At 45.5% G+C, this 60,948-nt stretch overlaps 3 protein-coding genes across 9 annotated transcripts; all 3 read left to right on the top strand.

The window, feature by feature from the left end:
- Window positions 1-338: 338 nt before the first annotated feature.
- GGNBP2 (gametogenetin binding protein 2) lies at window positions 339-31,106 on the top strand. Of its 6 annotated transcripts, none has more exons than XM_061174712.1 (15): window positions 339-447; window positions 1,025-1,211; window positions 8,211-8,291; window positions 9,854-10,107; window positions 12,143-12,241; window positions 16,591-16,716; window positions 16,806-16,919; window positions 23,054-23,263; window positions 24,296-24,470; window positions 25,628-25,822; window positions 27,792-27,939; window positions 28,302-28,427; window positions 28,510-28,658; window positions 29,183-29,431; window positions 30,485-31,106. In XM_061174712.1, the coding sequence occupies exons 2-15, from the start codon at window positions 1,119-1,121 to the stop codon at window positions 30,686-30,688; spliced, it is 2,223 nt and encodes a 740-aa protein (XP_061030695.1). In that variant the 5' UTR covers window positions 339-447; window positions 1,025-1,118; the 3' UTR covers window positions 30,689-31,106. The 6 variants fall into 6 exon arrangements, with proteins under 6 accessions (XP_061030695.1, XP_061030696.1, XP_061030697.1 ...); XM_061174713.1 differs by having other exon boundaries at window positions 339-483; window positions 23,054-23,257; XM_061174714.1 differs by having other exon boundaries at window positions 339-483; window positions 28,540-28,658.
- A 2,169-nt stretch (window positions 31,107-33,275) lies between these two features.
- DHRS11 (dehydrogenase/reductase 11) lies at window positions 33,276-41,582 on the top strand. The gene is made up of 7 exons (XM_061176154.1): window positions 33,276-33,586; window positions 36,363-36,572; window positions 38,954-39,048; window positions 39,686-39,815; window positions 40,453-40,545; window positions 40,744-40,809; window positions 40,934-41,582. Exons 1-7 carry the CDS (start codon window positions 33,455-33,457, stop codon window positions 40,973-40,975), a joined length of 768 nt encoding a protein of 255 aa, XP_061032137.1. The 5' UTR covers window positions 33,276-33,454; the 3' UTR covers window positions 40,976-41,582.
- A 795-nt stretch (window positions 41,583-42,377) lies between these two features.
- Window positions 42,378-46,933, top strand: MRM1 (mitochondrial rRNA methyltransferase 1). Of its 2 annotated transcripts, XM_061175477.1 has the most exons (6): window positions 42,378-43,193; window positions 43,395-43,488; window positions 45,663-45,795; window positions 45,898-46,017; window positions 46,226-46,413; window positions 46,654-46,933. In XM_061175477.1, exons 1-5 carry the CDS (start codon window positions 42,631-42,633, stop codon window positions 46,369-46,371), a joined length of 1,056 nt encoding a protein of 351 aa, XP_061031460.1. In that variant the 5' UTR covers window positions 42,378-42,630; the 3' UTR covers window positions 46,372-46,413; window positions 46,654-46,933. The 2 variants fall into 2 exon arrangements, with proteins under 2 accessions (XP_061031460.1, XP_061031459.1); XM_061175476.1 differs by having other exon boundaries at window positions 46,226-46,933.
- Window positions 46,934-60,948: the final 14,015 nt, after the last annotated feature.

Raw genomic sequence — 60,948 nt, 5'->3', positions numbered from 1 at the left:
CTCGGCTCCGCTCCCTTCGCCCCTCGGCCCCTCGGCCCTCGGGACAGCGGTTTCCAGGCCCGCGCAGCGGAGGACTGAGTTTAGGCCTACTCATCCCTCCTAGCAGCCCTATTTCGTATTTGTCTGAGTAGCTAGGCTCAGTGGAGGGTGCCGGTCACGCGTTGGAGACAGCCGGGGGAACACCCCACCACCCCACCCCCTCCGCTAGGTCTTCGAAAAAGGCGACACAGGACCGTGGGTCTGGAGTCTCGCGAGAGGAGGCGGGGCCCCCGCCCGGCGCTCTCGGCCCCTCCCTGCCCCACCCTCCCCACGTCCCCCGCCTTCCCTCCCCCACTCCCCGTGGCGCCAGCGGCTGACTGAACCTGGAGAGGAAACGGCATTCGGAGCCGCGCTCCCGCCCAGGCCGGCCCTGACGCGGGCCTTGTCAGGCGGTAACGGGGAGCCGAGGTGGGGGTCAGGGAGGCGACCACGAAAACGGTGCAGGTCAGAACCGGGAGGCCTCCTCCGAGAAGGGCTAGGAAAGGGTCTGAGCCTCCCACCTCGGACTCCGCAGAGCTGAGGCGGGGTCGACCCCTCCCAGGGGCGGGGTCGCGCTGGGCAACTACAGCCCAGGGGACTCACTGGGCGGGGCGCGCCCTTAAAGGGGGAGAAGGGGTCAGCTGGGGGCTGAGGGCCCCCGGGCAGCGGGCTGCGGGCAGTGGAGCGGAGGCCGGGAGTGGGGTTCTAGAGCCGGGACTCCGCTGACGGGCTAGGGAAGCCCCGGGGCCGGCGGGTCCCCTTCGCCTCTCCTTTGGACCCTGACTGGAGGCCGGCGGGGTGGGGGTGGGGGGGTGGGGAGGGAGAGCGGCGCGGGGGGGGGCGGGTCCCGGCGCTGCTCGGCGCTGATTGGCTGAGCGTGTGTGGAATCGGGTGATGGGAAACGCAGCTCAGATCTCCCGTCCCCTCCTGCTCCTCTCCCTCCCCCCCGTGGCGAATGTGCTGCGCGGCGGCGGGTGCTTACGCTCGCGGGGTTTGGCTGTTGCAGGCAGGAGCTGGGAGGAGGCTGCAGCGGCAGGAGCGGCGGCGGCGGCAGCAGCTGGGAGGAGGTGGTGACGGTGGCAACGGCAGCGTCGGGGACGATGGCGCGACTGGTGGCAGTGTGCAGGGACGGGGAGGAGGAGTTCCCCTTCGAGAGGAGGCAGATTCCCCTCTACATAGACGACACCCTCACGGTGAGCGGGCCGGGCCGGGCCAGGCTCGCCGCTCCCCTGGCAGCTGTTTCCCCTCCTCCCCCTCCCCCAGGCCGAGCGCTGCGCACTGGAGAAAGAGTGTGTTGCAACTCCTAGGCGAGGCCTCTCCGGCAGGCCCCGCAAACTCGCCTTTGCAGTGGGTCGCTCGCTAACCTTTGCGGGGCCCCAGGCTAGCGCTCCGTACGCACTTTGAGCCCCTCTCCGCAGCTCTTCCTTCTTTTTTCAACCCTCCAGCTTCACCCTTTCCCTTTAGCAGACGGTGCTTTTGCCAAACCACGCGCCTCGGAGACGGGTTGAAGGATCTTGGGCGTCAAGGGCCTATCCCTTACAGAAACCACCTACCCTCGGGGAGGCTTAATTATCTGGAAATGTCGCAGCTGCACTGCTACCTGTCTATTTTCTGTCTTAATACTACAGCTCTTCATAAGCATAATTACTGAGGGCAGAGTGACATGCTCTTGCACAGTAAAGATTCCACTAAAATGATCTGATTTCGATATAGTCTCAATATGCCCGTACATTAAAACTCTTCGAAATGATTGTATTGCTAGGCCATGACTCTTCAAAATGGGCTTTCTTGTCATTAGTTATTCTTTACAGGTAGCCTTTTCTAAGGAAGCAAAGTGATTGAATGTGTAAGGGCATTATAAAAAGCTGATTGCTCATCTTGAATGTCAAAACCCAGTTCTGAGTAGTTTTCCTTTTTAGCGTGGTACAGCATTACAGATCCTCTGCCCTGTGTTGCTGTAGTATTTCCTTTAAAAGGAAATGGTAGAAATTTGAATTGAATCTGAACAGGAAATGAGTGCAGTTGCTTGCCACAATTTCTTAAGAAATGAAATGAACCTTTTCTGAATATCTTGAAATCTGCGTTTTGATGATGCTGAAGCTTTGGATTATACATTTGCCTGCTTGGATAAGGTGTTAAGTGTCTTCATCGTAACACTTTTGGCTTTTTTCCTTTTCAAAGGCAGTTGATCTGTTTTGTTCCTGAATTTCTTTTTTGCAAATATCTACTGAACTTTTTTCAAATTTTGTATAAAATGCAAGTCATTGTAGAGATGCCAGTCTATGCCTTTCTGTTTGCCAGTCTCAGTTAAGACTTGATTGAGCTGCAGTACCTTTAAAAGGGTTAGAAGAGCTATTGAATGACTTAATTTGTTAGAACTTTTTAAGTGAAAGCATCTATAATTATCCAAGTGCATTTTTTTTTCGTGGAAAGAGGTAGAATGATTTGGGCTGATATAAGGTAAATAGAATTTGTGTTGATGAAGTAGAAAGTGTACTTGTATGCCTTGGTCATGATTTCTGCGCTTTTTGCATTAAAAGTATAATGGACTTGTATTTTAAGTAGTTTTTTAAAAAACTAACACTGATCAAATTAAATGATGCATTTCTCAGTTTGAAAACTAATATGAGTTCATGTGTTGATATTTTCTTCTCTCTCCCTCCAACACAGACACTTTTCTAGAGCACATAGTTTGGTATCAACCTTTTATGTTTATTGTCCCAGAAAGCCTTTGAAATTAAAAAAAAAAAAAAAAAGTTCTGTGTGTTTGGACATAAGATTACTATTGAGTGTATACTATCAAAACGGGAAATCAAACATAAGTTTGAGTATTTACAAAAATTTAAAAGACACTGATTCTCCTTATGCTCACATAATCACCTTTAATGTGAATGTAGCATTGATACATCCATCATCTAGTGCTTTAAAATAGTCAACTTTGGGGGTTTTATACTCTATTCTCTGTACAATGATGAATTTCCAAAATTTTCCATAGAAAAAGAGGTAACCTGCCCTGTGATTTGTTATTGTACTTATTTCTCTAGAGAAGTTGGGATTGGACTGACCTGGTGGTTGAGTTTTGTTTTTATTGTATTGTGGACTTGTGACCCAGGCAAATAAAATTTAGGCTTACTCAACTATCTTAAAATACCATTTTATTTAGGAAAAGGTGCAGTTTTTCTTTACTGTGGAAGGGTTTTTATCACTAGGGAATGAGTGGGACTATTTATTGCGTTGTTATGGAACTTATGCATGGTCATTGAATGCTGGTTAGTGAAAAATCTTGTCAAGAATGCATCATATTTAGGGAAACAAGTTTCAGAACCATTCTACCAAACACTACTTAAAGGAATAATGTAGAGCAAACACCTGTTGGGGAAGAGGGAGGGGAGAAGCCTGCAGCAGAGGGTTATGCACGGGTCCATTGTTAGTTTGATGGCATTGTCATCCTGAAGTTAACTTTTGGTTTGGTCTTTGTTCCTAGGGTCCATAGGTAATACACTGAGGAAACATTGTGTGATCATTATTTCAAGTAGTCTTAGAATCTTGTTAGCTTCTAGATGTTAAGTCTAGTTGTAATGTTTACAATCAGTTACAAATATTTATCGTTTTAGTAACAGAAGCTGAAACCTCTAGCCTTAGGTAAACTGGGCGATTTTAAGTTGGATTTGTAAAATGAAATTAACAAGCTTGTATGTGAGGAAGTAGCCTCCTCTTTTATGTGGTATGTTGTAGCCACATTTAAAAGACTCATATGGCAGTTTAGTGGGTTTGAATACTTGAGTACAGTGCTGATGTGGGTGTATTTCAGAAAATCTCAAATAAGTAAACTGGTGGAATATTCAGGAAAGTGGTATGCTATGTAGCCAAAATGCTTTTCAGTGTTATTAGAATTATAGAATAGCAGATGGACAGAATACAGATTTTATTTTAAAGACATCTTTGAAGAATTAAGATTTTTAAAGTATTTTTAAAGGAATTAATAGTCAAAATATATACTCCTTATAAAATAATCTTGAAAAATAATTGCAAAACAAATAAAACAAATTATCCTTAACACTACTTCCCAGAGGTAGCTAAGAATATAGCAGCATTTGGTGTAGTTCCCATCATAGACATACACAGATGCAGAGTTGAGATGTATCGTTTTCTGTAACACTTTATAACTTGCTTTTTTCTCACTAAATGTAATATTGAGAACATCTTCTGTTGTCATTCTTAAACAGCTTTAGTGGCCATGTAATACTTTGTTGTGTGACATTCCATAATGTAATCATTCTCCCTTTGTTGGACATAGAGGTGGTTCTAGTTTTTACTATGAATAATACTCTAAGAATATAAATAATGCATAAATCTTTGCATTAACAATTTTTTTTCAGGGTTTTGGAGGAAAATTACTGTATCAAAGGATAAAAACCTTTTATAAAATTCTTGATGCATACTGTCAGATTGCTACAATATTTCTGGAACATAGTTTACCCTTCTAATTCAAACCAATCTAAAAGGGACTAGAAACTCTGATAAGGGTTTTTGATCGAGACTTAAAAAAGATTTAAAAATGTAGCATATCCTCTTGGGGATTAGGTATTTAGCATCAGTTAGAAGTTTAGTATTTATTGTTTGCTTTCAACTCTTGATTAAATATTTAACTAATTTACCAAAGGTGATAGATGTTGCAGGTGGCTGTGAGGATAAGGAAGTAAAAAAGTAAAACTAAAGGGACAATGATTTTTAATAAATACAAGCTTAGCATTGTTGGGTTAGAGCTTGTGAGAATGTGCTAAGAACAGATTATTTGTGGTCAGGTGAAACCAGGACAGATACTTAAGAGTGAAAGTGGGTAATGGATTCAATAAACTTTATAAAGCAGTAATTGGCAGGACAATGACTTGTTCTATCTTTGGCTAGCTAGGGATAGGCAACCTCATCATGAAGCCAAACACTAATGATTCCTCTGTGAGACCACACCTGAAATACTTTATATGACTGTTCCTTTAGGTAACCTAGAATCTGAAGACTAAGTCAAGGAAGTGGTTTTAAAGAATGGGGAAAAATAGTGCTGCTATCCTCTATCTTCCTCTTTTTCTTTTTTCCCTTTTTCTTATTGTGGTGTCATCATTGAAGAGCATATAGTGATTGGCCAGTAAACAGCAAGGTAAAAAGCCATTGTCCTAAGTGAAAGGCAAGGACAGTAATTACTTAGTGTGAGTGCAAAGTTTCTAACCCGGTGGTATTGAGTATGTACAAGAGAAAATTTAGTATTATCCAAGCCAGGGAAACCCAGGAAAGATGCAGTAATAGACCTGATCTTGACATTTATCTGTACTAGTTAGGTGAAAATGAAATGGTTGGAAATGAGGGTTTTTTGTTTTTTTTTAAATTTTAACCCTGTTTATAGACTTTCTAAAAAGGATTCCTAAAGTAGGTATTATCCATTAAATTTTATATACATATATATTTTAAAGGTCAGCTGGTAGGTCTCAATATGTTAGGTGTATTCTTTGACCTCTGCTTTAATTTTTTTTTTCTATAAATTTATTTATTTATTTTTGGCTGTGTTGGGTCTTCGTTGCTGTGCGCAGACTTTCTCTAGCTGCGGTGAGCGGGGGCTACTCTTCGTTGTGGTGCGCGGGCTTCTCATTGAGGTGGCTTCTCTTTGTTGCAGAGCACGGGCTCTAGGTGCTCAGGCTTCAGTAGTTGTGGCAAGTGGGCTCAGTAGTTGTGGCTCGCGGGCTCTAGAGCTCAGGCTCAGTAGTTGTGGCGCACTGGCTTAGTTGCTCCACGGCATGTGGGATCTTCCTGGACCAGGGCTCGAACCCGTGTCCCTTGCATTGGCAGGCAGATTCTTAACCACTGCGCCAACAGGGAAGCCTCTGCTTTAATTATTAAAACAATAAAATATAGTTGATCAGAATAAAAATAATTCACTTAAACAGAGTCAATTTAGGATTTCACCTATGAACTGGACTGGAGAGACCTTGATTTGGTAAATTGAGTAGCTTTGATCTTAAAGTAGTATAGGTAATTGTCTCAGTTTTTTTTTATGGTGGCAATTAATATGTGGTGAAATGGTGTATATTTGTATCAAGTAAGTGGAAATGCAAATCAAGGTGTTAGTTGCTTAAATGGTAGATGTGGAGTGCCTTGCAGTGTTCTGTTGAGCTGTGTGGCTTTAAAAGTTTATCCTATACCTTTTTTATGACTTGACAGTTAATTTCTTTGTGTTTTAAACCATGTGGTGATTCCAGAAAACATAATGTGAGTTAATTGCACTATTCTCTTTTCAGTCTTCATGGGCCAGGATTTCTAATACCAGGATTATTAAGGTGACTAGATGACCAGTTTTACTTTGTACTGTTGGCAAAGTTAATATATGACAGTGTTTAGAACAATGGCTAGTATGCATAAAGCTACATTAAATGTCTTTATTATTACCACCACCACTCTTTGGAGATAAGACAACTCTGAGAGGGAAAACTGGAGAGAAGTTGATTAACCTGAAAACTGGATAATTGATCCTAAAATTGTGAGATAAGGACATGTAGTCTGTATGTATGGAAGAAGAAACTTCCAGAATAGTAAAAGCTATTGAAATGGAAGCATGTCTCTGAACATGGTATAATGAATATAGAATTGTAAACAAGGAACAGTAGCTCTTTCCCCGGTAATAAGTGGTATATGTGTATTATAATACATTTGGGAAAGATAGGAACGTGTAAAGAAAAAAGTCATCTATCTTTTCACTGCCTAGAGATAGCCACATCTAATATATTATGTATTTTCTTTTTCTGTAAGAAAATATACACATAAAAATTTGAATCATATTGTACATGCAGTTTTTGAGTCTGTGAAATACACTGAAGTCCTCTGGATTGTTGAATCGGTGTTTGCATCATTGACCATCCTTAGTATCCACTTGTCTTTCTAGTTCACATATCCAGTAGTCCCTTCTTAATAAATCAAGAAAAGGTCTTATATCTGCTGCTTACATTTGCCTTAGTTGTTTAGTCCTCAGTTTACTGCTAGAACAAGCATGTTTTTAGGCTCTAATTTCTAATGTGGAGGGGAAAGAATGGTCACTTGATTAAAGAAGCAGGTCTTTGTGATGCTGGTTGGTGAAGGGAGGAATCTTTTTAAGAGCACATTCAGGTGGGTGGGGTTTTTTAGTTTTTTCTTTTTGCCTCAAATGGTCTCTTTATCCTGACTTCACTCTTTGGGTGTGTAGGAGTTTGTGGCCCTTGTCATCTGGAAATAGAAGTGTGTTCTAGCACAGTATGTTTGATACGTTTAACAGTGTTTTAGTTAAGATACAAATGTGTTACTTTATTTCATTGTTTTGAAGGCATACTTTTTTTTCACATTTAACATCTCTGAAATTGGTATGCTTCTTTCGTTTGGTGACATCTTCCAGTTATAATGGCTCTTTCCTAGTGGTACATAACTAAGGTACTTCGGTGGTGTCACAAATCAGTGAAATGTGCTGATTACTAATTCCCATTATCTGACATCCTGAGACATCCATAAGCTTTATGTATCCCTCTTCCTCTGGTAGTGAATTTTGATAATTGAATAAATATCTCAGTGTATTTTTTTCTGTTCATGATTAGAGCAAACATTTACTATGTGCTGGGTATTATTCTGAGTGTGTGTGTGTGTGTGTGTGTATAGTGAAGTCATTATATATATAGTTATTTACATGGTAAGATTTATTATATTCTATAGTTGAATAACTGAAAATATCAGGATATTTAATGTAAGATATCAGGTTATTTCACTAAGTGCTATTATTAGCCACTGCAACAAACACTTTAAAATACAATTTAATCCTCACAACCCATTTGATGAGAGACATGAAAAATTATTATTTAATCTCATTTTACAAATGAGGAAGCTGAAAATCAGACAGGTTAAATAACTTACCCAGAATTATGACATAAATTGTAAGTGATAGAGCTGGGATTTGAATTCAAGTCTGCCTGACTTCAGTGCCCTTGCTTCTAATGACTATACCATTTCTAGCTTTAGGAACTGTAACTTGGATTTTTTTTTTTTTTTTTTAACTTTTTGATGGAGGTGGGAGGGAGCAAATCGGGCTTTAGGGGTCTCTTTCTATCCTAGGAGACTATAAAATAGTCTGTATCATGTACTCAAAGAGGATAAAGTAATTGATTTTTATTCTTTTGCATATTAAGATGGTGATGGAATTTCCTGACAATGTGTTAAATCTCGATGGGCATCAAAATAATGGTGCACAACTAAAGCAGTTCATTCAGGTAATAGTTTTGAAAATTAATGTTTTAAATGGTGTGTGCGTGTGCGCATGTGTGTGTATGTATGTATGTGTGTTTTAAAGAGTCATTTAAAATTTTACCTGTAAGTATTAATTTTGTTTTACCTAGGACTCTTTAGGTCTTAAGATTGCAGTGAGGTTACTTTTCTTTTACTATTGCTCCAGGTATATTTACATACCTGTGATGTGAAAGATTTGGTGGTGGTGTGTTATCATTTTACATGTCTGTAAGGCTTTAATTTCACCAGTTTAAATTTAGTTTAAATTTAATTTCCCTGTTTTTAGAAGGTAGGGCAGACAACTTTTCATTGAGAACTTCGTTTTTTTCTGTAGTAATTGTTTTGTTCAGTAAAAAAAATTAATCTTGTATAGTGAATTTTCTGATTTTTATTTAATTGTTTTTTAATTTAATTTTTTACTGAAGTATAGTTGATTTACAATGTTGTGCTAATTTCTGCTGTACAGCACAGTGACTCAGTTATACACATATATATGTTCTTTATCTTCTTTTGCATTATGGTTTATCCCAGGAGATTGGATATAGTTCCCTGTGCTATACAGTAGGACCTTGTTGTTTATCCATTCTAAATGTAGTAGTTTGCATCTACTAACCCAAAACTCCCAGTCTTATTTAATTCTTAAACAGTGTGATACTTTGTAAATACACTATATATGATCAAGATAAAGGAAGATAAATGGTTACTTTATTTCAAAATTCTATTTCAACTTTTGGAGAACACTTTGAATTAAAGGTTAATAGTAAATGTGAGAATATCCTTTTTGGGAGTTATCTTTCTCATCTGTTTTTTTTTTTGGTAAACTGGAAGTATTACTTGTAGTATAACTATAACTCCATCTAAGTAGAAGTTATTTATGCGTTTTGCCCATTTCTCTACAGCTATGGTTCTCAGTCATTTCTCTTCCTTGTCATAACCAACAGATAACATTCATATGCACCAGCATTTTAGTTACTCACTGCAGGCTCCTACATAGGTAAGATAGGCCTTGTTCTCTCCCACTAATCCATGACACACCTGCCCATACCTCCAGGTTGAGAATTGCTGCTCTACATGATCACTATCCTAACTTGACTTGTGTAGCTAAACGTAGTGTGTTGCTAAAGGTTGAGAAAAAGACATGGTAAAGCTGCTTTGTGTCTTCATTCTTTTCTCTTTTCTTTCTTTCCTTTGTAAAATTTTTTATTTTAAGTGAGAGTACTAAGCTTAATGCACATTTGACAGGCACTAAATTTCCACATGCAGGGCTTCTTTTTGCTATGCTGGGTCACATACTGCATAGCCCTGGCATCCTAAGTGGAGTTTTTTATACCCTAGATTCTAGAACAGGGGGATTTGTGGAGCAAACTCAGTACAGCATGGACAAGGCCGACTGCCTTGCCTTACTGACTCAGTTGCAGATAGAGATGGCAAGCCCTGCCCAGGCTGTACTCACTGCACAAGGATAGGAACCAGAAAGAGTGGTGAAAGAGTCATTTCATGTCTTTCTTACGAACTCTTCTTTATTTTTCTTTCCCTCTTCTCTCAGCGACATAGTATGCTTAAGCAGCAAGATCTAAGTATTGCCATGGTGGTGACATCACGTGAAGTCTTGAGCGCACTTTCTCAGCTTGTCCCATGTGTTGGTTGTCGTCGAAGTGTGGAGCGCCTCTTTTCCCAGCTTGTGGAGTCTGGAAATCCTGCCCTTGAACCCCTGACGGTGGGGCCCAAGGGAGTCCTATCTGTAACTCGAAGCTGCATGACTGATGCAAAGAAGCTTTATACATTATTTTATGTACATGGGTGAGTATAATCAATTAGGAAACAATGAGTTTGTTAAATATTTAAACTTGGTGACAGTGGTAGCTTTTTTTCTAAATTTGGTTGGGGCAAAGCTTGAGTCCAGATTCAACACTTTTATTGAGTAACTTCTATGTGCCAGTGACTGTAAAGTTTCTTTTCTCATGTGGGGAGAGGCAGGCAGTAAACAAATACATAATTTGTCAAGGATGTTAGGTTACAAAGACAAACCAGTAAGGGAGATGGACAATGAGTGGGTAGAATTCTTATGGAGAGTGGTCAGGGAAGGCCTCTCTGATAAAATGACATTGAATATAGACTTGAATGAAGTGAGTGAGTGAACCATGTAGATATCTGGGGGAAGGCAAAGAAGGAGCAGCAAGTGTAAAGGTTCAGAGGTTGGAGTTTTCCTGGAATGTTTGAAGAACAGCAAGGGAGCCATTGCGGCTGGAGCCAGATGAATGAAGGGAATGGTAATAAAAGATGAGGTCACAGGAGTACTAAAAGGCCTAATTATGGAGTGCCATCTTGAGGTCTTTTTTTTTTTTTTTTAACTCTGAGATGGGAAGATTTGGGAAGGTTTTGAGCAGAGGAATACATGGTCTCCCTTGAAGTTTTGCTTACTGTCACCTCTGTGTTGAGAATAAGTAGAAGGGTCATGGAAGGGTGGAGAAACAGGCTTGTTTAATAGTCCATGCAAGAAATAATAGTGACCAGTATAGTGGCCACGGAGATAATGAGAATTGGTTGGATCCTGGTTATATTTTGAGGAATGAGCCAACAGGATTTTTGGGTAGATTGGATGTGGAGGAGGGCATCAAGGATGATTCCCAGATTTGGGGTCTGAAGAGCAGGACAGGTGGTTTCCATTGACAGAGGTGGGTAGGACTGGAGGAGGGAGGAGCAGTTTTGCAGAACTCACTTTTGGATGTGTTCATTTGGGATAGCAGCTGGGCGTCCAGGTAGAGTTCAGAGAGTTGTGGCCTAGAGATATAAATTTGTGTCATCAACATATATACAGTATTTATATGTATATTTAAACCCATGAGATGAGATGTGATCACCAAAGGGTAAGTGTAAATAGGAAAGGAGAAGAGGTCTGAAGACCAAACCTACTTAGAGGTGGTGGTAAAGACTTTGGATTTTTACTCTGCCTGAGAAAAGAAGCCTTGGAGGGTTTTTGAATAGAGAAATAATATAATGTGATTTTTGTTTTGAAAAGATGACTCCAGCTGCTAAGTGAAACTTAGTGTGTAAAGGCAAACTGTAGAAGCAAAGAGACCATTTGGGAGGCCAGCTGTTGCAGTGGACTAAGCTAGAGAGGCGAGTTGGACAAGGGTGGTAATGGTGGAGGTGATGAGAAGTGATTTGATTCTGAATATATTTAAAAGTTAGAGTTGACAAGCTTTGCTGATTGGATGGATGCAGGGTTTGGATAGTTAGCCTTATGTATTTCTATATTTGCATAAAATTTCTATTGAAGGCTTCTCATCAAGGATAGTGTATGTTTATTTTATTTTATCTTTTATTGTTTCCTTTTTTTTTTTTTTGGCCGCACTACGTGGCTTGTGGGATTTTATAATAGTTCCCCGACCAGGGATTGAACCCGGGCTCTCAGCAGTGAGAGCACGGAGTCCTAACCACTGGACCGCCAGGGAATTCCCAAGGATAGTGTATGTTTAGATATCTAATGTTTGGACAAGGGAGTATGGCTGAGAGTCAGGTAGCAATCAGTCGTAAAATATTTGAGTGCCAGGCACACTGCTAGATACAATGCAGATGCAGGGATGAATGAGACAGATGTAGTCTAGGGGCAAGAGTATGTTGAATAGGGCAGGTCTTCAACGTTTCGATAGGCTGGGAATGGAAAGGGAATATAAATGTACCGACTCTTGGGTTAGAGTTTGATGAGAAATTTTCAAAGTAAGTGATGTGTCTAATACTTTAAATATACTTCTCACTAAAAGGCATAGAGATTTTGAAAATTCTAAAGAAATGTTAATATTAATCAAACCTTTAATGGTTTATTTTTAATTAGGTCCAAACTAAATGACATGATAGATGCTATTCCAAAAAGTAAAAAGAACAAGAGATGTCAGTTGCACTCCTTAGATACGCACAAACCAAAACCTTTGGGGTAAGTAGAATTGATTATCAGGATGCTTTGTCAGTGTTAAGATTATAAATGTTGATCACATTTGGTAAAAAGAAAAGAAACCCTGCTAGTTTTATTTCATTAATTGTTTACACTGTAACATAAAAACCATATAATTGGTCAAAATAAATATGTCTCCTGGTTCTGTAGGCCTTTTTGCATTGGGACTATATAGGTTTGATTTTTTTTTTTAAGTTTTTTTTTTTTCCTTGTATTAAATATGTTTCAGAGAAAGGAGGTTGAGATCTTTGTAGAAATTTATGTAGGCAATATTAAATTTTTCAAAGTAGTGGTATCGTTTTTTTAATCTATGTAATAGTCATAATGTATAAATTATTTTTCTTGTCTTTCTTGTCTCTAGGTCTCCCTAATAATTTATCAAGGATTTAAAAAAAAATCTTGAATCAGTTATAGCAATGTGAATTTATGTAACTAACTTGCAGTTTTCTTCTTGGTTAGGAGCTACAGTGTCCATGGCTGCTTCTGCCCCCCATCTCCTAGCACAGTGTCACAGTTGCCCCGTCAAAATTGCTTGGGGTTGGGGGTGGTAAGGAGAAGCAGTGGAATTTGAAGGGAGTTTCTAAGAAGTAACTTTTGTTTGGGGGGAGAATGGGATGATGTAAAACTATACTTCTGAATTAATTTTAAAAATTAGTTTTTTTGGATATCTCATTAGTAGTGTTGACACCATTGTTAAATTGATATTTTCCTCTCTGGTAAAAAGACCTAGATGACCAGGTGGTGGTGTGTTAATAGTTAATAATCTTTTTTGTTTTTTTTTTCTATACTCAGGAACAAAAAAGTTTTTAAACTTTTATTATGAAAACTGTCAAACACATAGAAAAGTAGAGAGACTATACAAGGACCCTCTTACCCCCAAATACCTTCACCCAGACTCCGTAGTTATCAAGATTTGCCACATTTATTTCATTTGTTCACCTTTTCCTTTGCTGAAGTATTTTAAAGCAAGTTCCAGGCATCATGTTATTTTACTACTACATATTTCCACATTCATCTCTAAATACAGTGACATTTTCCTTCATGACAGTGCCGTTGTAACACCTAACAAAACTTTTAACTATAATAATCTAATACCCAGTTCATATTCAGATTTCCCCAACTCTCTCTAAAAGTGTCTTCTTACACTGATTTGTTAGAATCAAGATCTAAACAAGAACCACACATTATATGATTTCTAAATGTGAGAGCTCTGAACCCAGTAAAGCTCTACACAACCTAAAGTGCTTATATCTGAGGATAATTATTTCATATACCTGATTTACCAATATCTTTAAAGAATTCCTGACTTTCTGAATGCAGAATCCATTCTAATTTTCTCATTAGACAGTAACCTTTTCTGAATAACCTGTTGACTAAAGCCACAGCGTAGTATGATATAATACAAAGGCTGCCTTCTATGTTTTTGTGATGAATATTCTTCATTGAGGAGCTGAAAAGCAACAGCTACCCCAACATCTTAAACATCTATGCTCATTGCCACCTTCCTTCAAAGACCAGTCCTTCCACTTTTGCTCCGGATTCCAGCTCTTCTCTTTTTCTCCCTGACTTTGCTTCATCAATTATCTACTTTTATTAAATTGACATACAGCTATGTTTTCCTATATTTCAGCTTAAAAACAAAAAACAAACCTCCACAGACTTCACATCGTGCTTCAGCTCTAGCCCCACCATATGGGAAGACAAATGTTTTGGAAGCTTGTTTGCTGAGTTATGCAGTCAGTGTGAATGGAGTTAGTTAAGCAACACCTCCTAAGGTAGCTTCAGTTATTGCCACATGCCATGTGGATAGCAGGCCAGAGAGTATAGTCTGCTTAGCCAAGACTTCTCCTCCACTTTGGATGGTCACTGCCATTCTATGCTACTATGACTTTTCTTTTTATATTTTCCCTATGTTGTTCCCCCCTTTCTCTCTTTAGATTTTCTTCAGGGGAAAGTGTAATACAGTTAATTAGCTTTTAGCCTAATCAGTAGTAACAATCTAGTTTAGTCTTCCTGAGAGTATTCTCACATTCATGCAAGTAAACCCAAGTTATTGTCTGTCTGGGAGTAAGTGTGAGGTCTGAAAGAGAGGTCTGAAAGAAAGGTCTAGGCCAGAGTTGTAGGCCTGTAGCTGATGAATGATATACGGTTGACTCTTTTTTTTTTTTTAATTAATTAATTTATTTGGCTGCGTCGGGTCTTGGTTGCGGCGCGTGGGATCTTCGTTGGGGCATGTGGGATCTTTTGTTGGGGCATGCGGGATCTTCGTTGCAGCGCGCAGGCTTCAGAGCGCTTGGGCTCAGCAGTTGTGGTGCGCGGGCTTAGTTGCCTTGCGGCATGTGGGAATCTTAGTTCTCCAACCAGGGATCGAACCCGCATCCCCTGCATTGGAAAGCAGATTCTTAACCACTGGACCACCAGGGAAGTCCCTACAGTTGACTCTTGAACAGTGCAGGGGTTAGGAGCACCGACCCTCCACGCAATGGAAAATTTGAGTGTAACTTCTAGTTGGCCCTTTGTATACATGGTTCCTTCGTATCCTCAGATTCCACGAACTGCAAATTGTGTAGTACTGTGGTATTTACTACTGAAAAAAATCCGTGCATAAGTGGACCTGTGCAATTCAGCCTCATGTTATTCAACTGAATAAGATCACCTAGAGGAAGAGTAGAGTAGTAGAAAGGAATGCTGAGGAATTCAGTTTAATGGTAGAAAGAATAAGCCTAAAGAAACTCGAGGAAGAATCGCCAAAGAGGTAGGAGGAAGCCAAGGGAAAAGAGTATGGGGCGGGGAGGGGGGGGGGCGGTGGTTGGTAAGCTGTGTTGAAGGTTGCTGAGTTATCAAGGACCCAAAAGTGTCTGTTGGATATAGCAACACTGAGATAATTGTTGATCTTGATGAGCAGATCTGTGGTTGAATGGAAACAATCTAGATCAGCATGGGTAGAAAAGTGCATGCAATGCAAGGTTGTAATGGGTTAAACTGTGAGTGGAAGGTGTGGGAGTAGAACAAGGAAGTGAAAAGACTTCCTTTTTTAGAGAGCTTGATCTTGAAAGGAAGGAGTGATATAAAGACATTTGGTCTGTAGAGATTATGGATAAAATCTTGATTTGAGCTGTAGAATTTTTTTTCAAGCTTTTTTTAGAATAATGCTTTCACATTCTGATGGTATAATAATCATTCCCCAGCTCTGATTTCATGAACCTTTTCCTCAATAATGAGAACTTGAGTTTGAGAGTTACTCAGTTTTAGATTATGGATCACTCAGGCATAGAAAATTGCAAATTTGGAAGATGAGAATAGAAGGATATAACATGCAAGGCAGAGCAGGAGTTGAGGTTTTTGTTTCAAAAATAAGGGACGTTGATCCTTGGCCCAAGCCCTTGTGAGATGGGAGTAGGGAGCTGAATTGTACATATGACCTTATAGGGTGGGCAGGGGGTTGAGAAATACTTATTTAGCTATATAGAGTAGGTTAAGTAAAGATTCAGAAGTTTTTCCAGCTCAAGCATCCCAGGTAATGAATTTCTAGGACTGTAGTGAGACCCTGCAGAAGAACAGGCAGGAGCCAGTTGTTCAGAATCATGAAAAATCAAGAAGACTATCATTGAATGGAATATAGAAACATATTTCTCTTGGAATGCACATCTGCAACAAAGCAAAATGCATGACCAGCACCACATTGCAACCTGTGGGGGAGGGAGAGTCTGGGAAGTTTTTAGTAAGTTTTTTAAAAAGTATTTGTATAGGACTTACTACTAATTTAGGCTGTGTAAAGTGTTCATCTTAGTATGCTATCTTTATTTTAGTAAATATAAAAATTTATTTACCATAATTAGATTAATCTGTGACTTTCCCAGTTACTTGTAAATGTGAAGATAGATAAGAATTTTGTTGCCATGAGCTAGCTGTAAAATCACATTAAGTAGATCAGCACTTGTTAGTATTTTCAATTTGTGGAAGATTGATCCATGTTTATAGGTGAAAATATTTTATCATTTTTTTTCAGCCCTTTTGACTTTAAAACATTCCAAGTAGATTTGCTCATAAAATGCTTAGTATGTTAACCAGTTACTATCTTGATAAGTGTAAATGTTGTTAAATTATATCAGGTAAACTTAATAGTTGAGCAGAAGTTTTTGTATAAAGATATGAGCACCTGTCTAAGTAACATTTTAGTATGGTTAAATATGTAATTATATACAAATTTGCAGACTTATCCTACTAATATCTTAATGTATTAAAGAGTTGATGATTTTAATTTAGACTATAGAAATTACTCCTTCAGATTATCTCAGTGTCACTAAGCTTTGTACTGTGCTGTACTACAGTGAAGGGAGCAGTAGCAGTGTCAGTTCAGAGAAGTTAAGTACAGATAAGAGAAGTAGTGAAGACCACAGGAAGGACAGCAAGTGTAGGATCATTTTCCATTATGGACCTTTCCAGGGAACAGCCAGGTAAAATCAAGCAATCCTTTACTCACCTTTTTTAAATGTTTTACCCTTGTATATTCCTTCTTCTCACTAAGATTTGTTTCTTTCTGCAGAGGTTGTTGGATGGACGTATGGGAACTAATGTCCCAAGAATGCAGGGATGAAGTAGTTTTAATTGACTCTAGTTGTCTTTTAGAAACACTAGAAACGTATCTGCGAAAACACAGGTAAGTCCAAAGATCATCATGGTGTAGTTGGAAGGTGCCTTAGCTGTCAGTCATCCAGACTGACCTGTCACTGACCTTCTTCACATAATAGTACTCCAGCCTTCCCGTTAATACCTGACATGAGGCGGAGTTTAATGTTAGGGTAGGCAGTTCCTTTATAGGATGACTCTCAGTGTTGGCCGTCTTGTGTTAGGCCAGCATTTCCATTTTTTGTAATTTCTACCTGTTAGTTCCAGGCCAGCCGTTCAAGAAACACAAAATAACTGTAAATCAAGTAAAGTGTACTTAATCACTGTGGAAATTCTAGTACTCCTTGTTTTTATGATAGAAGCATTTCATGATGTCATTTTTCAAAATTAAAGTTAAAATAGCAGCTTTTACTTAGTAATATTTTGAATTATTTTTTCTTTAATTGTCAAGACCTAAAAATAGAGTTGGAATTCATGTGCTTCCTGTACTATAAAAGTAACTTCAGATTTTTCTTTTTAGAATACTACTTTACAAAGGAATTTTCTAAGTGTCATTAACATTTGGAAATTCGTAGGGAGGGAGAGTGCAGTAGGAAAGGAAACTGGTAAGGGAGCCATCTAGAGATGGCGTTCTTGGGGGGAAGTTGTACTGTTTTCATATAAATTTGTCACATGTTGGGTTTGTGGTTGTGTGTTCTTTGACTTTGGGAGAGATATACACAATTACTTTGGGGACATTTCTAGAAAGCATATGTAAATAATAAAAGCTGGCATTATCAAGATTGGTGTTTATATGGCAATGAGCTAATGACTTTACCTGCATACTAAGTTTATTAAGTGTTTTTTTTTTTTTAGAATTACAAACTTTCTTGTTTTTTGCCTTGGTTAATTATACCCAAGAGAGTAGAGAATATCTTTCTTGTTTTTTGCCTTAGTTGATTATACCCAAGAGAGTAGAGAATATGTCAATTATTTGGAGTTTGGGAGGGGGATTTTTAACCGTAAAACATAAATGTATAGGTCCGTTACAGATCCCTTTCTCTTTCAATATGAATTGATCCTTGTATTCAATATGAATTGGTCCCCAAAAGATAGCTTTTTTGGGTGATAAATTACTAGTTACTATAGCTAATGTTTTGGAATTTCTTATATTGGTTTTAGATATTTCCTGTGTTTAGGGGGCAGTAATATATAAGAAAGGTGGAGTCCTTTTTTTTTTTAATTTTATTTATTTATTTATTTATTTATGGCTGTGTTGGGTCTTTGTTTCTGTGCGAGGGCTTTCTCCAGTTGCGGCAAGCGGGGGCCACTCTTCATCGCGGTGCGCGGGCCTCTCACTATCGCGGCCTCTCTTGTTGCGGAGCACAGGCTCCAGACGCGCAGGCTCAGTAATTGTGGCTCACGGGCCTAGTTGCTCCGCGGCATATGGGATCTTCCCAGACCAGGGCTCGAACCCGTGTCCCCTGCATTGGCAGGCAGATTCTCAACCACTGCGCCACCAGGGAAGCCCCTGGAGTCCATTTTATAAATATGTTAAGGATGAGGGGAGAAGTACAATTAAGAGAGCAATTAAGGGAGGTTGCATTGAATCTGGGTTCTACTGATTATAACTTTGTAGAAGTTACTTTTCTGTGCATCAGTGTTTTTCTTCTTTAAGACAAAAATAATGATAGAAATGGTCTTAATAGGATTTATTATAAGATTAAATTTGTCGTGAGGATTGATGATACATAATAAGACTTAACTTAGAATGATATCTGGCACACAGTAAGCACATCAGTGAACCTTTGCATGCCAGATTTGCAAGTCCTTGTTAATCTTGTGTATGTAGTTCTTGTTTTAGGTACAGGTTGAGTTTTTGAGGTACAGTCAGTTGAAAATGATTTCTAAACGTCTGAATAATGGACCTTCTTGGCACTTCTACTTTATTTAGGGGACTTTTCTGAGCACTTAATAATAAAGATTTTATAACACTATTTAGCCAGTTAAATGTTATGATAGTACATTATTAGAAATGAGGTGTTAGGAAACTGAAACCTCTGAATTAAGAAAATGTTTTTTAAATTTGTGTGCAAGGTTACTTTTGAAAACAGAAAAATCACTTTCATTCTTGTGGCTTACATATAAATTTTTAAATTGCTGTTTACTTATGCTTATGTTACTTATGATTACATACAAACATATTAGACTGAGGATTTAAAGCAGTAAGATATGGGGAAAATATTTCAAGTTTCATTATTGGTACTGTATGACATTTAACCATTTATTTACTCAAAAATCTAAACTTACCATTATAGCCTGAAAACGTGGAAGTATTTTTATTTCTGTGTCCGTGACCATTTCTCCCACCAAGGGGAAGATTTTTTTAAATTGTGATAAAAAAACATAACTTATACTTGTCCTCTTAACAGTTTTTAAGTGTTCAGTACAGTATTGTTAACTATTTGCTCATTGTTGTACAGTGGATCTCTAGAATTTTTTCATGTAGCATGACTGAAGCTATACCACATCCATTGAACAGTAACTCCTCCTTTATCCCTCCCCTCACCCACTGCAAGCCACCATTCTCTTTTTTGTTACTTTCAGTTCAGTTACTTTATATAACTCACGTGAGTGGAATCATGCAGTGTTTGTCTTTTTGTGTCTGACTTATTTCACTTAGCATAATGTCCATAAGGTTCATCCATGTTGTAACGGATGACAGAATTTTCTTCTTTTTTGAGGATGAATAATGTCCCATTGTATGTATACACCACATTCACCTGTCAGTGGACATTTAGGTTGTTCCCACATCTTGGCTATTGTGAACAATGCTGCGGTGAACCATGAGTGTGTGCAAAAAGCTCTTCGAGATCCTGTTTTTAATTCTTTTGTATTTATTCCCAGAACTGGGATTGCTGGATTATATGATAGTTCTGTGTTTAATTTTTTGAAGAAATGCTATACTGTTGGATTGGCCAAAAAGTTCATTCTGGTTTTCTGTACGATGTCATGGAAAAACCCAAACGAACTTTTTGGCCAACCCAATATAATATTTGCCATGCTGGCAGCACCATTTTACAATCCCATCAACAGTGTGCAAGGGTTCCAGTTTCTCCAGATCCTTGCCAACACTTGTTATTTTCTAATTTTTTGATAGTGGCCACACAGTGGGTTTGAGGTGATATTGTGTGGTTTTGATTTGCATTTCCCTGATGATTAGTGATGTTGAGCATTTTGTCATATGCTTATTAGTTATTTATATATCTTCTTTGGAGAAATGTCTGTTCATGTCCTTTGTCCATTTTTTAATCAGGTTCGTTTTTTGTTTGTTTTGTTGTTGAGTTGTAAGAGTTCTTTATTCTGGATGTTAACCCCTTATCCAGTATATGGTTTGTAAATATCTTCTCCATTCCATAGGTTGTCCTTCACTCTGTTCATTGTTTCCTTTGCTACACAGAAGTTTTTAAGTTTGATATAGTCTCATTTGTCTATTTTTTCTTTTGTTCCCTGTGCTTTTGATGCCATATCCAAGAAATCATCATCTATTCCATTATTATGTTTTCTTCTAGGAGTTTTATAGTTTCAGGTCTTAATGTTTAGGTCTTTAACCCATTTTGAGTTAATTTTTGTATATTTCTGTGTCTATTTTTTAAACATTAGTGAAACATAATGATTTAACTTTACTTGTCAACATTATTGCCTCTGTTTACAAAATGGGCTTAGAGCTTCTGTTTTAACATATATTCATTTCATTTCACGTCCATCCTTAAAGAAGCCTTCTGCAATTCCCATAACTAGAATTCAACTTTCGTGTGTGCGTGCACGCATACACACACACACATGCACGCACACACACAGTGGACTGCTACTCAGCCATAGAAAAGAATGAAATAATGCCATTTGCAGCAACATGGATGGACCTAGAGATTATCATACTAAGTGAAGTAAATCAGAAAGACGAATACCATATGATATCACTTGTATGTGGAATCTAAAATATGATACAATGAAACATTTACAAAACAGAAACAGGCTCACAGATGTAGAAAACAAATCTATGGTTACCGAAGGGTGAAGGGAATAGAGGAGGGATAAGTTAGGAGTTTGGGATTAGCAGATACAAACTACTATATAGAAAATAGATAAACACAAGGTCCTACTGTCTAGCACAGGGAACAATATTCAATATTCTGTAATAAACTATAATGGAAAAGAATATGAAAAGGAACATATATATATTTATATATCTGAATCATTTTGCTGTACACCAGAAGCTAACACAACATTGTAAGTCAACTATACTTCAATTAAAAAAAAAAAATGTAGTCCATTATATATCTGGTGTGTATAGGGGGGCGGGGTAGAGTAGGGGGACCATGAAGGGAGAGGTGAATCTTGGGAAATAAGGCTGGATATAGTAGATTGGGTTAGAGAAGTCACTGAAGGCCTTAATGGGTTTGAACTTCATTCATAGACAGTGGGGAGGTTTTTAAGCTGAGAGTGAGGTAATGAGATTTGTTTAAAAAAATTATTTTGGTATGAGCGATGCGTTAGAGCTAGTAAGAGTGGAAGCAGGGAAACCTGTTAAGCATTTTTAAAAATTGTCTAGGCAATTGAAAAGAATTGACCTTCGAGAGAATTTTAGAAAGAATTGATACCAATTGGCTCCACCCCTAAAAGCAGGACCTAAGGAGGAGTTGGAATTAACTGAGGTTTCATCCTGGGTGACTGTGTGAATGGTGATTTCTTTCTTTTTTATTTCATTTTATTTTATTTTATTTATTTATTTTTTAACATCTTTATTGGAGTATAATTGCTTTACAATGGTGTGTTAGTTTCTGCTTTATAACAAAGTGAATCAGCTATACGTATACATACATCCCCATATTGAATGGTGATTTCTTAACACAGATGGAAGGGAACATAGGAAGGGAACTGTGTTGCCCTTGGTTTTGGACAACAAATTTAATGTGTTGCCTTTTGGACATCTGTGTTGCTGCCCATTTTTTCTGTATGGGTCTGGCCCTCAGGCAAGGACAGAGACTTGAGCAGAGCTGTAGAGTCGAGAGTCAGACATGTTGACTGAAGCTATGGGAATAGATGAGCTCATCTGGGTAGATGAATCTAAATCAAAGAGAGCAAAATTTCCTCATTCCACCACAGCTGATCTTCTCAGAGTTATGAATATTTTGAGCCTGGCTTTTTCGCCAGACCGAATTCTTCCTTATTTCAGGAATTCAAAAATAAAGAAACGAGGCTTTATTCTTTTTTCTTTTCTGATTGAATAGTGAATTATATGTATATGATATGTTACTGTTGATTTTATTTGCATTTCTTTGATTACTATTGATGCTGTTTATAGTGGAATATATTGCCCACCACCTTAAGTTACTTCTCTGTAAATTGCTCGGTCGTAGTCATAATTCTATTATTTGTGAGTTATTTTCAATTGTTTATAAAGTTGTATTTTAAAAAAAAAGGTTTCTAAAAGAAAACTTTTCTACATTCACATGCTCGTCTGTACTTTTACCACATTATGTACAGTTAAGTTTAAACCACATTTCTACATATATGTTGTCTATATTATGACTGAGTGTTGAGAAACATGCATTTTCTTTTGGAGGAAAGAATTTGACATTTTGGAAATTACCAGTAAAGTAAAAATTACATGTACCACTTTCCCATTCTTCTTGCCCTTCCCACCCCACATACTTAGCTAGTGATGTATTAAAATGTAAAAATTTGAATCAAGGTTTACTGGCTGAAGATACCAACTATCTTCAGAGGCTGAAAGGGGAGGGATCCTAGAGTCATTGGTTGGTAGCCTCTGTTGTTTTATTTTCTGACCTGCACAAATAGCTCTTGAAGTGAAGATATGCTAGTCCTTGGCAACTAATATTTTCTGGCCATGTGTTTTATGCACTAACAGGTATTTATCTGCCTCATTCTTTTAGGCCCATGTGTTTCTCTAGTTTAAAAAGCATTTGCAAATGGAGATCTAGCTATACCCATGTAATCCCTAAATGTGTATTTACCTTATATGTGTATGTTTTCAGTGTGTGTATGGAGGCTTTTTTTAATGCTCTATATGGGAGGGGAGTGTCATTGTCTAGTACACTGTTACATACCTCATGAAATAATTACACAGCCAGTTCTTAATTTTGAGGTTTTTCTTTTCAACAGGTTTTGCACTGATTGCAAAAATAAAGTCCTCCGAGCATACAATATCCTTATTGGTGAACTTGATTGCAGCAAAGAGAAGGGCTACTGTGCTGCACTTTATGAAGGCTTGCGGTGCTGTCCACATGAGCGACACATACATGTTTGCTGTGAGACAGACTTCATTGCACATCTTTTGGGTCGTGCTGAGCCAGAGTTCGCAGGAGGGTATGAGTATGTAATTTGCTAGAATGGGCTATCTAGCGCTTTGCTTCATTTTATCCTTCTGCCTCAGTACATACGATATATGTATAAATTAAAGTGTGCCTGTAAAGATTTTGCTTTCTTTAAAATATGCATTTAGTTAACTGAGTAAAAAAAGGGAGAAAATGTCGATCAGTTGTCTGCTCCTTGTTGCTTGAAGTAGGCAGACTTTTTTTGGCTTTCATTATTATAGCTTATCATTTTCATTTGAAAATGATTAGAAGGGATTTTTTTTCCCCCTCCATCCATGCGTTTCCATGTTTAAATTTTGTTTATAATGATGGTTTTTGCATAGGAGGTGAGATCTTTGCAGCAGGGGGTTAAGAAATAATTTATTGAATGTAATTCATGAACTGTGTATATTATTATTAAATTATATAGGAAGCTAAAATTTTATCTCTGGCTTTGTTGTAAAAAGAAAATCAAAGAAGTTGTTCACAATAAATTGAACCCACCTCCCCTTGTGTTTTGTGTATCAGCTCTCATTTGAGTGCCTGCTTTCTGCTAGGCATTCAGAATACAAACACTTCTTTTATCACTGAAGTTCATGAACACTTCTACTGAAGACTGGCCTAGAGGGCTTTTGCCCATGATTGAATCACTTTGGTATTGTCTTTCTCCTCAAAAAAAAGAACAAAAACCAAACAGGCATTTGCTGTAATTGGAAGGTGAACTGTCATGCCTGTTTGAGCTGGACACTTAACGTATGATGACTTCTCTGTGCTCCAAAAAACATCTCTTTAGGGCCAGTTCCTGAATTACCTTATGTTTAGCAATATTAAGGCTGAGTTCTACCTGCATGTGTATTTCTCATTGGTTTTATACATGTGTGCTCGTGTATTTATATATACATTGAGTTTGAATGTATAACTGTCTTGTTATTAGTTTGTTACTAGGCATGCAGACTGTGTTTAAAACCTGAACTTGCACAGGTGTTATCCATCTTTTACTGTTTCAGCTTAAGGGTTTTAGGAAATATGTGTGATTTATTCTCCTTTATAGGAGAAGAGAAAGGCATGCTAAGACAATAGATATAGCTCAAGAAGAAGTTCTGACCTGCTTGGGAATTCATCTTTATGAAAGACTGCATCGAATCTGGCAAAAACTACGGGCAGAAGAGCAGACGTGGCAGATGCTTTTCTATCTTGGTGTTGATGCTTTACGCAAGAGTTTTGAGGTAAGAACAGTGGACTGCTTCAGTGTCCAGATTGCTTAGTTAAGTTGTTGGACTGAATCTTAATGTTAATCACCACTCTTACCTTGCCTTAGCTGTGATCTACTGGTCATGGCTTTTGGGGGGTTAGGAGAGGAGTTTGCTGGGGAACTGAAATTTAGAAGTTGTTTATGGATTTTTTCTTTGTTTTTTAATCCCGTTACTCTGCCAGCCTTGATTTTTAGACATTCTGAGAGTAGAAAACTGAAATTGATGATTATTTAATGAGAAGCTGCTATGAAACATAACTGTTGACAAGTTAAAAGCAACCCAAAAATAAGCATCAAAATTAGAAACATTTAATGAGTCCCAGTTTGCCTGCTTCTTTCCAATCGTATGGAGCAAATGGTGTCTGAATGCCGTGATATAAGAGCTACTTTTTAGAAGCACACTGAAGGAAGGCTCTTTATAATGCTGGTATTGGGTTTCATGCTTGTGATTTGGTAACATTATTTTCAGTTATACTCTGTAGAACATAAATTTTTGGCTAGTGAATATTTTGTTATATTCTAGGGCATGGTTGTAACTCTTCAACTGGTCACCAGTCCTTTTTGAAAATGGTACGAAAGCTATAAACCCTTTTCTCAAAAGCCCATTCATGAACTTTAAACACTGTTCTGGGGAGTCTGAGGAGATTTGTGCTAGTTTTTGCTGAACAGATGTCTTATTCCTTTTCTCTTTGAATGTTTGTGTCTTCAGAAACTAGATCATTTAATCAGGTTAGTCTTCTCATTGTATGAAGAAATAGATGAATATTTACTTTGCTGTGTTAAAATTCTGAAATTTGAAACTAGAATATTTCTGGTTTGAAATTGGAGTATGTGTAAGTCTACCTTTCCCATAGGAATTAGTTGTATATTCATTTCCTGAGTAGATTTTAAGACTGTCATCATTTAAGGTATTAAAATTTAAAATTCTTTGTGGGGACTGACTGACAAAACACAGCAAAGTAAATATTCATCCATTTCTTCATACAATGAGAAGACTGACCTGACAGAATTGCAGCATGAAATACCAGTTTCTGTGTGTGTGATATCATTTAAAATTAACAAGTGAGAATTTCCATAGAAAATAAAGGGAAGTTTGGGCCAGTATTCAGTCTCAGCTTTGTTTTATAATAGATGACTGTGGAAAAAGTACAGGGTATCAGTCGATTGGAACAACTTTGTGAAGAGTTTTCAGAGGAGGAACGAGTAAGAGAACTCAAGCAAGAAAAGAAGCGCCAAAAACGGAAGAATAGACGAAAAAATAAATGTGTATGTGATATTCCTACTCCCTTACAAACAGCAGATGAAAAGGAAGTAAGCCAAGAGAAGGTAGTATTTCTTGATATTGACTCATAAATATATAGCTTTTTTCTAGATTTCAGCACTTTTACTGTGCTTTCCCAGAATGTGGCTCCTTTGGCTTCTTTATTGGCTTTTTTTCTTACTCTAATCTGTATAAGCCAAAATCTTTAATGTCGTGTGTTTGTTTTCTAGAGACAATGTTGGCTAGTTAACTTATTACGTGACCTTAGTATTCTGCTAGATCATAGTCCAAATGTGAAAAGTTAACTCCATGCATGACCTAGAGCAGTTCTCAACTTTCAGTCTCAGGACGCCTTTGCATTTTTCTGTTTTGTTTTGTTTTTGTTTTTTTGGCCGTGCCGCGCAGCATGCGGGATCCTAATTCCCCGACCAGGGATCGAACCCATGCCCCCTGCATTGGAAGTGTGGAGTCCCAACCACCGGACCACCAGGGAATTCCCTCCTTTGCATTCTTAAAAATTAGGGAGCCCAGTGAGCTTTTGTTTTTGTGGATTATACTTAACAGCATTTACTGTATTAGAAATTAAAATGGACAAATTTAAAGTTATTTATTATTCTTTTAAAAATAATAAGCCCACTATATGTTAAAATGAATAACATTTTTTGAAAAATAACTAGAAAAAATTGAGAAGGGTGGCATTAATTTATATTTTTGCAAATCTGTTTAATATTTGGCTTTAAAGGAATCAGGTAAATTCTCATTCAGTCTGTTTGCATATGTTGCTTGGTTATAGCATGTGAAGAAAGTCTGACTTCACCCAGATATATATAGTAGGAAAAGGGAGGAGTATTTTAATATAAACCTTTTCAGATAGTTGTGGATATTCTTCTTTGGCATTATAACTTGACAGGTGGTAGTTTCTTAAAGATTAGTTGCAATGTGGAACCTGACACCTTATCAGTGACCTTTTCATACTTTTAAATTAAAACCCATCGGTCTATCTTGGCACTTTGAATAGATTTTATTTATGCATGATTCTGTAACATGCATTGGTCATTTGAAAGATAATGGTTCACTGAGTTATGCAGATCTTTCCAGATATTGACATTCATTATATAATATCATATAATCATGTTAAAACCACTACTCATCAGAAAGGTCTTTTAAGTATTGGGAAAGCTTCAAGCTCCTTGTGCTTGTGTATGCAAGTTTTCAAAATTCTGATTGTAGTTTGAAAGTTTGAATTTTATCAATGACTGTCCATTTTTTTCCTTGAAGAGATGGGCTGACTTCATTCATTTTTGAGAAAATGTCTTTTAAATATCCAAGTCTGAATAACCATAATTTGTCTCTTATTCTTTCTTTCAAGTGAAATTGATGTTCCAGGAAAAAGCAGCTAGTTTAGCTTGCAACTCAAACAGTTGCACAAGTACTTTTACTTGAGACAACCATTATACATTGGTATGCATCAAAAGTGCTTTAAGCATTCTTCCCATTTATCACAGAGTAATAAAAAGACCTCTATGCCATGAGTCCGTATTTAATAAAATTAGTATTTTTACTGCTTCATCAAAGACATTCATAAGTGAAATATCGTTTTATCTATCTATTTCCTGAGGAGAGTGCTTGACAAGTGAAGAATACAGTGACTGTTAGTACACACTTTGGTTGCCTCTGCCTTGGTTTGTGCTAAAGAAACTTTTCCCACCATTGCTTTTATATTATCAATGTAGGTGTCAAGACAATGAAAAAGGCAAATCACATCTCAGTGTTATGATGAAAATGGTTTTGACCTAGGGAACCCCTGGGGTCAGCAGACTGCACTTTGAGAATAGCTATCCTAGACTTCCCTGATACCATTAAGTCTTAACTTACTTTTGTTGGTTCTTGGTCTTGAAATGAATTAGTAATTTTTCATGAGAATAATTTTTTTCAATTTTTAACCTTGTAACTCCTATCTTAGGTTTAGGAAATTAAAATATAGCCATTATGGAGGTAAAGCTTTTTACAATCTCTTATTATTGATCCTGAAAGGAAACAGACTTCATAGAAAACAGCTGCAAAGCCTGTGGCAGCACTGAAGATGGTAATAGTTGTGTAGAAGTAATTGTTACCAATGAAAATACATCATGTACCTGTCCTAGCAGTGGCAATCTTTTGGGGTCTCCTAAAATAAAGAAAGGTAAGTAAATAGTTTAAAAAAATTAACTCTTAAGTTTACTCTTTTTTTTTTTTTTTTTTTAAATATAAGAGCTTTTAGAGATCCTGTAACCTAGAATTTAGGAACTGCTTTACAGCCCTAAGAATATCATAAAATTTAGTCAGACACTTAGTATTTCCTTTTTCTTTATGGTGTTTGATTTGTTAAATAATAACAAAATCAAAAATTGTAAAGCTCCAATCATATTTTCATTATTTAATGCACTTTTTACTTTCAGTAAGCCATCAATTTTGAAATTTTTCTGTGGTCCCCAGTTGGTTCATTCTTTGTCGTAATATATTTATTGGCATGTTAATTGTAACTCTCATTTGATTTATTCTCAGGCTTATCGCCACACTGTAATGGTAGTGATTGTGGATATTCATCTAGCATGGAAGGGAGTGAAACTGGTTCTCGGGAGGGTTCGGACGTTGCCTGCACTGAAGGCATTTGTAATCATGATGAACACGGTAGGTTCAGATTAAGCTTCCCAATTATTTCTGCTACATGGCTGATTTAAACACCCAAATAAGAGATTATTGATTTCTGCAGGTGATGACTCCTGTGTTCATCACTGTGAAGACAAAGAGGATGATGGCGATAGTTGTGTTGAATGTTGGGCAAATTCTGAAGAGAACACCACCAAAGGAAAAAATAAAAAGAAGAAAAAGAAAAGCAAGATGTTGAAATGTGATGAACATGTAAGTGTCATAACTTGGAATTCTTAAACCTTTGTTCTTTTCCTTGGAGTGGCAAGTGTGCAGCTTAGCTGCTAGGATTTTTTTTTTTTTTTTTTTTAAGAATGAGTACCTATGCAGTTCCATTGGTTGCTCATCTTGTGAATTTATATGCATGTGTGTGCCTGATGTGGTCATTTGTCCAACAGTCGATGTGAGTCATAAATCCAATTCATTCTTTTCATAATAGTTTTTAATCTTTTAGCTCTGTAATCTTGAGCAGTTTGCTTGATCTGTTTTCCCATCTGTGAAATGTAAATAATAGTCCCTGTCAGATTAGGTTCTGTGAAGATGAAATGAAATTATATTGGTGGGTTAGCATAGTGTTTGGTGTGCAGTAAATGCCTAGTAACTGCCAGCTGTTGCTGTTATTCAGTATTCCTGCTAAAATCTTAACACACTGTCAGGGCATTTTTTTTCTTTAAAAAATAGTAATTGCTATTATTCCCTGCCTTTTTACCTGAGAAATCCTTTTGCTGTGATTTCAGATCCAAAAGCTTGGAAGCTGTATTACAGATCCAGGTAATCGAGAAGCCTCAGGAAATACCGTGCACACAGTGTTTCACCGTGACAAGACCAAAGATACACATCCTGAAAGCTGTTGCAGCTCTGAAAAGGGTGGGCAGCCACTGCCTTGGTTTGAGCATAGGAAAAATGTACCACAGTTTGCAGAACCTACAGAAACGTCGTTTGGTCCTGATTCCGGAAAAGGTGCCAAGAGCTTAGTTGAACTCCTTGTAAGTAAGCCATGATTATCTTTTTGTGGATAACTGATTGTTCACGGGGTAGATGTGGGAGGGAACGTATTTGAGGGTTTAACATTGGGAATGGGAGGAGGCTTTTAAGCAGTTAAGGGCAGTATTTCATTATTTTTGGTGACTTCATTCCTGCTCTTCCACTTAACTACTCTGGAGCACATTTCCTCGTCTTCGTTTGTCTCAAAGGTAGAAAAGATTAGTTGGGAGACGGGGATAGAGTTAGCATTATGTCCAGGAGTCTGACTCCTTGACAAGGGTTATTATAGGCAAACTGCCTTTCTGAGTGGCAATTTATGGTAGCCACCCTAACATTTCATTAAATGTTTCTTCCAGACCAGGAAAGAATATAGAATCTGAACTAGAGCCCACTTTCTAGGTTACTTCCTTTAGGTGTCATGTAGGATAAAACCATATAACTGAACTTGGAAAATCTTTTATTACTGACTCCAATTCTTGATACTTTAGATGAATTATACCTGATTCCAAGCAACCCAGTGCATAGTTTGTGTGGGACTTGGAGGAGGGGCAAAGAAGGAGAAGGGTGGTATCTTTTCTGTAGTCATTATGGGATCCCAAGAGAACCAAATCCTTTAGAATATTAGCTTTTTTCTTTTTTATATGGTTGTAAAGTTTAATGGTGATGCTGTGTATTTCATAAGTTTAAAAAAGGTTATATTTTACTTAATGTGTAGAGATAAAAGTTTCAACATAGAACCAGCCAGAGATAAGTCAGGTTATTTAAAATTTGGTAGCTATTTGTAACCATCCCTAATCACTTTTGAAGGCTGAAGTGTGTTGGGAGTCTGCTTGTAGGCTTCTAGGACAAATTACAGATCCAGAGTTTTAAACCAAGTTGAGTTGCCTTTTATTCTTACTTAGTACTTTCTAAGACAGAATGACATTATGCCTATCCTGTAAACATTCTAATTAAACTAAAGGTTAGACTGCTTTAATTTTTCTCTGTCCTCCATCACCATAGCATTTTGCATTCTTAATTTAAGTCATAGTCTTAACTACTGCTTTAATTTGCAGGATGAGTCTGAATGTACTTCAGATGAGGAAATCTTTATCTCACAAGATGAAATACAGTCATTTATGGCTAATAACCAGTCTTTCTACAGCAATAGAGAACAATACCGACAGCATCTGAAGGAGAAATTTAATAAATACTGCCGCTTAAATGATCACAAGAGCCCCATTTGTAGTGGCTGGTTGACAACGGCTGGAGCAAATTAAATAAATAAAATAGCTCTGTCTTTCAATGAAACACTGAAGATGACTACTGCGCCTTCTCTTTCAAAACAAACTCTTAATTTAGTGACTTATGGCAAAATTTTATCTTAAATCAATGTGATTCTTTCTTGTTTTGGGAGACGGTGGAGGTAACCTCCTTAGTTTGTTCTTTCTTCAGGCTTGTGTCTTTAGTTGTGTGGCTGCGCAGGCCTGCCGTATGATTTAAGCCATCCCTTTTCATTAAATGTTTCTCTTCCTGTGAGACTTACTAAAAAGCAACTTAGTGGCAAAAAGTAATGTTGTACTTATACTTCTGTACAGAAATGACAATGAGCTGAATATATGGTTTTACAAAGTAGACATCCACTTGCGAAATGTTTGGATGTAATGTTAAAGCGCAATGTGCAAAATTTAAAATAAAGAATATTTATTAATACGCATAGTAAAATTTGGTGTACATGTTTCTGCTTAATGTGTGGCAGTATTTTAATTTGCCACCTGTGGTCTTGGTACTTGGCCAGTGTTGATGTTAGACAGGATGAAGAGCAAATGAGGAGAGAGAAACAGATTGCTGAAGACAAAATTCTTCCCTTCATCAGAGTTGACAACCGAGAAAAGCAGTTTCCAGTCTTCTGTTTTGAAAGAATAAGTTTGCTGCGATACCTTTAAATACTGGCTAGCATCTTACTTCCTCATGAGACTTTTAATTGCTGTTATTAATAACGTTCCCTGATACATAACACAAAGCACCTTAAATTCAGAGGTTCATATTGAACTAGAAGAATGAGAACAAAACTTGGCAGAATTTCAACCAAAGGTTTCCTGCTAAGTAATTACTCAGCATGTAGAGAACTGGGAGCAGCAGGCTGCACTGAGAGCTGACCTCACTGCAGCCTGTGAAGTGCCTGTTCCTTACCTGGTTTCCAACAATAAGGTCACTATGGCGTTACAGTTTACTGCTTTCACAAGCTGTCTGTGAGTACTGAAGAAGGAGAGATTCCCCTAGGAGTAGCATTTGGCTGCCATTTAAAAGGTTGAGTCAGTAATCCAGTAAACTCATGTGCTTAGAGCTTTGTGTCTACAGGTTGATAATACTTGGTGGGCAGCAGACAAATAGTGGGGCAGTCAATACCTCTGTGCGGTGGGGATGGAGTGAATTTTATAGGCTTTCTACCGCTTAATCAGACTTCTAATCAGATTTCAAATGGGCAACAGCAGAAGCTTAGTGAGATTGAACTTTTGTAGTTGGTGGCATTTTTTTGATCCACCCCTGAGTTGTCTTTTCAAATCAAAGTGTTGTATAGGGATTGGGGCAGAGATAAAGTGAGTCATTCCTTTCTGACTCTTGTTTGCTTTCATCCTGGAATCCATAAAAAATGACTAAGGGTCTCCCACAGCCCTTGGCTCTGAGCCCAAACCCCTCTCCACCACCTGGCAGTCAGGTCCTCTCGAGATCCCTAAATTAAGCAAGGGCTGGTTTTGTTTTGTTTTAATCTTTGCCCCTGGGGCCAAACACAGGAGTGCTTGTTGAATGAATAAACCAGCCACATTCACTGCTTATTCCATTGCTTGCAGTAGCAGGATTCCAGTAGTTATGCAGAGATAAGTTTTCTTTTTGGAAGGATGGCTATATAAAGAATGCAGAAGTGAGGCAGTTTTCATGCTTTGATGGAATATCCTTAGTCGTCAGAAAAGTGAGTTCTACTTTGGACAGAACCAACAACCTAAGAAGAGACAAAGGAGAATGGAGTGAAGGCAGTTTAGGAGCACATCCCCTGGCCTAATACTGGACTGCTTGCCATCCAAGCCAGGCTTCACATTTGTCTCAGTATAGTCTATAAAATGAAAGTGTTAATAGGTACTATCTCATATGGCTCTTGGGGATATTAATATATTTAAAGTGCGTATAAAAGTGCCTGTCACACAGTAAGCACTCCATAAATGTTAGCTATTGCTTTACTCTCTTACATACACCGTGATACATTTGCTCCAATGGGAGTGGGAGGGCTTAGGAAAGTTGTAGACTGTAGGCCATTAGGGATACAACCCCCCCAATACACGTGTACTTCGGGGTCTTTGCATTTTTAACCATCAGTTCTCCTTGGTTAGTAAGGCCAAGGGATCAGGTAGGGTTGAAAGCCCCTCCCAAGGTCACCCAGCATTGACAGCTGAGACACTCAGCCCTTTCTGAGCTGAATCCTTCCCATCAGCCACCGGCTGGTTTAGGAAGGCGTTGGAGTCACCTTAAGTGCCCTTAATTTCTCTTCCTGGCCTTAGGAGTCAGGAACAGGGAAGGCAGACCGAGCAGGAGTCAGGAGTACGTGCGTTCTCGGGCCTGGTGCAAGCCCCCGCCAAACTTCGTTTTCCTCCCCGAAGGGTAGGAGCTCACCAGGAAAGCTGGACTGCGAACTCCCAGCACCGTCCGGCCCTGTCCCGCGAGGAGCGGTTTCCTCCCGGCGCAGGGGGCCGGAGGGGGGCGGGGCCGTGCCCGCGCTGCAGGCGCAGGGGGCGGGGTGGCCAGGCCGCTGTTGGTCCTCCGGCGGGATGTGGCCATTTGCGGAGCAGCGGAGGGTGGAGCCGGGGGCGGAGGCAGGCCACAGTGGAGGCAGGTCCAGGCGCAGCTCTGACTGGGGCAGGTCGGCGGCGGTTGCCGCGGTGGTGACAAGAGAGTGGCCGGGCCCCTACGACCCGGGGCGGAGCTCTGCGATCCAAGTGCTCGGCTCCCCAAGCGAGGTGGGCGGGCGGCTCGGGACCCTGGCCAGGGCCGGCATGGAGCGGTGGCGTGACCGGCTGGCACTGGTGACGGGAGCCTCGGGGGGCGTCGGCGCGGCCGTGGCCCGAGCCCTGGTCCAGCAGGGACTGAAGGTGGTGGGTTGTGCCCGCACCGTGGGCAACATCGAGGTAAGGCCCTGCTGGGGAACGGGTCGCTCTGGGTGGCGTCGTTTTCTGCCGGGCTAGGGTCCAGGTGGGGGAGGAGGAGTGGTCGGAGCCAAGCTGTCACGCTGCCCTCACTTGCCCGCCACCCCAGGGTCACTTGCAGCAGGCTCAGGGGCAAGAGAGACGGATGCCTAGGCGGAGGGGAGGCTGCTTTTGGACCCCTCAGGGCAGGACTCCACCTTCGCTTTTCAAAGTCCAGTCTTTTAAGGAGCCTTTTCTCCTGACAGCCTCTACTCCAGTATACCAAATCTCTGACTCACTGGCATCTTTCTCCTTCTCCCCGACCTGCATGCCCGGGCTGGCTGAGGAAGGGAGAAGCCAGAGATCAGGGGCTAAGCCAGGGAGAAGGAAGGAAAGCTTTCCCACCTCAGTGGCTAAGTGGGCTACTGGATTGCTTCCTCTGGTCCCCAGACCTAGCCCACAAAGCCAAGCAAAGTGAGCAGGAGCTAGAGGTTTTGATCGTGATCATTTTCACCCAGGACTGCGAGTGGGGTTGGGGTGGGAGTGGAACTTTTCTGAAGAGGCTCAGCTCCATCTTCCCCCGAAATGTGAGGGTTAGCTCCTACCCGATGGACATAAGGGACGAATGGGATATATAGGTAGACCTTTCTTCAATCTCACTGTCCCAGGTGGGACTGACTAGGCGAAATAGGGCATTGAACATGTGAGCCCTGGGGGACAAAGCATTGTGGAACTGAACCTCCTGGTTTTTCTCTTAACGTGGGTTGGGAGCCCCAAGAGTTGTAAGCAATAAGAGCTCAGAGAAAACTGAAATGAAGTTGGCTATGTTGGAGCAGGGAGGAAGGATACAAGAAACTTCCGTCATAGGATCACTTTGGATTTGCCCCTGGCAAGACCCCTCTCAGGGATTGGGCTAGTGCTTAGCTTTATCTCCACCCTTGCTCAAAGTCCCTGGGCGGGGAGAGGGTGAGGAGGCCTTGGGTGGGGGCAGAGTGGGAAGGTGTACCGGAAGGAGGACGGTCCCCCCCACCCTGCTGCTGACCAAAGGTGCACTTTATAGCCTCCTAGATAGTCCCAAGGTCACCTGGCTATACTGTTGCCCCACTCTGCCCCTCCCTTTCTCCTATCCTGAGGCGCTCAGGGCCCAGCCCGCACTTTGGAGCCTAGAGGATCAGACCAGGGATTAGAACACTTGATTCCCTAATTCTAAAGCCACTCTTGCCTTCTCTTCCTACCACCTCCCGACCCCCAACCAGCCAGGAAAGGGGTCCCTGAGCCCAAAGGAGATCCCCAGGCTGATCACTCAGCCCCAGGGTATCTCCTTTAATGAGGGAAGAATGGCTCTGCTGTGACGGGACTGACATGATTTCAGGTCATTTTTGAGGATAGATGAGGACAGGTAGGGCAGAGAAGGCAGTGACAGGGAGTCCCTCCATTCTGGCTTTCCTGCAGGGCTTTGAGTCTGGAGGAGGAAGGGAGAAGTTGCATGCCAGGGGAGGGGAGAATTCCAGGCTTCTTTGTCCACAGTCTGCTTTTATGGATTGGTTGATTCACTCATTCATCGATACTAAAACAAAATTTGAGTTCTGGCCTCCTACAACAAGAAGCCCTATTTCCTGAGGTGGTCGTGAGTAGGTAAAATCAGGTGAAAGGGGACTTCTGGGTCCCTGAGGACTGTACCTCTTAAACTCTTGGAAAGTTAAAGCAGAAAAGAATTTCCTAGGTCACCTGACCCAGCCCTTTATTCTCAGCTTGGTCTGGGGGAAGGAAGGTGTTCCAGGGCAGCTGGCCAAGCCGGCCTTCCTCTAGGGCGCCCTGCACCCGCCAACCCTCTCCCTCCTACACATGTACATGGTCACCTTCACGAGGCTCAGGTGCCCGGTCACTGGCCTCCAAGGCTACCACATAGCTTGTTTTCTTCCTGATTCTGAATGGCAGCTTCCCTCATAGCCATCTCTCAATGGCCCGTCTTTCTCAGATCTTTCTCTCTCAGGGATCCTCAGTGTCTTGAGGACCCTGGCAATGCACAGGGGTACCCAATGTCACCTGCCACCTGGCTTGGCTCATAGTGTCCAGAGAAACTTTGGGGTGGAGGGTGGTGCACCGTGGGTCAGAGAGAAAGAATCTGTCCTGACTTCTTGACCCTTTCTATAGGCGGAGTGAGGGGAGACTGGCAGTTGGGCTAAACTGAAACGTATGTGTGAGGACTCTGAGCCGACTGGCTGCAATTTGTGGAGGGAGGGCGATAGTTTAGATATAAGCCCTTCTGGGAGGGACTGGACGGAGTGATGGGAGAGAAGAGAATCGAGGCCCTGGTGTAACCAGCTCAGTGACTCTTGGCACCGGCAGAAGAAGCAGGGGGTTGGGGGAGGCTTGCATCTCCCCTACCAGCGGAGGTGTGTTCCTATTGGGAGAGAGTCAGAAAAGAGATATCACTCCATTCCCAGGATCCCTGAGCCCCTTCTCTGACACGCTCACAGCCCCAGCCCTTCTCCCCTTTTACACCTGAAGACTCGAGTTTATCCCTCAGGTTCCTCCATTGATGATCTCAGCCTCCCCCTCCCTCCCTCAGGGAGTGCTCTCACCCCTCCCCCCCCCCCGGGACTTTGACCAAAGAGGACACACTTTGGGGATGGGCAGTCCCAACATCTCTGTGGCTGCAACGTGGCCGCCAAAGGCGAGAGTTCTGTGAGCAGTGACACCGGTGGGAGGTTATCTCTGGGTGGGGAGGCGTGGAGTGAGCAGCTCACCCCAGTTAGACCCCTGTTGGGTTTCATAGGAGCTGGCTGCCGAATGTAAGAGTGCAGGCTACCCCGGGACTTTGATCCCCTACAGATGTGACCTGTCAAATGAGGAGGACATCCTCTCCATGTTCTCGGCGGTCCGCTCTCAGCACAGCGGTGTGGACATCTGTATCAACAACGCTGGCTTGGCCCGGCCTGACACCCTGCTCTCAGGCAGCACCAGCGGTTGGAAGGACATGTTCAATGTAAGGTCTGCAGGCCTGTGGCTGGGGGTGACAGGGATGGGGGAGAGGCTGGGAGAAGAGCGGGGAGCCAGGAGCCGGGGGGCTGCTGGGGATAGACGTCTACTGAGAGGGGCCTTCAGTTTCCTACCTGGGGCACTCTCCCCTGCTTCTCCTCCCCCGAAGGAGAGAGAGTGGATGAATGGCCATATCTTTTTCATTCTTCTTTCCTTTGAGCCCCTGGGGGCAGTTCTTGAAGTCTAGGCTGATTTCCTTCTTTTGGAAGAGATATGGATAGGGGGAGAGAACTGTCGCTTGAACGTCCCCAAGTGTCAGCACTGTGCTGAGTGCTTGGGACCATGGTCTTATAGGAAGAAAAGGGACCGGGAGACAGGAGATGAAGAAGATGATGATCTCACTCAGCCCCGCCAGTAACTATGTGGCTTCAGGCAGGTAGTTAACGCTCTCTGAGCTTCAGTCTTGTCACATTTAATTGGGATGAAACACACCTAGACCATCAATATCTGGGGTCACAAACTCCAGTGTCCGCCGGGGCTGGGTAGGTACGTAAAGGAGGGAGGCGGCTCATATGGGAAAGCGCATGGATGTCGGGGGGGGTGGCTGCGCTGCAGTCTGGGCAGTGGGGCCAGATCCTATGACTTCTCTGAGAGCAGAGGGGACCTAGATTTTCATGTGGAACCTCACCCCTCCCATTCACCGAAACCTCAGCTCCAGGAGGGCAAGGAGTTTTGTCTATTTTACTCTCTGTTATAGCCTCAGCCTGCAAACGCTCCACAGATATTTTTTGAATATATGAAACCTTCCAATACATATTGGAAGTGAATTTTAAAATATTTCAAAACCATGTGTGGACCAAACACAGCCTTCAGGACATGGGTTTTCAACTTCTAGACTGTACTGTGAGGCAATATTGGGGTATGAAAATATTCTGAGAAGTTGAAAGCATTGTGTAAATGGGATGCTTCTTTCCCCTCACAATCCTTTTCACATGTGCTCACAATAGATTTAGCACCTAACAGGTGCTTGGGCCCAGAAATATGCAATGAAAGTTGAAACAATAAACAGGGGAAATGAAGCACTGCCTTCGCCCTCAGAGAGCCTTCTGGGAGATCCGAGTTGTGGTCCTCACCTGCAGTAAGGGAGTCTTTAAACCTGGACCTCGGCTTACCCATCTGTAAAGTGAGGCACATATATTAAATCCCTAAGACCCCTTTCAGCTTGAATACTATGTAATTCTCTTAGGATCGTCTTACGAGGCATCTCCCAATAGAACCGCATCATTGAACACACAGGGAACCCCTGACCCCTATACCTAGGAGAATCCACTCCCCTGGCCCAAGGGGATCTGTTTCTCTTACTCCATCCATCCGTCCTCAGGAGCTGAGTTCTCTGCCCCAGAAACCCACATTGTTAAGAGGACCAGAAGCAGGGCTGGAAACCTCTTATGTCCTGCCGTGAATGCTGGGGCAGGTTTACACCAACAGTATTTGTCCTGATGCCTGGCTCTGACACCCGATAAAGAGAAACATCTAATCTCCCGGCTGGTCTCCTCTCTTCCCCAGAGGAGAGAGCGAAGACCTGCTGAAAGCTTTATCGCTGCTTGTCCTCGTGGGTGAGGCTAAAGGGGTGGGGCTGGGCAGGAGCTTTAGAGCAGCGACACTTCTTCAGGCCTCTGTTCCAGGAAGGGCGGGGATCTGGGGTCACCTCTGCCAGAGGAGCAGGAGTGGGAGGGGGCCAAGGAAGGCAGGAAGCCCCCATGCCCTTGGGACGTCCCTTGCCATCCTGTGACAAGTTACCCCACCCTCTGAAGAGTCTCTGTGCCTAGTCTTACAGATGGAACAGAGGTTAAAGGAAGGCGTGGAATGAAGGAGCATCAGGCCTTCTCTCCACTGTAGTCTCAAGGGAGGGACAGGAAAGGCACAGAGAGTAGTGGGTAAGGTGGGGAGAGGCTAAGATCTGTCCTGAGGAGAGAGATTTTTAAAGTCATTTTAGGAAGGATTTTAGGCTGTTTAGGAGAGAGGCGAGCCAGTGACTCTGTCCCAGAGAAGAGTAGGGTATTTGGAGAAGAAAGGAGATGATTCCCTAAGGTAGAGGTCCTGCTGTTTGCACAGGAGACGGCCAAGACAGGGAGGGTTCCTGGGTCATGGGTGCGTGTGGGGGGCATCGTCCAGGGAGAGGTGCTGCCTCTGCTGTCAGCTGGGGCTGGTGGCTTGAGGGGGAGGGGAACCTAAAGCCAGGTGCCCTGTCCCCTTCATTGGTCTCTGGTAGGACCTGGACTCTGTTTTGGATGCCCCCCGCGCCCCCGCCCCAGGGTGCTCTGTGGCTCCATCACCTGCTCAGATGGGCCCAAGCTGGAGACACCCCATTGCCCCTCTGGCCTGCAGGTGAACGTGCTGGGCCTCAGCATCTGCACACGGGAAGCCTACCAGTCTATGAGGGAGCGGAAGGTGGATGACGGGCACATCATTAACATCAACAGGTGAGGCCAGTGGCCGAGGGCTAGAGCTCAGATCACCATGCACCCTCCAAGCTGGGTGATCTGCTGCGGCCCATTTGACCTCTTTTGACCTCCGTTTCCTGGGTGGTAAAACAGGGGTTTAACACCCAGTTAATACCCAAATGGCATGACTGTGGTGAGGGGAAGAATAGTATGTGTCAAATGCCAGCCTCTAGTTGGCTGGAAGGGGTAGCTCAGCCCCTTTGCAGCTGAAGCCTGGGGGCTCTCCTGGGACTGAGGTTCTCCAGTCCTCAGGCCGCGGCATGAACCTCACCTCGTGGCACAAAGACTGCACAGTCTCTGTCACTGAGGAGTCCCCGGAGACGTGGCCTCTGTCCCACAGATCTCCCAATAGAACCACATCCGCGAACACACAGATGAAATCGAGAGAGTTCTGACAACCTGCGTGGACTGGAGAGTGAATGCTGTGGTCGGCGTAGGGAGGACTTCTAGGAAGAGTGGGGCTCACAGGAGCTGCTTGAATTACAGAAGCTGGGCCAGTGGCCGTGAGGATGGCCTCTGGAGGTCCCGTTTAGAAGGCGTCCAGCGGGTGGGCTTGGCTGGTACAGCAGGGGGCACTGCTTCACTCTCTCCTTTCCCCTTCCCTCCCTCCACCCAGCATGTCTGGCCACCAAGTGCCACCCCAGTCCGTGGCCCATTTCTACAGTGCTACCAAGTACGCCGTCACTGCGCTGACAGAGGGGCTGAGGCAAGAGCTTCGGGAGGCCCAGACCCACATCCGAGCCACGGTGAGGGGTGGCCTGGCCCTGGTGGGGGTGGGGAGGCACCCGCCCGCTCACCCCACACACTCGCGGCCCGGGGGCCCATGTCCTGGCTGTGCTGCTTAGAGCTCCCGGGTCTGTACTGGGCCCACATCTACTGGGCTCTGCTGCTACTTGCGTGGCCCTGCTCACTACTTGAGTTCCCGCATTTCTCGGACTTTGAGGTGGGAGGCGGGTGACCTGAAGGGAACATGGTGGGGTGAGACTGAGGGAAAGCAAGGGATTGTGGGAAACCACGGCTGGAAAGTGGGACCCTGGGCTCTTCCCTTGAAGGCTGTATGACCTTGGGTGACTCGCTCAACCTCCCCAAGCCTCAGTCTTCTCATCTGTAAAATGGAGATGATAATACCTCTCAGGTTATGAGGTTTTAAGGGACACCACTTTGTAAAACTGACCTGGCTTATAGTAATGGCTCTGTAGCTGGTAGGAATCATTCTGATAATCCCCAGTGGCAGCTCTGGAGGGAGGAGGTGGCTGCTGGACATCGGGCAGCCATCACTGTGAAGCTGGGGCCCTTTGGCTTCCATCCTTTCTCTGCAACCTCCCCAAGGCCTGGCCTCTGACTGGGGCTCAGCTCCTGAGCAGGCTGTCTCTGTTGGCCCAGTGCATCTCTCCAGGAGTGGTGGAGACACAATTCGCCTTCAAACTCCATGACAAGGACCCTGAGAAGGCAGCTGCCACCTATGAACACATGAAGGTGGGGCCCAGGGAAGCCATTCACTTCCTAAATGAAGGCAGAGGGAACCCTGGCCTTTAGACCTCACCCTTCTAGCCAGCCTGTCACCCCTCCTGCAGGGTGGGGGTGGGAATGGGGATGCTGGAGAGGACCTCAATGGTGGGAGGGAACTTGGATCCATCCGGCCCTCATCTCACCCCTTTCCCCTGGTGCTCTCAGTGTCTCAAACCTGAGGATGTGGCCAAGGCTGTCATCTATGTCCTCAGCACCCCGCCACACGTCCAGGTGAGTCTGGCCTTGGATGTCCATCCCCTGGAGGAGCCCAACCGTCCCCAGAGGAGACGAGCAGGGAGGCTTTAAGGGGGTGGGGAGAGCGTCCTGGCTTCCTCAAGCCTTGTGCCTTCCGCAGATCGGAGACATCCAGATGAGGCCCACGGAGCAGGTGACCTAGTTTCCTGTGGGGAGCTCCTCCTTCCCTCCCTGCCCCTCAAGGCTTGGCACCTGCCTCTGGATTTGGGGTGTTGATTTCTGGACCCTTGGATTCCACTTCCTTTCCCCACCCCCACCAGGGGCTGGAAAACTTGTTTGAGGTTTCATATAATCTTGTCAAATTGTTTCCACCAAATTTGAAAAATGGGCAGGGGAGAGGAGGTGGTGTCCCTGATTGTTTTACCTGCTGATTCATTCTTGGTCTCCGTTTTGGGCTCTTTGACCTTTGTTTGCTGTCCTTGGTCTCTTCCCTTTGACCTGGAAAGGGACTGTGGCCAAAAGTGGGGCTTTCCCCTATCTTCTTGCACCCCACCCCCGTCCCTTCAGGATGAGGAGGCAGAGGGAAGCCCTCACCTTCCATCTGAATGGCTTTCGGGGCTCTGGGCTTCCTCCTTTCCCTGCATCCCACCCCTCACCCCATCTATTCCCCATCCCAGTTCTCCAGCCCCACTGTGGCTTCTCAGTCCCCGGTGGGGTCCTCACTCCACTCTATGGCAGCAGAGTACCAGGGCCTGCCTCCCATGTGGGTTTCACTGTGATCATTAAAAAAGAAAAACTGTGACAACCTACCTTGGCTTCAGAAGTGTCTTTCAGGCCTTCCCCCTTCCTGTGATCAGGAATGGTTGTGTCTCAGGGTTTCTTCCAGGAGAGTGGGAAGGTGGGTGGATTGGGGGCATCACTCCTGGAGTGTGGATTACCTTTGGGCTGGGTCTTGAAAATGGGTAGGAGTTTGCCTGCCAGAAAAGAAGACAACAGAGCTTGCAAGGCTGGGAGGCCCGGAAGAGCATGCAGTGTTGTGGGAACAGCACAGAACTTAGTGCAGGAGTGAGGTGGGGCTGAAAAGGTAGCTCCTTGCCTGGATCCCCCTGGGGTCTGAGTCCTGAGCAAGGAGTCTGGCCATTACCCGTGGGCCAAGGGCATCGGTTGGTTTGTCAGCAGGTGCAGGTCAGGCACAGAGCTGTCACTTAGAGAATCAGCGCCATGGCACAGGAAGTTATTGGTGGGGTCCTGCTGACTGGTGACGACGGTTTGACAGGCAATGGAGGCGTAGAGGAGGGGCTGGATGTAGGAGAATCTTCTGAGGAAAGTCACCAGCGCCCGGTGGAGGACGGGATGTGGGGAGGGAGTCACCACGACTAACCAGGTTGAACAGGAAAGCCAACACATCCCCTTAAAGTGTCCTTTGCTGGTACCAGGGTGAATGAGGTCCTCCAGCCTCCTGGGACCTTGAAGGGTGCAGAACGCAGCCCACGGTAGGGTCAGCTCAGCGGCGAGCACCCCTCGGGCCAGTGACTGGGCGGTGGAGGTCGTCGCTCAGCCGGCCCTGCAGGGGGCGCTGTGGGAACGACCTGGCCGCCGGGCATGCGCCGTGCGGCTCCGGCCGGGGGCGGGGCCGTCCGAACGCGGAAGCGGAGTGGCTCACGTGGGGTCCGGGAGGGTCCTGTCTAGGTTCTGCGGCCGGGTTCTGGTCAGTACCCGACTGGGAATCCTGGCCTTTCCTGTATCTGAGGGGGTGGGCCGGGGGCAGCCTTCGGGTCCCCTTCACCCGCTTTGGGGGCCTGGGAGCGGGCCCCGGCGGGGTTGACCACTCCTGAGGACGCAGCTGGGGCATCGACCATGGCACTGCTCTCGGCCTTCGGCGGCGCGACCTGGCATTGCTGTGGTCGCCTCCTCACGCGTCCTTTCTCCCAAGCGGCGGGGCGTGGGGAGCGGCCCGGCGGGGAGGAGCTAAGCCGCCTGCTCCTGGATGACCTGGCGCCGACTCCGCGGCCGGCCTGGGGGCAGGAGCTTCTGTTTGGCCTGTCCCCGTGTCTCCTGGCTCTGCGGGCCGCCCGCCGCCGCGTGGCCCGGCTCCTGCTCCAGGCCGGTAGGTCCGGGCTGCAGGGGGAGCGGGCCGAGCTGCTGCGCGCGGCTGAGGCGCGGGACATCCCGGTTCTGCGGCCCAGACGGCGGAAGCTGGACGTCCTTTGCGGCTACCAGGTCCACCAGGGCGTCTGCATGGAAGTGAGCCCGCTGCGGCCCCGGCCCTGGGCTGAGGCCGGGGAGGCTCGGCCAGGAGACGACCCCCAGCAGCTGTGGCTCGTCCTCGAGAGGCTACAGGATCCCCGGAATCTTGGGGCCGTGCTGCGCTCCGCTCACTTTCTCGGAGTGGATAAAGTCATCACCAGCCGGAGAAACAGGCATGGCCTCCCCTTATTCCCCGTGTGCCCCAATTTGGAGGCGCAGCCGAGTTCCTAAGCACCTTGACCCTTGGGTGGTCCCTCAGCCAGGCCTCCCCAACGCCAAAATTCTCACTCCTAACTCTTGGGGGCTGGGGGGAGGGCACGGCACCGGGCTTGAGATTACCCAGCCTCATACGGTGGCATGGGGAAATCTTGCAGCTGCCCGCTCAGTCCTGTAGTCAGCAAGGCCAGCGCCGGGGCTATGGAGGTGATGGACGTGTTCTCCACTGATGACCTGGCCGGTTTTTTACAGGTAATGGCGCGGAGAAGGAGGTGGGGGTCGGGGTGTCAGTAAAGGAGAAGAAATGAGCCAAGTTCAGTCTCTCCAAGGGCCCCCAGCTAGCAGCTGATGGACGAAAGGGAGAGAAGGGGGCGTGTTGGTATCGCTTCCTACATCCTTCTAAATCCCTTTAGGAAGAGAAAGATCCGGAGTTTTAAAAACCACACATGGTGGGACTTCCCTGGCAGTCCAGTGGTTAAGACTCCGCGCTTCAAATGCAGGGGGCGCGGGTTCCATCCGCGGTCGGGGACTAAGATCCCACATGCCCCGCGGCGCGGCCAAAAAAAAAAAAAAAAGGAAAGGAAAGCACACACGCACGGAGCAGAATCTGATGTTAGGGACTTTCACTGCACTCCCTTCCGAGGCGTACATCTTTGCTCCTCCTGCGGGTTTACTCAGTGCCTCACTGCCCAGTAAGTAGGTATCAGTAAATGCTCAGCTGTGAGGAGCAGGTGGCTCCTGGTTCCTCCAGTAGGGGCGCGGCTTGAAAGGCAACCTGAACAGGGACTAGTCTATGCCTTTCCCCTTGTCCCTCCCACAAGCGAAGAAACAAAGCAACAAAAGAAACCCTCAAAACCACCACCACCACCACCAAAAAAAACCACTTTGATGTCTAAGAAGGAAGGGGCAAACCTAAGTATTAATAAAACCCCTCTTCTGGTCCATACACATTTTTCTTCAGCTGTGCTTCCCTTGCTGGACACAAGAGGGCAGTACTGCCCTGTATTTAGCAGCTTCCCTGACCATCCTCTCCCAGGGCTCCCAAGTCACAGTCCTTGGATCTCTTTTCTGTATATATTCATTTCTTGTTGGTCGCATCCAATCTGATGGCTTTAAATGCCATCTATATTCGAATGCCTCCCAGACTTGTATCCCTCCTGGATCTTGCTCCTGAACCTCAGATTTACATATGTAGTTGCCTGCTCAACAGCTCTCTTTTTCTGTCTTATGGGCATTTCAAACAAGATTTCCAAATGTTGTTCCTGTTCCTTTTGCAGACTTACCCAGCTCAATTGATGGCAACTCCTCCATCCCTTCAGTTGTTTAGGCCCAAAAACCTTGGCACCCTCCTTGATTCTTCCTACTCTCACTCCCCATGTCCCACCTGTTGGCATATCCTTTTGCTTTTACCTTGATGTTATTTCCACATTCTCACCATTTCTCACCATCTCCACTGTTACCACTCTGGTCCAAGCCACCATCATCTCTGGCCTGTATCAGTGCAGAAACCTAACTGGTCTGCTTGTTTCTGCTCGTGGCTCTCAACATAGGCAGAGTGATTCTGTAGAGACATAAGTCAGACCATGTTACTAGTTCTCTGCTCAAAAACCTTTCAAAGCCTTTGCATCTCTCGGAGTAAAAGCCAAAGGCCTTCCAGCGGCCTCTGAGGTCCTGCCTCACGTGGCCCTTTGTTTCCTCTCCTGTCTCAGTGGCTCCCTTTCCACTGGCCACCTTGTTCTGCTGCTCCTCACGCATGCCAGGTAAGCACCCGCCTCAGGGCCTTTGCACTTACTGATCTCTGCCTAGAATATTCCTCCCCCAGACGTCTACGTGGTGCTCCCTCACCTCCTTCAGGTCTGCATTCAAATGTCACTTCAGTGAGGCCTTCCCTGACCAACCCTTCTACGAGGCTAGCATTTGGGCCTGTTTTGTTCATTGCCTTATGCAAGTGCCTAGAACAGAGCCTGCCCGTTCTAGGTGCTTAATAACTTTTTTTTTTTTTTAAAGGTTTGCATTTTTTTTTTTTAATTTATTTTATTTTATGGTTGTGTTGGGTCTTCGTTTCTGTGCGAGGGCTTTCTCTAGTTGCGGCAAGTGGGGGCCGCTCTTCATCGCGGTGCGCGGGCCTTCTCACTATCGTGGCCTCTCTTGTTGCGGAGCACAGGCTCCAGACGCGCAGGCTCAGTAGTTGTGGCTCACGGGCCCAGTTGCTCCGCAGCATGTGGGATCTTCCCAGACCAGGGCTCGAACCCGTGTCCCCTGCATTGGCAGGCAGACTCTCAACCACTGCACCACCAGGGAAGCCCGGTGCTTAATAACTATTGACTGAATCTGGTGGCTCAACGAGGGAATGAATATATGGGCAAGGCCGGGGCTCTGATGAAGGTTTGGTGAGCTAGAGCATGATTTCTTTTTCCCTGTTTCAGGCCAAAGCCCGGCAGGGCTGGCTCGTGGCTGGCACGGTGGGCTGCCCGGGGCCTGAGATCTCCCTGTCTTCCGAGATCCCCATCACTAGTTGCTTGGAGTTCCTCTGGGACCGGCCTACTCTTCTAGTGCTGGGTAGGTAGATGCCCCTGCTTTTCTGTGCTCAGACATGCATTTTCTGAGTGCCTGTGTGAACAGCTGGGGCCTCCCTAACCCTCTGGCCCCCGTACCCTGCAGGGAACGAGGGCTCTGGTCTGTCCCGGGAAGTGCAGGCCTCCTGCCAGCTTCTCCTTAGCATCCAGCCCGGCCGGCAGCTGCCTCCAGGACTCGAATCCTTAAATGTCTCCGTGGCTGCAGGTGAGTCTCCACTCCCCTTACTTCTCTCCCTTTAATCACACATGTACAGCTGGTTCATCCTAAACAAGTTTCTCAGTCTTTCTGTGTCTCTGTTGCTTTATGTGCCAAATGAGGAAAATACCTACATCCTCTTGAGGATGAAGTGAGGGAGTGCCTTGCACATGGTCCCTTCTCTTCTTCATCCTTGTCCTTCTGTCTGTCTGTGCAGGAATTCTTCTTCACTCCATTTGCAGCCAGAGGAAGGGTTTCCCGGTGGAGGGGAAGAGAGAGCAACCTCTTCAAGACCCCCAAGAGCCCTCGGCCTCGTCTGAAGTGCCCAGAGTTGCTCAGCACTCAGGACTGTCCTTGGGATGAGAAAAGGAGAGGCAAGACGGGGGCTGACTTGGACTGTCCAAGGTGTGTGTGTGCTGTGGGGGCACACACGTCCACACGCTCGAATGTGCCGGGGTCTCTTGCCTTCTTGCCTGAGTGTGTGCACGCGGGCCCGTGTTTATAAACCACTCTCCCGGGGCTGGGAGCTTTGTGGTGGAGACCAGAGGAAGTTCAGTTTCCCATTTTGGCTTTGGACTTGCAATTGGAGATGGCAGCTTGTTAATTTCCAGGCTGTGCTGGGACAGAGGGTCTCTTTCTTTCCAGGCCCTGCCTGGAAGTCAAGGGGAAGTTCAGACATCAGAAGGGAATCAAGCGGCCCAGTCCAGGGGTCCTCTTCCTCTTGGACCAGCGTGAGAATGCAGAGGGAAGCCCGGGGCTCTCTTGTGGGCCCGACAGGTGCAAATCCAGGCTCAAACCCTGCCCTACTGGGGCCTTGCGCACATGGCTTCATCATTTTGTGTCTCGGGGCCCTTGTCTCCACCTCTCTCACAGGGCTGTTGTGAGAATCCAATAAAACATCACCTGGTATCCAGCAGGCCCTCAACCAGTGAGCCATTATATCTGATTTCTCCATTAGGTGGCAGCCTTGCTCTTTGGTCCATAGTCTTCGGGACGCTTTCACAGCCACCTGGGGAGATTCCTGGCTGTGGCCCTCCCCCGCCCCACCCCCCACCCAGAGGCAGGGGAACAATTAGCAAATACCTCCCACCCTACTGGCCCACCAATAACCCCCATGGGTGAGTCATCAGTCAGTCTGCCTCTCTGGAGGGACCCGCTGAACCAGAGCCTTGGCCTTTGATTCTGGGAGGTGGTGAGGACCTCACAGCATTGCTGTTTATTGTACAACCCAGACAACTCTGGTACTCCTCCCCCAGGGTCCCACAAGTGGAGCAGAGGCCACTAGGATAAGTAACTTAGAGCAGTGTTGGCTGCACATTGGAACCACCTGGCAAGCTTTAAAAAACAAGTGACACTGGGGACTTACCCCTCCCAGCCTGATGTAATTGGTCAGTGTGCAACATGAACATCTGAATTTTTAAAGCTTCCCAGCTGGGTTTCATGTGCAGCCCAGACTGGGAACCACTAGTTTTCTCAGCCTCAGCAATACTGACATTCTGGGCTGGGTAACTGTTGTGAAGGCCTGTCCTGTGCATTGTAGGATGGTTAGCAGCATCTCTGGCCTCTGCGCACAAGATGCTGGTAGCACCCTTCTCCCCCTAGTTGTGACAACCAAAATGTCTCCAGACACTGCCACGTGTCCCCTGGGGGACAGAATTGCTCCTAGTTGAGAACGAGTGCTCTGGAGCATGGATCTGGAGGACAGCAGCCCTAGGTGCGGATCCCGATGCTGTGTGACCTTGGCCATTTCCTTACCCACCTGCGCCTCAGCCCCCTTCTCGGTCAGAGGGGGATAATCCTACCTTCTTGGGTGGCCTGGAGGATATAGAGGGTGATAGGAACTCAGTGCCTTACACATCATAGGTGCTTGGTAAGTAGTACTGCCCTTTTCTCTGTGGAATGGATTTATCTTGGAATTCTAATGGTGATGCCAGTTTAGAAAGACATTTGAATTTGTTTTAAAAATGCCTAAGATGGCTTTAAATTCAAAGTTATTCCTCTCAAGAAGGAGGAAGAAATCCCTTCATAAACGCCATAGATCTCCATTGCCCGGGTCCCCCCTTGAGCTCTGTCCCTGACTGCCACACAGGCTCTGACCTCTGCTGGCACGTGTCCATCTTGGGTGTACTGCACCACCTCCCATATCCCTGCTGCACTCTTGACCAAGAGCCTAGTGTGGTTTTTAACTGTGGCTGTGCCTTAGTGTCCTGGGATCAGGGAGTGGGTGGGTGGGGGCATCACTTTAATAGTCCAGGTGCCCAGAGGCACCAGGCTGATTGGATCGGCACCTCTGGGGAAGGAGCCAAGCACCAGCATTTCTTAAGAGTTCCCCAGCTGATGCCAGCGTGCAACCAGTTCGAGAATCACTGGCTCTCAAGCCACCCGCAGGTGTCCAGCTGCTTCCAAATCATTCACACCTATGCTTTTGAGTGCATGCCTGAAAGTTTGGGCCAGGCAACCTTTCACCTGTCCCCAAGGTTCTTCAGAAGAGGCTGGATCCAGCCCTGACTCTGCAGCTTCCTATCTGGATGGTGTCTTGGTCTCCTCATCTGTAAAATGGGGATAGTGCCATCACTACCTGCTCCAGCTACCTCCTCCCCAATAGGGAGGTTGTAAAAATAAAAAGTATTCTGTAAACTACAGGGCTGTGCACCCCAGGACTGGTACATGATAATACAAACCTGGATGTGAGGGTTCAGTTTATGTGTCAACCTGACCGGGCCATGGGGTGACCGGATAGTTGGTCAAACATTATTCTCGGTGGTTCTGTGACGGTGTGTTTGGATGAGATTAGCATTTAAATTGGTAGACTGAGTAAAGCAGATTGCCCTCCGCAGGGTGATGGGCCTTATCCAATCAGTTGAAGATCGGAATAGAACAAAAAGGCTAACCCTTCTGCAAGTAAGAGAATTCCCCTGCTTTTTGGAACTGAAACATGGCCTCTTCCTGGGTCTCGAGCCGGCTGGCCTTCAGATGGGGACTACATCATCAGCTCTCCTGGGTGTCTAGCCCCACCCTGCAGAACTTGGGGCTTGTCAGCCTCTGTAATCACATGACCCAATTCCTTATAACATACATAGTGTGTATCTGGATGTGGACGTGTATATATGTATATCCTCTTGGTTCTGTTTCTCTGGAGAACCCAGACTAATAGACCTGATGAAAACAAACTGAGGTGCCCTGGTGCTCCCCTGCATGTGCGGGTACAGAATTCAGTTCTGCTCTCTAGAACTAAACCCAGCATGGAAACTAGAAGTTGGGGTTTGGTGTCCTTGGGGTCCAGAGCCCCCTCCTTCCCACGGACTCCTCCGTGGTGTCTGGAACCCTATCTAACCTGCCTTGGGCCTGCTGTTCATCAGCTTTCTGATTCCCAGTGGTCTGGGCCACCTAGAGGGCCACTCCCCTGGGCAAACAGCCAGGCCCAGGCGGCTCCTCCCTGCTTCACCCCCTGGGCAGCAGGCTGGCTGTCCTCCGGCAAGACGGGTTCACTTGGACCAAAGGGAACTGAGGCCATAATTACCTGCCAGGTACACACAGGTGTGTAGTTATGTCATGCAAACCAGGCACTCCCAAAACGAAGAAAATGCACCTGAGGCCCTAAGGCCGAGGATGAGGCCTGATTCTCTTTGCACGTGGCCTCGGGTGCTGGCTTCATAGAGGCTGCTCAGCTCAGCGAGCACGGTTAAAAGCCCAGGAGCTGGGGTGGCTGTGGCCATGGGTATGAAGGGCGGCAGGGTCGGGATGCAGCCAGAGGAGAGCACAGTGGTGGCTGAGAACATGACCTTGGCTGTTCAGCTGTGTTTGCTTTGAGTTCCAAGTCTGACACTTGCTAGTGGTGTAAATGTGGACATGTCCTTTAACTTTTCCAAGCCTTGGTTTTCCTCATCTGTAAATGGGGACAATAGTGTCCACTTTGGAGGATCGTGGTATGGATCATTACGAGATTGTGCACGTAAAGCCCTCAGCCCCATGCCCTCAGACTTCAGGGTGTTCTCACAGCGCCTGGGGGCCAACCTAGAGGTCAGGGCACTGGGCTCTGCCCTCCTACCAACCTGGCCTCAATTTCCCCATAGGCTCTAGGGCCCCTTTCAGCTGCAATACACAATGGTCTACTGCCAAGAACAGAGGGAGTTGGGGGAGGGGCGGGGGTTGAAATGACATTTCCAGGACCCTCCTTTGTCAGGGTCCCCCAGCCAAGAGGGGACAGGTCTCAGAAGGTTGGTGTTCCCAGAGCAGCTCAGTTGTGGCCAGCGCCCCTGCCCCCTCCAGGGCTGGCGTCTTTTTCTTTTTTTGGCAGGAGGTTAAATTGCCAGTACCCTCCCCCAGGCTGGGGTCCTAAACTCGACCCCCCTCCCCACTCCGGCAGGGCCAGGCGCCAGGGAGCCCCACAGTTTGTAAATGTAATCAACCTTGAGGTCTCTGGCTTCCACAGGTGCAGTTAGCATGCCCATCTGCTAATCCCTGATTAATGATGTTTACAAACATGGAACTCCACTCTCAGAGCTGCTCAGCCCCTCCCTCCTGGGCCGGGAGGCAGGGGTCTTCCTAGCACCCCCAGCCCACTACTTCAGGCCTCCCCAGCCAACAGCCCTCTCCATCCCCTTCCCCAGGCAGTGAGCAGAGCTGGAGGTCCTTCCTCGGAGCCCCCTGGCCCAACTCTTATTGCACACAGATGGAAAGGAGACCCAGCGAGAGCACCCAGGGAGACCGGAGGCTGGGAGGCCTGGGATCCTGCTCTTCTTTCTTCCCAGTTCTGGAACTTCTAGGACACATGGTGTTGCCTTTACTCACCAGGCCAGCTCTAGCGCCGGGGCCACACACACATACCTCCCTTCGTGGAGGTGTGGGCCCATCCCCAGTGCCCCAAGGATTGGGCTCCCCAGCCTCTCCCCAGACACCCCTCCCACCTTCCTGCTGAGGACTGTGTGGGTCTGGTCAGAGGCCCAGCAGCAAGCGTTAGGAGCACACTTCTCAGGGAACTGTATTCAGTGTCCTGGGATAATCCGTAATGGAAAAGAATATGGGAAAGAATTTGCTGTGCAGCAGAAATTAACACAACATCGTAAATCAACTCTACATCAATTAAAACACACACACACACACACACACACACACACACACACACACACTTCTGAATCAGACAGTCCTGGCTCCAAATATTGGGTCTGCCTCAGGCCAATCACTTAACCTGATTGAACCGCAGTTTCTTCATCTGTGAAATGGAGATAGGAACAGTACCTATCATAGAGGTCATTGTGAGCATTAACGATTGGATGTATAAAAAGGACTTAGCGCAGTGCCGGCGACACAGTAGGTGCTCAATAAATGTGAGCTTTTTTATGGCAGTGAAAGTAATGACAATGATAAGAATAATGATGATGATGATCAAAGGAGGCATCAGAAGCTACAGAGATGCCCAAGGAGTCCCCCTCTCTGGGGAGAAGGGCAGGTCCCAGCTCATTACTGGTGGGGGCTGGGTGGAGGTGTCAGATTGGAATCACTCCTGGGTCTATTCGCAGCTTCTCTGTTTCATTAACACCTCCCTGGTGGTCTTCAGCTCATCCTGCTGGGGGAGGTGCCTCCTAGAGCTCCCTGCTCCCCACTCCTGGGTCTGTGTTCAGACCCACATACAGAGAGTTTTATGTGGGAGAGAGGTGTCCACTGGCTGGGAGGCTGTCACTCTCCCCTCCCCTCAAGGTCCTGGGGGCCTGGTCAGGGGGTGTAGCACCTGAGGCTGCCCCTTCCTCTCCCCTCCCCCATCAACCTCATCCCCACTGCATCCCAGCCTGGCCGCTTCTTCCTTCCTTTCGAATCTCCCGTGACTCGGTGTGAACAGGGCTTGATCTTGGGTTCTCATCCTGACCCACCTCTTCCTAGCTTGATGACCTAAGGCAAGTCGCCGTCCTCTAGGACATTTATTCAGTTCTGTAAAATGGGGACACGATACTCACAGCCTGGTAAATTGTTAAACTCTCTACAATGGCAGCCGTTGTTGTTATTTTACAGGGAACAACAACTGCTCTCAGAATTATCATTTTAAACCGCAGGACTTTGTTTAGCCAACCGGGGTAGGGGAGCAGGGCCGGAGCCCTGAGGACCACTAGGTTCAAAGAAGCAGGAAAGGGCGTGAACTTTGCCCCAGTTAATTGTCCCAGTTTCCTCCCCAGACTGGGAAAGGGAGTGGGGCCGTTCATTGAATTGGGACCAGGAGATTTATACCTCGGGCTCTGGGAAGGCTGCTTCTAAACAAGGTTCCCCTCCACTACACTCCAAGAAGGATTCTCATGGAAATGCCTGTCCTTCGCCCCCTGCGTGCCCTCTCTGTCACAATATTCCATTTCAGAGGACACCCTTCACCAGCTGCGGTGGGCCGGGAGGAGGGGCTGGGCCCGGGCTTCCCACCCCCCGCCCCCAAACCCAGCAGTCTGGCTGAACTTGGCCCCTTCTGCGTTCTCCTGCCACCTCTGCGCCCCTACCCCCGTCCCCCTCAGACACCCTGCTTTTTGCTGAGGTTTGTGGGTGTCAGAAGGGAGACTCTAAAAAGTGGTACCTTTTGTGGTTTATCTGTCACCTCAAAAAAACGTCAGTGGGCTGAACAGTTTCCTTCAGAAAGAAGAAAACGAGACACAAGTCAGCAAATGAGGGAGACAGTAAGACAGTGGGCTTGGTCCCCTCTTGCAAGCAGCCTTACAGGCCTCCCCTGTCCCTTGGTCCCCACAGGCCTCTGCAGACACTACGCCCCTCCCACTGCCTAGGAACACCCACTCCCCTCCTTTAGACTATGGGGCAGGAGTTAGTTAGCTTTACTCCTTTCGTATTCCCCGGTCCCAGCACAGGACCAGGCACATACTGGGGGTTTAAAAACCATGAACGAACAAGCAAATGGGTCCTGAGATGGGAGACTAATTGCCTCCCCCTCCTCTTCTCTATGGTGGGGTGGGGGGCAAATCTCTCCGCATGTTTCCAGCTGGCCCTGACCTTTCACCTTTCAGAGGAGGCAAGATGCAAATGATCCCCCAGCCACAGCTGCTCTTGATTCTCTGAAACAAAGAAGCTAATCGAGGGCTGAGGAGATGCTCTGTAGAACCCCTCAGCCCTCAGCCCTGCTGAGACCCATCTGCATCCAGGCCTTGCACAGATGCCCCTCCCGTAGATGGGGGTACTAGCTGCAGGTCAGGCACTGCCAGGGGCTGGATCTTGTTTAAGTCAGAGCCCTGAGACCAATACACGTACACAACAGTCTCGCCATGGTGAGTATGGGACCCGCAAGCCGTGCGCTGGCAGCAGGGTGATGATGATGATCGTGATAATGATGATGATGATGATGGCGATGGGACGAATGTTTATTATGTATGTGCCATGTGCTAGCAGTTTTACATGCCTCGTCTCCTTTAATCCTTATGACGCTTTCGGGTGGGCACTGTTACTACCTTTGGTTTATAGACAGGAAATAGACCCTGAGGGGTTGAGTAACTGGCCCAAGGTCATGGTGTGGCAGTCAGAAGGGTTTGGGAGGGAGGAAAGGAGGGAAGGGAGACAGGGTGGGGAGCTGGGGTTGGCAGGAGAGGACCTGCAGCCCAAGCGTCCCCTAGGAGGCTGCTGCTCAGGAGGCCAAGCCACATCTGCACACAGCCACCCTCCCTCACCCCAACACCGAGCCCCTCCCCCATGCAGCACCCCACACTGTCTCCCCACTCCACCTCTCCCCAACCATCTCGACAAGCTCTAAGTGGGTCATCCCAGTGCGGGAGCACCTCCACCAGCTCCCGGCTCAGTTGTGGGTGTTATGCTCAGGCTGGGAGGCCAGAGTGACAGCTCAGGGCTGCTGTGGGTGGCATGTGGCCTAGAGACACCCAGACTTGGGTTTAAATCCTGGCTCTGCTCCCACATCTAAAGGCTCAGGCCTTAGCCAAGTGTCTGAACCTCTCAGCTTAGTTTCCTCCCTGTAAAATGGTGCCCAAACTGGCTTTCTCCCAGGGTTGTGCTGGGGCTTGAGAGAAAATGCCCTGGGCACAAGGTAGGCCTTCAGAACTCTTCCTTGCCCCCCTCTTCTGTCTCTCTTGGGGGCCTCCCTCTGTGTCAGCCTCTTTACCCTTCTTAGCTCAGGGTCTGGTTCTTCCTCTCCTTCTTAGCTCTGCCTCTGTTTTCTGATGATCTCCATCCTGTCTGCCTGTCACTGGGGGTCCCTGTTGCTGCTCCCTGTCTGGGGCTGTGTCTCCACATCCTGTATGTCCCTCTCTTTTCCTCTCCTCTGGCTCTACCCTGTAGGGCAGATCGATGGCAGCCGCTAGTTATCGATTGGGGTGGGCATCCAAGTGTGGCTGCCGGAGGCCAACATTGACGGACAGGATCGGTGCCCAGGCTGATGGAGTGGCAGTTGGAGAACCTGGGGCTGCAAGGCAAGAAGGGCTCCCACCTCTCCTGCCAGGACCTGGGAGTGGGAGTCCTTAAAGCTGCAGACTCTGCCGCTCGGATGGGAGTAGAGGGCGGGGCAGAGGGCCTCTGAGGACAGACAGCCAAGGCTTAGCTCATGCTGTCATTTAACAAGTATTTATTGAGCATCTACTATATGCCAGCTGGGGATACAGCAGTGAGTGAGTCAGCAAAAAATCAATAAGTAAAATTATATAGTGTGTTATGCAAGAAATAGAGCAGGGAAAGGGAGATGGAAGTACAGTTTGGGGGAAGGCTCCATTTTGAATAGTGTAGTTAGGGATAGGCCCCCTTTTAAAGGTGACCTTTATGCAAAGACCTGAAGAAAGAGAAGGGGTGAGCCCTCTGAGAGCATTCTGGGCAGTGGAAACAACAAGTACGAGCAGAGACCCTCTGGTGGGGGCAGGCTTGGTGTGCTCTAGGCTCCCAAGGAGGTTGGTGGTGGAGTGAGGAGAGCAGGAGGAAATGGGTGGGAGGGAGAATGGCGGGGGGGTTAGGCACATGCATGGCTGGCGGTGGACAGTCAGTCCAGGGCTGTCAGCTGCCCCAGCTCTAATCTGAGAGGCCCGAGCAGCTCCCACACGAGGGTAGCTTCTAGAATATGATTCTGATGCTCCAGCCATGCCTGGAGGTTTTGTTTGTTTGTTTTGAGGTTTTTTTTTCTTTTTTGTTTATGTTTCGGTTTTTTGTTTTGGTTTTTAACTGAAGTATAATTGGTTTACAACATTGTGTTAGTTTCAGGTGTACAGCACAGTGGTTCAGTGATACATATATATGTGTGTGTATATATATATTCTTTTCCTTTATAAGTTATTACAAAATATTGAGTATAGTTCTCTGTGCTATACAGTAGGTCCTTGTTATCTAGTTTATATATAGTAGTGTGTATATGTTAATCCAATCCTCCCAATTTATCCCTCCAACAGTGACCACGTTCGAGGTCCTTCACTGGCTTTGTCAATGAGATGATGCTCACAGCAACCCTCTCAGTAAGAATCTCTCAGTCCTTGTTGAGTTGGGGAGACTGAGGCTCAGAGACATTTGGCAACTTGCCCCGGGTCATGCAGCTAGGAAACAGCAGAGCTGGGACTCAAACCCAGTTTTGTCTAATTCCAAAATCTTTGCTTTTTCCTTCTTTTTTGCTGACCATCTTAACCATTTTTAAGTGTACAGTTCAGTAGTTAAGTATATTCACATTGTTGTGCAACAGATCTGCGGATCTTTCCATCTCACAGAATTGAAACTCTACACCCATTAAAAAACAACTCCCCATTCCTCTCCCCACCACCATTCTATTTTCTGTTTCTGTGAATTTGACAACTTCAGTTACTCATATATCTGGAATCATATAGTATTTTTTTTTATGACTGGCTTATTTCATTTAGCATAATGTCTTCAAGTTTCATCCATGTAGCATGTGATAGGATTTCCTTCCTTTTTAAAGGCTGAATAATATTCCATAGTATGTATATAACATCTTTTGTTTATCCATTCATTGGTTGATGGACACTTGGTTTGCTTCCATCTCTTGGCTGTTGTTGAATAGTGCTGCCATGAACACGACGAGTGTGCAAATCTCTTTGAGGTTCTGTTTTTAATTCTTATGGATATACCCCTAGAAGTGTGATTGCTCGATTATATGGTAGGTCTGTTTTTAATTTTTTGAGAAACCATCATACTGTTTTCCACAGTGGCCGCACCATTTTACAATCCCCCCAACAATGCATGAGGGTTCTGGTTTCTCCAGATTCTCACCAACACTTGTTATTTTCTGTTTGTTTGTTTTTGATAGTAGCCATTCTGATGGGTGTGAGGTGATATCCCACTGTAGGTTTGATTTGTGTTTCCCTAATGATTAGTGATGTTGAGCGTCTTTTTTTTTTTCTTGGCCACACCAGGCGGCATGTGAGATCTTAGTTCCCCGACCAGGGATCGAACCCGCACCGCCTGCATTGGAAGCGCAGAGTCTTAACCACTGGACCGCCAGGGAAGTCCCTGAGCGTCTTTTCATATGCTTGTTGGCCATTTGTAAATCATCTTTGGGGAAATGTTTATTCAAGTCCTTTGCCCAATTTTTAACTGTGTTATTTTTTTGTTGATGTTGTTGTTGAGTTGTAGTTCTTCATATATTTTGAATATTAATCCCTCATCAGATAGTGATTTGCAAATATTTTCTCCCATTCTGTAGGTTGCTTTTCACTCTATTGATTGTGTCCTCTGATGCACAGAAGTTTTACATTAAAAAAAATTTTTTTAATGTTATTTTTATACAATTTTTAAAGGTTACTTTCCTTTTAGAGTATTACAAAATAGTGGCTATATTCCCTGTGTTGTACAATACATCCTTGAGCCTATTTTACACCCTGTAGTTTGTACCTCCCTCTCCCCCATTCCTAGACTGCCCTCTCCCCCCACTGGTAACCACTAGCTTGTTCTCTGTATCTGAGTCTGCTTCTTTTATGCAATATTCACTAGTTTGTTATAGAAGGTTTAAATTTTGATGTAGTCTCATTCATCTATTTTTTCTTTTATTGCCTGTGCTTTTGGTGTCATATCCAAGAATCCATTGCCACTCCTCTCTGCAGTCAACAAATCTGCTGACACCTTTGTGTGGGTGGGTGGGAGGGAATGGGGGAGGACAGTTTGCAACAGTTGAGGGAATGAGGAAGTGTTTAGCCAGGAGAGCGGAAGCACTTGGGTGGTAGTGGTAGGAGCAGTGGCCGTGGTATTCAAATTACGGAAGCGCTTTCATGGAGCAGAGCAGTGACCCAGAGGGCAGGATTGGGCCCAGTAGGAGGCTCAGGGAGTCAGATAGCAGCTCAGTCTAACAGGATTCCAGAGGTTGAATGGGGTACTTTGGAGGTAGTGAGCTCCCTGTCACTGGAGGAGTGCAAGCATTCCGATGACCACTTAGGCGGGATGTGGCACAGGGGCTTCAGGCACATGATACTAAGGTTGGGTTGATGGCCTCTGATCCCTTCTATGATTCAGTAAGGAAGGAGGGAACTTCAGCCTGTGGGGTGGGGTAGACAGGATTCCACCTGACAAGTGTCCTCTCTCTTCTGTGTCCGGGGAAGTCTTGTAATTTGGGCTTGAGCTGTGGAGGAGATTCCCTGAGTTCCCATCACCCTGGAGCCTGAACCCAAGCTCTGACCTGGATGGCCCAAGGATCTTGGAGCCCTGGGCTGGAAGAGGAGAAGAGAGGTGAAGATGTGGCACCTTCATCGCCTGCGAGGTGCTGCTTGCGAGCAGAATGAATTGAGGGAACACAGACTTCAGGGCCTGGCAGACCTTGGTCAGGTGCTGCCTTGGGCACTTGCCGCCTGTGTGGCTGTGGGCAATTTCTTTAACTTCTCTGATCCTCACTTTCCTCAGCTGAGCAAGGGGCCATCACCTCTCTTGCAGGGTTTTCTGCAGAATGGCAATAGCAAGTGCCTGGAGGCTGGCTGGTGCTCAGTAATTGCCTTTCACCACCTCCAAAGCCAATGACCTTGAGTGGGCTGTACAACCACCACCCTCCGGTGCCGCTTCCCACTGTTCTTGGCCTTGGCCAGCCCCTCTGACCCGGGTGGACCTCGGTCCCTCATTCCTTCCGAGGCTGGGAATCCAGACTCCTGGATCCAGATCCAGAACCCAGCCTGGCCATTGCAGACCCCCAAGCCGGCCCAGGGGCCCTCTCGGCCCGGTTGGGTGGGGCTGGACGGCAGCCTCATCTCCTCTGTGTTGGTCCTCTGTCAATGCCTGTCCTGATGGCTACTGGCCCTGGAGCCTCCTCAGTGCTGGTTGCCCAGTCCCTCCCAGCCCTGCAAGCTGTGCCTGGGCCCATCTCCTTGTATGTTGCACCCAGAGATCCCCCACGTAACCCCCAGCCCAGCACCCCCCATTGGGGCAAAAAATCAAATCTCATTAAAGGCCATTGATTTTCCTCCAAATTTGCTGCTGGTACACTTTGAGGATTCTTAAGACGGTGAGAGGACTGGAGAGCTGTCTGCCAGAGCCCCCAGCCCGCTCTCGCCCTTCAGCGCAGCAAGGTTCTGGATATGCCACTGATTTCTGGGCAGTGAGTATTTCTCTGTCTGGCTGCCCCCATCTTCCTACAAGGCTGGGGCAGAGGGGTGTGTGTTTCTGTTTGTGTATGTCTGTCTTTGTGTGTCAGTGTGTGATTTTGGGTGTCTGTGTGTGTCCCTGGGTGTCGGTGGTATGTGTCTGTGTCCATTTGTCTCTGTATCTGTGTGTCTATCTAAATGTGTGTGTGTGTGTGTGTTTGCATGACTGCAGCAGGGGATATGACGCTTGGCTGGCAGTTGAAGTCTTGATGCTCTGCTGCCCATGAACCAGCCAGCCTGGGGAAGGGACTTGACTTGGGGTAAACCCAGGATATGGATCTAGATCCTCCAAGGGGCCAAGGGCTGGGAGGGCTCTGGAGCGGGCATAGGCTTCTCTGCCCTCTCCTACCTACCCCTGCTGCCCCTTTGTCATCTTGGAAATGGGACACCTTGCTGGCTTTGTTGCGGTGTTAGATTTGTGGTTTGGGGGGCTGGTAGAAAAGATTCACAGCCTGATGTTAGGGGGCGGTACATGAATTCCTCCCTCCCCTCCCTTCCCCCTGAACTAAGAGCCCCAGGTAAATGTTTAGAGTTGAATGGACATATATTCACCTGGTGAGTCTGGAGAGAGTGGATTAGGAGAGAAGGTTGGGCAGGGAGGGCGCCAGGGAAAGGGTGGGCACAGAGGGCATTCCTGTCTGCCGGGGCCGTGTTCCTAGCGCAACATCCAACATCAAGGATGGCCTCAATGAGGATAAAGGTCACACAGGGGCCCTTTGGCCTTCATGGGGTGAAGTGGCTTATGGCCTGACTGTAGGCTGGGCCATTGGCCTCTAGCCCACCTGCCAGGGGCAGAGGTCAGCCATGGTGCTGGACTGGCCTTCTAAGCCCTGGGACATAGCTGAGATGCCCCAGTGAGCAGCCTCGATGGGGCCTCCTACACATTTGGGGGTGGAACGGGCCCTGGGTGTGTGCCCTCAATGAAGCCTCGCCCGCCACCCTCTGCCCCAGCCCTGCGAAGGCATGTCATGTGAATTCGTGTATGTGCATGTGTGTTCTCACCACGGCCTCTGCCGGGAGAGCTGGGAGCGGCTCTCCGGGTTCCGGGGACAGGCCAGATTTATGGTGCTGGGAGAAATATTTAGGCGCAAGACAGTTTGGTTGTGTTAATTATGGAAATCTAAAGATAATCTATATTTAATGCTGAATTTTGTCAAATTTGCTAAAGAATTAGGGGAGCATGTGCAAACAGTGACACTTCAATGAAGAACAAGGTGCAATTAAACTCTGAAATTTACAGTGGAATAATTGGAGAGCATGACAAATATAGTTATCAGCAGCAACTAATTAGGGGTGTGCTCGAGGTTTCTGGGCTTGATTAATCTCACCTAGATGCTAATAAGTTATGCTGGGCAGCTGATACCCTTTGTCGCCTCCTACTTGCCACCCTCTCTCCAGAGCACTTGGGGGGCGGGAATGTGGTCTCCATCCCTGGTATAGCCTGGCCTGAAGGGGACCATGGGGACACTGGAGCTCCTCTGCTGAGACCTCTCTCCTCAGCTAAGGATGACCTGAACGCTTTGAGCCTCCCTTGCTCAGGCATCCTGGGGTCTCAGTGGTTGGTAAGTTCTTCTTGGTGTCTCACTTGAGGCTTGTTGAGATTGAGGGATAGAGGTATTAGAGGCTGAATATTAGGGTCTGACTGAGCCTCAGTGGGTCAGATTTGTTCCCTCACTGTTGACATAGTCTGCCTCTCACCTCTGCCTCCTACTCCATGCCTTGTGGGAAGGGGTGCTGAACCCCCCTTCCCCCCAGATAGATTCCATGTGCACCCTCCTCCTTCCCTCCCAGGTCTCTACTAATCTTCCTTGCTGCTGACTGTGGCCAAGGCTTAGATCCATTGATTAAAATTTAGGCCCGAGCTGGCGCTCTTACCCGGCTGGAGTGTGTCCAGCGCCCTGGGCATTGCTGCCAGGCTCAGCTATGAACTAGAATTGTCTGCTTCCTCTCTGCCTCTCACCCTGCCTCTGAGTCTGTTTTCTGCCCAGATGCCTCTCTGAGACCTGCTGTCCTTGTCCCCCTTCAGGGGCCCACCCTTTCCTCAGAAGCTCTCCTGTCTGCCAGGTCCCCTACTCGGGGTCCCCCAGGGCTGGTGGGGCATGGACCCCATCCTGGGCGGCCCCTCTGCTCTTTCCTGACTTCACTCAATGTCATCTGGCACAGGACAGGGGCTCCGATCGGTAGCCTCAGATGAGGTTGGCGCATCTAAACTGGGAAGTTGGGTGAACTGTGACATTCTTTGTGAATGTCTTCGATACGCCAGAACTCAGCATGAGTGTGTGTGAGCGTGTGTCCATGGGAGGCTGGGATCCTGACGTGGCTGGTGGAGAGACTGATGGGGGATGGGGCAGGAGGGGGACAGGGGTCTTGAGAATGCCTCCCCGTGGTAGCTGGGCCAGGG

Source organism: Eubalaena glacialis, chromosome 19 (genome assembly GCF_028564815.1).
Source record: "Eubalaena glacialis isolate mEubGla1 chromosome 19, mEubGla1.1.hap2.+ XY, whole genome shotgun sequence".
NCBI classification, from domain to species: domain Eukaryota; kingdom Metazoa; phylum Chordata; class Mammalia; order Artiodactyla; family Balaenidae; genus Eubalaena; species Eubalaena glacialis.
This window is presented reverse-complemented; position numbering and strand designations above follow the sequence as displayed.

Bases quoted from the DNA above. Each gene is read 5' to 3' on its own strand.
- GGNBP2 (XM_061174712.1), top strand. From the start codon at position 1,119: ATGGCGCGACTGGTGGCAGTGTGCAGGGACGGGGAGGAGGAGTTCCCC. The intron at 1,212-8,210 runs GTGAGCGGGCCG...TTGCATATTAAG, and splicing joins ACATAGACGACACCCTCACG to ATGGTGATGGAATTTCCTGA. The intron at 16,920-23,053 runs GTAAGTCCAAAG...TCTTTTCAACAG, and splicing joins ACGTATCTGCGAAAACACAG to GTTTTGCACTGATTGCAAAA.
- DHRS11 (XM_061176154.1), top strand. From the start codon at position 33,455: ATGGAGCGGTGGCGTGACCGGCTGGCACTGGTGACGGGAGCCTCGGGG. The intron at 33,587-36,362 runs GTAAGGCCCTGC...TGGGTTTCATAG, and splicing joins GCACCGTGGGCAACATCGAG to GAGCTGGCTGCCGAATGTAA. The intron at 39,049-39,685 runs GTGAGGCCAGTG...CCCTCCACCCAG, and splicing joins CACATCATTAACATCAACAG to CATGTCTGGCCACCAAGTGC.
- MRM1 (XM_061175477.1), top strand. From the start codon at position 42,631: ATGGCACTGCTCTCGGCCTTCGGCGGCGCGACCTGGCATTGCTGTGGT. The intron at 43,489-45,662 runs GTAATGGCGCGG...TCCCTGTTTCAG, and splicing joins ACCTGGCCGGTTTTTTACAG to GCCAAAGCCCGGCAGGGCTG. The intron at 45,796-45,897 runs GTAGGTAGATGC...CGTACCCTGCAG, and splicing joins GCCTACTCTTCTAGTGCTGG to GGAACGAGGGCTCTGGTCTG.